At 45.3% G+C, this 72089-nt stretch overlaps 1 protein-coding gene across 3 annotated transcripts; it reads left to right on the forward strand.

The window, feature by feature from the left end:
• The first annotated feature begins 21494 nt into the window (after positions 1-21494).
• On the forward strand, positions 21495-54216 carry LOC147111739 (neuromedin-S-like). Of its 3 annotated transcripts, XM_085998929.1 has the most exons (10): positions 21497-21745; positions 36386-36441; positions 36575-36625; positions 38345-38404; positions 38550-38579; positions 38669-38716; positions 39135-39209; positions 51896-51931; positions 52207-52264; positions 54011-54216. In XM_085998929.1, the coding sequence occupies exons 1-9, from the start codon at positions 21619-21621 to the stop codon at positions 52243-52245; spliced, it is 522 nt and encodes a 173-aa protein (XP_085855055.1). In that variant the 5' UTR covers positions 21497-21618; the 3' UTR covers positions 52246-52264; positions 54011-54216. The 3 variants fall into 3 exon arrangements, with proteins under 3 accessions (XP_085855056.1, XP_085855057.1, XP_085855055.1); XM_085998930.1 differs by lacking the exon at positions 51896-51931 and having other exon boundaries at positions 21495-21745; XM_085998931.1 differs by lacking the exon at positions 39135-39209 and having other exon boundaries at positions 21496-21745.
• The last annotated feature ends 17873 nt before the right edge of the window (positions 54217-72089 follow it).

The raw sequence follows: 72089 nt of genomic DNA on the forward strand, positions 1-72089 counted from the left end.
ACCCGGCGACCAGCGAGGCCCGAGACCAGTCGGGAGCAGTGATTCAGAGCCGGTATAAAAACCGGAGAGAGGCGAGGCCCGAGACCACAGCTGGGGCAGTCGGGAGAGCAGGAGGCCAGTAACTGCTGGGGCAGTCGGGAGAGCAGGAGGCCAGTAACTGGTGAGTTTAAAAGCTCACCTTTCGCGGGCTTTTTCTTTCACAGCTGGTGCAGTCGGGAGAGCAGGAGGCCAGTAACTCTTATATAGGTGGAGCTGTTGCTAAACCCGAAACACTACAGTGTAGTGTCTCCCACCCTTCCACCTCCTCTAACCTTTTAGGGGTTAGGGGAAGTTGAAAAGGTAGGTTCAATTTATTTTATTTCAGGAGCCTAACCTAGGTGGAAAAGGTTCCAGGACAGGAGGCGGCAGTGAAAATACAACACCAGAAAACAGGTAGGTGACTGGTTGGTGAGTACTTTCACAAACTTATTCTAAGTAGAATTCAATAATTAAGCTAAATCGTAGTAAATAAAAGGGTATTGTAAGGGTTAAGTCATGGAAGGGCAGCTCGGACCCGTGTCATGCTTCTCCTGTGCCATGTGGGAAATCAGGGACACTGTCCCTGACAACTATGTGTGCAGGAAGTGTGTCCAGCTGCAGCTCCTAGCAGACCGCATGGCGGTGCTGGAGCTGCGAATGGACTCACTCTGGAGCATACGCGATGCTGAGGATGTTGTGGATAGCACATTCAGTGAGTTGGTCACACCGCAGGTAAAGGCTAGCTCAGACAGTAAATGGGTGACCAAAAGGCAGGGTAAAGGCAGGAAGGTAGTGCAGGAGTCACCTGCGGTCATCTCCCTCCAAAACAGGTTTACCGTTTTGGGTACTGTTGGGGGAGATGACTTATCAGGGGAAGGCACCAGCAGCCAGGTTCAGGGCACCATGACTGGCTCTGCTGCACAGAAGGGCGGGAAAAAGAGGGATAGGGCTATAGTGATAGGGGATTCAATTGTAAGGGGGATAGATAGGAGTTTCTGTGGCCGAGACCGAGACTCCAAGATGGTATGTTGCCTCCCTGGTGCAAGGGTCAAGGATGTCTCGGAGCGGGTGCAGAGCATTCTGAAGGGGGAGGGGGATCAGCCAGTTGTCGTGGTACATGTAGGTACCAACGATGTAGGTAAAAAGAGGGAGGAGGTCCTACAAGCTGAATTTAGGGAGTTAGGAGCTAAATTGAAAAGTAGGACCTCAAAGGTAGTAATCTCTGGATTGCTACCAGTGCCACGAGCTAATAAGTTTAGAGAGAGTAAGATAGATAAGCTAAATACGTGGCTTGAGCAGTGGTGCAAGGGAGAGGGATTTAAATTCTCGAGGCATTGGAACCAGTTCTTGGGGAGGAGTGACCTGTACCAAGGGGACGGTCTACACCTGAACTGTGAGGGAGCCGATGTCCTCGGGGTAATATTTTCTAGGGCGGTTCGGGAGGATTTAAACTAATTTGGCAGGGGGATGGGAACCTAGGTAGTGGAAAAGAGGGAAGTCATATGAAGTTAGAAATAGATGGTAGAAAGGTGAGAAGCAATAAGCAAAGGAGAGAAACACAAAGGGCCAAACTAATTCATAATGAGAGTGTGAAAAAAGCAAGCCTGAAGGCTTTGTATCTTAATGCTAGAAGCATTAGGAACAAGGTGGATGAATTAGTTGTGGAAATAGAGGTAAACAAGTATGATTTGATTGGGATTACAGAAACGTGGCTGCAGGGTGGGCAAGGCTGGGAACTTAACATCCAGGGATATACAATATTTAGGAAGGATCGGCAAAAAGGTAGGGGAGGTGGGGTAGCATTGCTGGTAAAGGAGGGGATTAATGCAATGGAAAGGAAGGATATTAACTCGGATGAAACGGAATCTGTATGGGTAGAAATGAGAAATAGCAAGGGGAGGAAAACGTTAGTGGGTGTGATATATAGGCCTCCAAATAGTAATATGGAGGTGAGGGAAGGCATAAAAAGGGAAATTAGAGAAGCGTGCGATAAGAGCACAGCTGTCATCATGGGTGACTTTAATTTACATATTGATTGGACTACCCAAATTAGTAAAAATTCTGAGGAGGAGGAATTCCTGGAATGTTTTCGGGACGGTTATCTGGACCAATATGTCGAGGAGCCGACTCGAGATCAGGCCATTTTAGACTGGGTATTGTGCAATGAGAAGGGACTTATCAGCAATCTTCTTGTACGAGGCCCCTTGGGTCAGAGCGATCATAATATGATCGAGCTCTCAGTCGAGATGGAGAGTGAGGAAATTGAATCAGAGACTAAGGTCCAGAACTTAAATAAAGGGAATTACGAGGGTATGAGACGGGAATTGGGTAAGATTGATTGGGTGGTGTTTCTGGGGGGATTGACAGTGGATAGACAATGGCAAGCATTCAAAGATAGAATGGAAGAATTCCAGAACATGTTTATACCGGTTTGGCATAAAAATAAACCTAAAAAGGTGGCTCAACCGTGGATAACGAGGGAAATTAGGGACAGCATAAAATCAAAAAAAAGGGCATATCAACTGGCAAAAAAAAGCACCAGACCGGAAGATTGGGGGCAGTACAGGATACAGCAAAAGAGGACAAAGGGATTAATCAGGAAGGGGAAAATAGAATACGAAAGTAAACTTGCAGCAAACATAAAGACAGACTGCAAAAGCTTTTATCGGTATATCAGGAGGAAAAGACTGGTAAAATCCCAAGTCGGTCCCTTGCAGTCCGATTCGGGAGAATATATAATGGAGAATAAGGAAATGGCAGACCAATTAAACTCATACTTTGGTTCTGTATTCACAAAGGAGGACACAAATAACCTCCCAGGAATATCGGCAAACATAGGGACTAATGAGAGGGAGGAGCTGACAGAAATTAGTATCTCTAGGGATATGGTGTTGGGTAAGTTGAGGGGACTGAAGGCCGACAAATCCCCGGGGCCTGATAAACTACATCCTAGGGTACTTAAGGAGGTGGCCCTGGAGATAGCAGATGCTCTAAGGATCATCTTCCGGAACTCCATTGACTCGGGAACAGTACCCGTGGATTGGAGGGTAGCTATTGTTACCCCAATATTTAAAAAGGGGGGTAGAGAGAAAGCAGGGAATTATAGACCAGTAAGCCTTACATCGGTTGTGGGCAAAATGCTAGAGTCCATTATTAAGGATAAAATAGCGGAGCACTTGACAAATGGGGAAAGGATCGGACAGAGTCAACATGGATTTACAAAGGGTAAATCGTGTTTGACTAATCTGCTGGAATTTTTTGAGGAAGTAACTGGTAAAATAGATGGGGGAGAGCCAGTGGATGTGGTGTACCTTGACTTCCAGAAAGCCTTCGATAAGGTTCCACACAAAAGATTATCATGCAAAATTAAGGCTCATGGGATTGGGGGCAAAGTATTAACGTGGATAGAGAACTGGCTGGCGGATAGAAAACAGAGAGTTGGAATAAACGGCTCGTTTTCGGAGTGGCAGGCAGTGACCAGCGGGGTGCCGCAAGGATCTGTCCTGGGACCCCAGCTGTTCACAATATATATAAATGATCTGGATCAGGGAATTGGATGCAATATTTCCAAATTCGCTGACGACACTAAACTAGGAGCAGGGGTGGGCTCTGATGAGGATGTCAGGAGGCTACAGTGCGATTTGGACAGGTTGGGGGAATGGGCGGATACGTGGCAGATGCACTATAATGTGGATAAATGCGAGGTTATCCACTTTGGGGGTAAAAACAGGAGGGTAGATTATTATCTAAATGGCAATAGATTGGGAGATGGGGAAGTGCAGAGGGACCTGGGTGTTCTTGTGCACCAGTCACTGAAGGAGAGCATGCAGGTGCAACAGGCGATTAAGAAGGCAAATGGTATGTTGGCCTTCATATCAAGGGGGTTCGAGTATAGGAATAGGGATACCTTACTACAGCTGTACAAGGTGCTGGTGAGACCGCATCTGGAGTATTGTGTACAGTTTTGGTCGCCCCATCTGCGGAAGGATGTTCTTGCCATGGAAAGAGTGCAGCGGCGATTCACCAGGCTGATACCTGGAATGGCGGGAATGACCTACGAGGAGAGATTGAATAGTTTGGGCTTGTACTCACTGGAGTTTAGAAGATTGAGAGGGGATCTCATCGAAACATATAAAATTATGGCAGGCCTGGACAGGCTGAATTCAGAGAGAATGTTTCCAATGGCAGGGGAGCACAGAACCAGGGGCCACAGTCTAAAAATAGCGGGCAAATCATTTAAAACAGAGATGAGGAAGAATTTCTTCACTCAAAGAGTGGTGAGCCTGTGGAATTCCCTGCCACAGAGGGCTGTGAAGGCTAATTCAATAAATATTTTCAAGAGAGAATTGGATATATTTCTGAAGGCTAAGGGGATTAAGGGTTACGGAGAAAAGGCGGGGACGGGGTACTGAACTGGTAAGATCAGCTAAGATCTCAGACGAAGATCAGCCATGATCTCATTGAATGGCGGAGCAGGCTCGAAGGGCCGAATGGCCTACTCCTGTTCCTATCTCTATGTTTCTATGTTTCACATATCTATAAAAGCTTTTACAGTCAGTTTTTATGTTCCCTGCTAGCTTACTCTCATATTCTATTTTCCCTTTCTTAATTAATCCCTTTGTCCTCCTTTGTTGAATCCTGAATTGCTCCCAATCCTCAGGATTATTGCTTTTTCTGGCCAATTTGTATGTCCTCTCCTTGGATCTTATGCTATCCCTAATTTCCCTTGTTAGCCACAGTTGAGTCACCTTTTTTGTTTTATTTTTATGCCAAACTGGGATGAACAACTTCTGTAGTTCATCCATTTGGTCTTTGAATGTTTGCCATTGCCTATCCACCGTCAACCCTTTGAGTGCCATTCCCCAATCAATCCTACCCAACTCGCTCCTCAGACCATCGTAGTTTCCTTTATTTAAATTGAGGACCCTTGTTTCTGAGTCAACTACTTCATTCTCCATCTTAATGAAGAATTCGATCATATTATGATCGCTCCGACCCAAGGGGCCTCGTACAACAAGATTGCTAATTAATCCTTTCTCGTTACATAATACCCAGTCTAAGATGGCCTGATCTCTGGTTGGTTCCTCGACATATTGGTCCAGGAAACCATCCCGTAAACACTCCAGGAATTCCTCCTCCACAGTATTGTTACCAATTTGGTTAGCCCAATCTATATGTAGATTAAAGTCACCCATGATGACTGCTGTGCCCTTATTGCATGCTTCTTTAATTTCCCTTTTAATGCCATCCCCAACCTCCGCCTTACTGTTTGGAGGTCTATATACCACTCCCACTAATGTTTTTTTCCCCTTAGTATTTCTCAATTCTACCCATACATATTCCACATCATCAGAGCTAATATCCTTCATTACAATTGTGTTAATCCCTTCTTTAACCAGTAATGCTACCCCACCTCCCTTTCCTTTTTGCCTATCTTTCCTGAATATCGAATACCCCTGGATGTTGAGTTCCCAGTCTTGGCCATCCTTGAGCCACGTTTCCGTAATCCCAATCAAATCATATTCGTTTACCTCTATTTGCGCAGCCAATTCATCCACCTTATTACAAATGCTCCTCGCATTAAGACACACAGCCTTCAGGCTTGTTTTTTTAATGCTCTTAGACCTATTAGAATTATTATTTACTGTGGCCATGTTTGATTTAAACCGTTGATTTCTCTGACTGCCACTTTTGTTTTTCTCCTTCCTATCTTTTGCTTTTATCCTTGTTTCCCTTTCCTCTGTCTCCCTGCTCAGGTTCCCAACACCCTTCCATTTTAGTTTAAACCCTCCCCCACAGCACTAGCAAACAAACCCCCTAGGACATCGGTTCCAGCCCTGCCCAGGTGCAGACCGTCCGGTTTGAACTGGTCCCACCTCCCCCAGAACCGGTTCCAATGTCCCAGGAACTTGAATCCCTCCCCCTGGCACCATTCCTCTAGCCACGTATTCATCTGAAGTATCCTTCTATTTCTACTCTGACTAGCACGTGGCACTGGTAGGAATCCTGAGATTACTACCTTTGAGGTCCTGTTTTTTAATTTACCTCCTAACTCCCTATATTCTGCTTTTAGGACCTCATCCCGCTTTTTACCTACATCGTTGGTGCCTATATGCACCAACATGAAGGGTTTGTAGCTTAAAGCCACATTGTCCAAATTTTGATTCTCCAACTACATATACTATGGGGGCAATTTTCCCAGCCCCGAGGAGGCGGGACAGTTAACAAAATGGCAAAATCTGAGTGCGGGTTCGGAACCCGCCTCCGCGCAATTTTGCCGGAGATGGTTTTGATGGATGCGATTTGGTCCTGCCTCCATCAGTCGGGAGAGATAGTTAAGACCCTTAAATAGTAGTTAAGAGCCTCTATAATCCTATTTTGACAGGCCCTCATTATTTTACCACATTTTCAGCATGTTCCTTGACCCTCCTAAACCACGCTAGCTAATCCTGGCGGGTTGACAAGTGGGTGGCCTCCTCACAGCTGCAGCTCCACCATTAAGACGGAGCTTTCATCAGGGAGCAGTTGCAGATGGCAGAACTTTTGTTCCAAGGGTCTTTCAGCACTTTTAGCAGGCCTACCGAAGTCAGAGGTGCTGCAGCTTCAATCTCTCAACTGTGGGACCTTCTTGGCCCGCTTGGACTGAGTGCTTCCCCAACGGAGGTATCTGCCAGCAGCATAGGAACCAATTATTTCCTTTCACCATGGAGCTCAGATTCGGATGAGGAGCAGCCATGGCAGCAGCAGAACCAGGCAGCTCAGCAGGAACTGCAGCAGGAGCCCCAACCTCCTGCTCACCCACCTGATGTTGCACAGGGCAGAAGGCACCAGGGCATCGAAGCACCTCACCGCAGGAGATATGCCCCTCTCAGGGTTTATAGACTGAGGATGAGCTACCTCCACATGAGTGAGCAGCAGTGTCAAAGGAGGCCGAGACATCTGCGCACTGCTGCAGCAACACCTGGAGCCCAGAGGAGCGGGTGGACACCCCTTACAGAAGTTGAGTGCGGTGGTGACTGACAGTGGCTGTCAGTCACCACCGCACTCAACTTCTTTGCCTCAGGCTCCTTCCAGGGATCATCAGCAGACATCAGCGGCATCTCCCAGTCGGCCGCCCACAGTTGCATCACGCAGATTACCGATGCCCTTTTTGAAAAGGCCCACAATTACATCCAGTTCTCAAGGGATCAAGCAAGTGTAACCGCACGTTCAGTTGGCTTTGCAAATATGGCAGGCTTGCCAATGGTGCAGGGCATCAAAGACCACATACAAATGGCCCTTAAGGCACCCCATCACAACCCAGCTATCTTTGTCAACCCAAAGGGCTTCCACTCCCTCAACGTACAGTTGGTGTGTAACCACAAGAAGGAGATTTTGCATGTTTGCGCCAGGTTCTGTGGTGGTTGCCATGAGTCTTTCATCCTGCGGAACTCCAGTGTTCCTCCGCTCTTCAATCCGCCAAGCCAACTTAACGGATGGCTCCTTGGTGATGAGGGCTACCCCCTGAAGAAGTGGCTAATGACGCTGATCAAGAGGCCAGCTAACTAGGCTAAAGAGCACTACAGCACCAGCCACACTTTGACCAGGTCCATCATCGAGCAAACCATTGGTTGTTGAAGATGCGATTCCGATGCCTTGACAGATCAGGTGGAGCCTGCAGTATTCAGCAGCCAGGGTCTCCAGAATGGTCGTGGTCTGCTGTGCACTGCACAAAATGGCACAGCGTCGTGGCTTGCAGCTTCCTGGCATGCAAGTGGCTCAGTTCATAGCCTCCTCAGAGGAGGAGGAGGAGGAGGACCGAGCGCTGTCTATCAACCAGCAGCAGCGGCAGCACGTGAGTACATGGCTGCCCGTGATGCAAGGCATTCACTTATCCTGGCCAGATTTGCATAAGTTGCCCATGTTGGCACATGTCCTTGGCTCCATCTTAAGACATGATAGACAATGGACATGACTCTCTGACCTCCTTTCACTCTGGCCACCAACCTGACCACGCAAGTGTCACGGAGCCCGCAATGTGGAGCTGCCTAAGGTGAAATAACAGATGCCATCATGCCAACAGTTTGCCATCAAATCATTTTTATGTTTTCAAACAGGGATGGCATTTAGCCAATACACAAACGTTCACCCAAGTGGCTACCTCTGTGACTAATGATGCATTATTTTTCTCTTTTATGCGTGCTCCTACGTGGTGCTTCCCCTGTGGCTTCAGCAGAAGTGGAGGCCCCTTGCTCACTTTCATGCTGCTCCTGCTTCGACACATTTGGTGGGTGACCTCTGGGTTTCCGAGCCTGTGAGGGCTCGCCAAACATCTGCTCCTCCTAGCAGTGCAGGGGCTGAGACTTCCTTGTTGTCTGCCACCAATTTCCCTCTCATGGGTCAGGTCTACCTCAGCGCTTGCAAGTGGCTTGAGAGCACCTTGCTGCACATCAGGGGGGCCATGGGGACCCGTCTCTGCACTGGCAGTCCTACTCAAAAGGACTTCCATGAAGCTCTGGTTTCTCTGTTCAATAGCTGCCCATCGCTCCTCCAGAGATGTCAGTCTATTCTGAACAATCACCATGTTTTCCTCACTCTGGCGACTTATTGCTTCCATGGCCGTAGCCAGCCTTTCCACGGTGGTTGCCATCCTTTCCATGGTGCTGCATATATGCACCATTGCCTCCCCAACGGCACATGCTCAGGTCAGAGTTGGACTCCTCCATCCTCTCCACACTTGCAGTGATCCTGGAGACAAGACCTGTCAGAGACTCCTACACCTGCTCCTGGAGTTGCAGCACCGCTCTATTTCTGGATGGACCCAGAGGCACAGGGTCCACATGCAGCGGAGCAGAGCTAGGAGAGTCCTGCGCACTCCGCTGAGGACTCTCCACTGCTATCCCAGTCTCCACCACCTGCTGATGCTCACCTGTGAGATGTGATACACACAGTGACAACACTAATCTATGTCCCAAAGGTCCCACCGAGGTGTGCGTATTTGCGCTGGTGCTGGGTGCGCTTAATTCTACTGACGCTGCGTCCTCAGAGGTTGCAGATTCCCCTGAGGAGATAGGCTAGGGAAGGTGGCCGCCCTCCTGTCTTCGCCCTTTCCCTTCTATTGTGGGCTCTCTTTTCCTGCAGTGAGGGAGACAAGTGGAGTTGGAGTGAGAATGATGGAGTGAGTGTAGAGAGTCCAGAGTATAGATGCTTAGAAGGAGACAAAGATGGAGTAAGGTTCCATGTCCAAGGGCCCTCCCTGTGTGTTGTTAGTCGTTGTCATTGCATAACATTGAAAGGGAGTGTGAGGGCAGCATAGTCGAATAGTTAAGTGATTGGGTTCATACAGTGAGAGGGATGGTGAAGGGTGCAAGGGTTGTAAGGGTAAAGTGGGATGTGTAGGAGGAGATTGACAATGCAGAGTACTGGTGATGAGAGGAGAAGGGGAGCAGAAGGAGGGTCAAGCTGAAGGTATACTCACTTTGCCTGATCTTACAAGTTCATTGAACTTTTTACGGCACTGCATCCATGTTCAGCTGCACACCGATCTGGAGGTGATCTCCCTTGCCAGCTGTACCCAGACAGCCTTGGTTTCTTTGGGAGGCCTCTTCCTCCCAGATGAGGGGAAGAGCACCTCCCTGCTAGCTCTCGCCCCCTCAACCAACATTCCCAGCGCTTCATCTGAGAACCTTGGGGAGACCCTTGCCTTGGAGTTGGCCACTGTTGAAGCTGAAAAAATGTTGGAGGTGGTGCAGCATCGACCAAAATCCAGTGGAATGAGCCAAGGCAGCAAGCAGCCCTTAAATGAGGCTGGATATGTGACGTCAGCAGAGGTGAGTTTCAGTCCCAAAACACTAATTGGCCAAAGGCAACCCACACCTCTGAAATCAACTGGCCAATTAGGGGGAAATCACAATTTTTTCCCACCAGTGGAGGCGAGTTTGGAACTCGCCCAAACCGAAACCTGCCTCCAACCCGCCTCCATTGGGAAAATCGCCCTCACAGTCTTTGCTTATTTGACATTGCAGCTCCCCAGTTTCCAGTACCTTGTCCTCTCCTAGCCCTACACTGTGTCTACTCACATACATCATTTGCTTCTGAGTATGCACTTGCTCCCATTGTTTACACTAACCATTCCCACTTCCACCACTTTTTGGCCCTTTATATACTGCCCTTGCCCTTGACCTTGCTGCTCTGTAGTCTCCATCCTGGCTGATTTTATTCCCTACCTCTCTTCCTGTCCCACTATCATGACTTCCACCACTTTCTCACTGCCATTGTGTCTATAACAGTTTGATCTTCCACTTCCCACCATCCTATAACAGCCTGTTTGTCCTGTTATTTGCCTCGTTTCCATGTGAGGTCCCTCCTTTACCACTCATCCCTTCCCTCCCCCGCACCCCCCCCCCCTCACCTCACCTCAGATTGGTAAGTATCATTTTAAAAATGTTTTAAATATTTTTTGGCTTTCTTCTGTTAGATTAATTTTGAAGTTTTTGTTGGTCTTTTCCAAATCCAGTTACCACTCTATTTTTATTTGGCCCCTGTTACCACCTACCAGTTATGGGTGTTTTACTGTCATGTGCAACAGTCCCTGGAGGCAGGTTGGGCATTCTTTTGGAAATCCTCTTGCCCTGTGACAGCTGAAGTATAATGACGATTTCCAGAGGATTCATCAAAGGGATGTCCGCTTATACCTGAGGCAGATAGCACTGACACATTATTACTCAGGTTCTGCTGGACCTTACTGAGCATATTACTGGAGAATTGCCGAGGGAAGCCACCATCTAGGATCGTGTTGAGCCCTGAAGGTGGCATCTGGTTGTTCCGGTAGAAAAGTTATCTTGAGAGATTGGAAATTGAAAGAGCACATACACAGTGACAGATACGTGCATGATCTAAATGCCAACCTGGATGGCAATAAGCAACTGTGCATCAAGTAGTTAGGTTGTTACAAAATTACTTGAGGTGGTTGGGCCTTAAAAGGTTTCAGTGTGGCAAACTTTCCAATTCTACATTGCATCTTGAAGGTATGCCATCTTGAGGCATAGGTATACATGAGATGTAAAGAACAAGTTGTAAAGTTGCTTGAGAGCTTGGCCTGGAACACATTTGAACAGGCAACACTTTGCGGCAAGCAACCATTTGGCTACCCACATGATACATGGTATAGTTGGGTACTGTTTTATTAACAGATTTCTTTGTATGCTGTCTTCATCTTCATCTAGTCCCAGATCCTGCAGCTGATATGTGCAGCATTGAGCCTGCTTACCTAATGGTGCCCAGGAGTCATCTGGGGAGGGTGCCCTGAAGTACCAAATTAAGCAACCCTCCTTGCAGCTGCATGTTCATTTAGCCATTCCAGAAGCAGGGAAGTGGCTGTTCGTTCTCTTGCTTACAGAATCAGTTTTGCGCCTCTATACTCTTTTTTTTTTTCCCTTTTACTCTTCATTTATGTCTGACACTTCTGCCTCCTCTCTCCCCCCACACACGTCAGCCTTTGCCAATGCTCATAAATATGTGAAATAGATATTGAAGCTCAGCAAAACAGAAATAAATATTTTAAAATATATTATAAGGCACTATCCTTTAAGTGGGAACATCTCTTTAATTTGGACTTGACCAGAAATTTCACTTGCTCCACTGCGTTAACTCCCTACACAAGGGCAAGACTGCTTTGGCAGCTTGAATACACATTTCAGGGCAATCAGTGTATTTCTGCACATTGTCAACACCTTCGCCAAAGTGTACGAGAGTATGGGCCTTACATTAAACATCCGTAAGACAAAGGTCCTCTACCAACCTGCCCCCACCACACAGTACTGCCCCCCGATTATCAAAATCCACGACGAGGCCTTGGACAACGTGGACCACTTTCCATACCTCGGGAGCCTCGTGTCAACAAGAGCAGACGTCGATGACGAAGTCCAACACCGCCTTCAGTGTGCCAGTGCAGCCTTCGGTCGCCTGAGGAAGAGAGTGTTTGAAGACCAGGACCTCAAACCCGGCACCGAGCTAATGGTCTACAGAGCAGTAGTGATAGCTGCCCTGCTGTATGCCTCAGAGACATAGACCATGTACAGCAGGCACTTCAAAGCACTGGAGAGGTACCACCAATGCTGCCTCTGCAAGATCCTGCAAATCCATTGGCAGGATAGGCGCACCAACATCAGTGTTCTCGCTCAGGCCAACAAGCCCAGCATCGAAGCTTTGACCACGTTCGATCAGTTCCGATGAACGAGTCACATCGTCCGCATGCCTGATATGAGACTCCCAAAACAAGCACTCTACTCGAAGCTCCGACATGGCAAGAGAGCCCCAGGTGGGCAGAGGAAATGCTTCAAGGACACCCTCAAAAACTCCTTGAAAAAGTGTAACATCCCCACCGACACCTGGGAATCCCTGGCCCAAGACCACACAAAGTGGAGGAGAAGCATCCGGGAAGGTGCCGAACACCTCGAGTCTCTTCACAAGCAAGGCGCGCAAGTCAACCCAAGTACCCCACCCATCCGCCCCTTCAACCACTGTCTGCCCCACTTGTGACAGAGATTGTAGGTCCCGCATTGGACTCATCAGTCACCTGAGAACTCATTTTTAATGTGGAAGCAAGTCATCCTCGGTTCCAAGGGACTGCCTGAGAAAAAGCACTGAGGAGGTTTGTGCTGGCAATAGAGCACAAGAACTTTGTCAGGAGAACAATTTCAGTCCCTTTGTTCCTTGTGTTATGCACCTCTGGAATTCTACTCTTGAACGCTTTGATATATCATCTGTTGCTGCTTTTCACACCTTCAAAGCCTCCAGGGTCTGACATTGTGCAGATCTAAATAATTAATCTCTCACCAAAGCTATGTTCAGAACTATGTAGTTTCCTTTCAAATTGCTATGACTGTGCTGAAGTTAATGGCTCAACCTCTGACTCATTTCCTATTAACTCAGTGGTTCCACACAGTTCTGTGCCCTCGTCCATTCTGTTCCACCTTCATCATTACTGACTGCATCTAACTCCATCTACTTTTTTGCTGATGATTCCATTCTACATTTATGAACTTCTGTCAGATCACATGCCCTCATTACAAACAGCCTCCAGTCCATACAGTTCAATACATCATTACATTTTGATTTCCTCCATGTCTTTCAGTAAGGCAAGGAAAATGTTGTTTCTTTCAAGTACTGAAATATGCAGTTTTATCACATCTCTCACAAGTCTAACTAACAATTATGATCTCTTATCTTTGATGACTCCATCTGTAGTCCTTTTTCAGTTATTGACATTCTTGGCCTCACTATTTTCTCTGATCTTAAATGAATCTCCAACACCTCCTCCATTGCTAAAACAGACTCTGACACCCTAGTCCACTCCTCTATCACCCCAAACAGCCCTTCCCCTTCGCCTGGCACCTTCCCGTGTAAGCGGAGGAGATGTAACACCTGCCCCTATACCTCCCCCCTTCCCACTGTCCAGGGCCCCAAACACCCCTTCCAGGTGAAACAGCGATTTACTTGTACTTCTCGCAATCTAGTATACTGTGTTCGCTGCTCACGATGCGGTCTCCTCTACATTGGGGAGACCAAACACAGATTGGGTGACCGCTTTGCGGAACACCTCCGTTCAGTCCGTAAAGGTGACCCCGAGCTTCCGGTCGCCTGTCATTTTAATTCAACGCTCCATTCCCACTCGGACCTCACCGTCCTTGGCCGCTTGTATTGTTCCACGGAAGCTCAACGTAAACTCGAGGAACAGCACCTCATCTTCCGATTAGGCATTCTGCAGCCTTCCGGACTCAATATCGAGTTCAACAATTTCAGATCATAACCTCGGCCCCTATTTCATTTTTTCTTGTAATTTTTCCACTCCTTTCCCCCCCACCCCCCTTTCCTTTTGTTTTGCTCTCACACCTGGCAGCTATCCCTTGCCCTGCCAGTACACTTTACACCCAATCTCAGCCTATTACCATCTCGTCTAGCTTCTAACACCTTTTATTGTCTCTTTTTTACTTTTGTTTCTTTTATTCTTTTGTCCGATCGCAGCCCTGCCGCCGATCTATCTTTTCTTTCCAGTTTTGAAGAAGGGTTCGACCTGAAACGTCAACTCAAATTTCTGTCCACGGATGTTGCCTGACCTGCTGAGTTTTTCCAGCATTTTCTGTTGTTATCTCGGAGAAGCTTGGTTTCTTCTTTAATGCTGAACACTTTTTTTTCTCTCAACAACTATTCAATCTCTATAAAGCTTATGTTTCTCCAAGACTTTAATCCTGCTCCCATATTTAGAGAGCATCTCCTTGCACTACTCTTGCATAGGATGCAAGAAAAACTTTGTCATGTGATTGCTAATCCCCCTCTCTCCTCTAGTCTCCAACCTCTCTCTCTGTTGCAACCTTTCTTGCTGTAATGTATATACCTTTAAGTGGGGAACTATCTTTTACAGCTCATGTATACTGCAGTACCGGCAGTGACCACACCTGTATATAGCCCTGGAGTAGTAATCTGTACAGATCAGTTTCACTGTGAGCCACGTTGAGTAAACACCTGTTGTACTGTTCTCTGCAGTCTGTGTCTCATTATACCCGGACACAACATTGGCGACAAGGCAAGTTCGAACCTACCTGCAACTCTGCATCACCTCCCGGGGATTCGTTCCTGGAGATCAGTGGATTGGAGGTCACGGCCAGAGACTCGGGCGTCGACCACGGGCAACCACCCAGTCATCCAGCAGAGACTCGAGAATTGCAAGGGAGGCTGTTGAGAGCCAGGCTTGGTTTTCCAGTCGAGGTGGTCCAGCGAAACGGGCTGGCAACAGGTAGTGCGCAGACCCTTCCTGGACAGCGGCGGGCTAGAGCCCGACCGAGCGGCACAGCAAAGGGCCGAGCAGCGTCGACGGGGGGGAGAGAGGGCAGAGCGCACAGGGCGCAGCCGGTGTTCAGGGGCCGAGCAGCGTCGGAGAGAGGGAGAGAGAGACGCGCAGAAACCCGCGAGGCGCCGCCATTGCCACGAGGACCGCCGAAAGCGGCGTTGGCAGTAGCGCAGGAGAAGCGCGCGAAACCTACAGGGCGCTGCCATTGCCACGAGAACTGCCGGGAGCGGCGTTGGCAGCAGCGGGGAAGGAAGGAAAGCACGGGAGATGCCATTTTAAACCACACCCAAAATGCCGAAGAGTGGCAGTATCACCGCATTTGACAATGAAGTCAAAGATTGGACTACATATGTCGAACGAATAGAGGTGTACTGCAAGGCAAATGAGGTGTCAGATGACAAGAAAGCGTCGGTATTGTTAAATTTAATGGGTGCAAAGACGTATGGTTTATTACGAAATCTAGTAACCCCAACGAAGCCAATGGAAAAGAGTTTTGAAGACATAGTAACGATACTAAAGGAATATTTAAACCCCACACCGCTGCTGATAGCAGAAAGATTCAAGTTTCACAAACGGAACCAGCATAAGGATGAAAGCAATGCTGATTATTTAACAGAACTGCGCAAACTATCGAAACACTGCCAGTTTGGAGCGGGACTGGCAGACACCTTAAGGGACAAGTTTGTGTGTGGGCTTCAAAGTGAAGGAACCCAGAAACGGCTTTTATCTGAAAAGGACCGTACGCTGGGAAAGGCTTTCAGCATTGCGGTATCATATGAAGCAGCAGCATGGGGCGCTGCAGAGATACAACAGAGACCGCAAGAATATGGCACAAACGAAATGTCATATGGAACAGAGAAGTGCTATCGCTGCGGCAGAACAACACACGACCAGAATGATTGCTGGTTCAAAGACAAAGTGTGCAGACAGTGTGGAAAAGTAGGACACATAGCACGAGTCTGCAGGTCGGGAAAGAAAACCAGCAATAAGAAACCTACCAAAGAAAAGTACAAGAAGGTACATAAGATGACGGCGAATAGTTCAGATGAACAAAAGAGTGATAATGACTCCAAAAGCAGCGAACTGAGTTGTCTGAAACTACATAATGTGATCACAATGGAGGATCACCGAACCATTTGGGTCACTCTCAAGATAGCAGGAGTCCAGGTAAAGATGGAATTGGACACAGGATCAGCCCTAACAGTCATAAACCGACGGGACTACGAGCGGCTATTCTCACACATACCCTTGAGAGACACAAAAATTATTTTGAAGACGTACACGGGGCAAAAAGTCTACCCCAAAGGAAAAATAAGGGTGACCGTTATATATAACGGTAAGGAAACACCAAAACTAGACCTGTATGTATTGCAAGATGGAGGACCACCATTACTGGGACATGAATGGATCCGGAAAATATAACTGGATTGGCATTCCATACAGTCACTGACTGTGGCTGACAAAAAGGATGACGACGTCACACCTGGGCGACTGTCAAAGATCCTAACTGACACGAAAGAAGTGTTCCAGCAAGGACTCGGAACACTAAAAGGCATGACAGCGACGATTAAAATTGAAGAAAACGCAAGCTCAAAATTTTTTAAGGCCAGACCGGTACCTTATGCGATCCACCCAGCCGTCGAAGCAGAGCTGGAGAGTCTGGAATGTTCAGGTGTACTGTCCAAGGTAGACTGGAGCGAGTGGGCTACACCCATCGTCCCTGTGATGAAAAAGTCATTGAGCAGCACGCCTGGGGAACCAAGGAAGGTTCGCATCTGTGGGGACTTTAAGGTAACAGTGAACCCGGTCCTTCACACCGTACAATATCCACTTCCGTGGATTGAAGATATTTTCGCCTCGCTATCTGGAGGGAAACGCTTCACTAAGATTGATCTGGCCCAGGCGTATCTGCAAATGAAGGTAGAAGAAGCATCAAAAAAATACCTCACAATCAACACCCATAAAGGTCTCTACCAATACAACCGGCTGGTATTCGGGGTAGCATCAGCTCTGGCTATTTGGCAGAGGGCAATGCAACAAGTCCTGCAAGGGATCCCAGGGACCCAGTGTTATTTGGACGACATCCTGGTCACGGGCGAAAATGACAGTGATCACCTTGCCAACCTGGAGCAGGTGCTCACTAGATTGCAGGAATATGGGCTCCGAGCTAACCGCCCCAAATGCGAGTTTTTTAGAAAACAGATCTCGTATTGTGGCCATGCTATCGATAAAGAGGGGTTACATAAGTCCCCAGAGAAGATTGAGGCAGTAGTCAAGGCTCCAGCACCGGAAAATGTGTCACAACTGAGGTCGTCCCTCGGGCTGGTAAACTACTACCATAAGTTCTTGCCAAATTTGTCTACACTACTACACCCACTGAACACCCTACTGCAAACTGGGGTGCCATGGAAGTGGAGTGACGAATGTAGACGAGCTTTCCAGAAGAGCAAAACACTAATCACATCGAAAGAGGTATTGGCCCATTACAACCCAGCATTACCAATTCGGTTGGCATGTGATGCGTCACCCTACGGCATTGGAGCGGTGCTGTCGCACAAATTCTCGGACGGCTCAGAGAGGCCAATAGCCTTTGCGTCACGATCACTAACCTCAGCCGAGCGTAACTACGCCCAGATTGACAGGGAGGCACTCAGCCTAGTGTGGGGAGTGAAAAAGTTCAATCACTATCTGCACGGGCAGAAATTCACCTTGCTGACGGATCACCAGCCTCTTGTCTCCATTTTTAATCCGAAGAAGGGCGTTCCAGTGATGACTGCGCAATGACTACAAAGATGGTCACTTTTTCTAGGGGCACACCACTATGAGATTGAATATAAGGGCACGAAACAGCATAGAAATGCTGATGGGCTATCACGCCTGCCACTGCCTACTGCGGAGGAAGCACCAGCAGTGGATCCTGTCGAAATATTCCATTCGACTATAGTTGAATACCTGCTGGTAACTAACGCTTGTATCGAAAAGGAAACCCGAAATGACCCGACACTGTCTCGGGTATATGATTTGACGGTGAAGGGATGGCCAGCACATGGCGACTCACTGTTGCCAGCATTCTCGACAAGGAGAGAACAGCTGTCAGTGTGCCGGGGGACCTTGATGTGTGGATCCCGAGTGGTAATTCCACCCAAGTTAAGGGATAGAGTGCTCAATGAGCTTCATGAGGGTCATCTGGGAGGGGTAAAAATGAAAAGCCTAGCCAGGGCTTATGTGTGGTGGCCGGGAATCGATAAACAAATCGAGGACCTGACCAAGAGCTGCTCAGGATGCCAGAAAGTCCAAAATGCACCACCACATGCCCCTCCACACATGGGAGTGGCCCTCATCTCCATGGCAACGGTTGCATATTGATTTTGCTGGTCCATTCATGGACTCAATGTTTTTAATAGCCGTGGATGCGCACTCGAAATGGCCTGAGGTCATCAAAATGTCCTCCACCACCACGGAGAAAACGATTGCAGTCCTACGGACCATTTTTGCCAGGAATGGCTTGCCAGAACAGATTTGCTCCGACAACGGACCACAGTTTGTGTCCGAAGAGTTCCGGAGGTTCTTGAAAAAGAATGGGGTAAGGCATTACACATCCGCCCCGTATCATCCAGCCACAAATGGATTGGCTGAGAGGTTCGTACAAACCTTTAAGAAGGCAATAAAGGCTATGTACAATGACAACATTCCGCTGCAGCACAAGGTGGACAATTTCCTGTTCGCCTACCGGAATGCGACACATGCAGTCACCAACCAGGCCCCAGCCATGATGTTCTTTAACCGAAGGTTAAGATCTCGCCTGGATTTGCTCAGACCAAACGTACGAAGAGATGTTGAGAGTAAGCAATTCCAGCACATCCATGAGAAGCCAACAAGGAGCTTCAATGTAGGGCAACCAGTCTTGGTTCGCGACTACCGAACAGAAAAATGGCAGCCAGGAACGATATGCACACGGCAGGGCCCACTAATGTACACAGTGGACGTTGGGGAGAGCATCATGAGACGCCATGCTGACCAGATCCTAGAGTCACAGGAACAAGTCAACCCCATGCCTCGCCCATACGTACCTGGTGATGAACCCGACGTACAGGTCGCATCTACCCCAGAAACAGTAGCATCAGAAGCTGATGAACCAACAGACGACAGGGGGCCAGAATCGCCTCCGCACCAAGAGCAAGACACTCGGGAAAGGCGCTATCCAGAAAGGATCAGGAAGCCTCCCCAAAGACTGAATATATAAAATAGACTATTTTCAGCTAATGTTGCATGTTAAAAGTGTTAATTGTAATTAGTTTGATATTTAATTGTTAAATGAGTGTTATGGTACTGTTAATCTAAAAGGGGAGGAATTGTAATGTATATACCTTTTTAAGTGGGGAACTATCTTTCACAGCTCATGTATACTGTAGTACCAGCAGTGACCACACCTGTATATAGCCCTGAGTAGTAATCTGTACAGTTCAGTTCCACCGTGAGCCATGTTGAGTAAACACCTGTTGTACCGTCCTCCGCAGTCTGTGTCTCATTATACCCGGACACAACACTTGTCTTTCTTATTTTATTAATACTATTATACTCAATGCTTCTCTGAACTTTCCTCTTGTGTTCTTCCTAAGGTGCAAAGATTCCACCCTCCATGCTCTTCTCATCATTAATGTAAAGATAGGGGTTCTGTCAAATTTCAAATCATAAAGTTTACATTATTTTTACTTACATAATTATGAGATGGGACTGGTCCCTTAAAATTTGACAATTACCTCTTGAGAGCTTCTCTCAGACGTCTGTGTCATTTCAAAGTTATTATTCCTATGCAAATATATTATGGCTGCAAAGCAAATAGAAACAATTTAATATAAACTGCATGCTTTGTCCTGAAAAGCATCAATTTTAGGGAATGTGCTTTGTAAGGCATACAAATAGGGTAAGGTTTCACATCTGGGTGGAGTCAGAAAACATCCCTTTCAACTTTGTTAAACTACAGTAGACACTTCTTGTTTTGCCCTATCTCCTTTTTGACCTTCAAAGGGTACAAGTGTTTTATGCCATGTAGTGTGTTGCCAGCTCAGTACCTCTTATATTACCGTACTGCAGCCTGTGTGGAGGTGGTGCATAGAGGCTCTAGGGTGGGTAGACAAAAGCCCATGCATACGTTTTATGCGACAGAATTTGGTCCCAGTTCAGTATTACTAGGAATGTGTGTTGCATACTTATTATTTCTGTAAATCTGAGTACATTCTATAATTAAGTAGAATATGCTGTATTTACTCTACTTTTTAAGCATTATTTCTAGTTTATAGCCTGTCAATAATCTGACAGTGTTTATTCTTCCATTATCCAAAGACTAGGAGCATAAACAAGTGTAAACTATTACAGTAACAAAGGTTTCTATTCAACTCCTGGGCAACTCTATATCAAATATTATTCATACAAACTCACAGTCTAGTCCATAGGGAGTGAGTACTCACTCACAGAAGTGCTCTTTGATACTGAGCGGGAGATAAATATCTGAGTAATGCCTAAAATGTGAACACCTAAAGCTCCACTATGGCAAAATCAAGATGTGTGACACAGTCTTCTGCTATGGGTTTATACTAACTTTTTATAAGTTGCATCAAAATCCTTTAGTCAGAACTCAATTTGACTCAGGAGTAAAGTTGAGTGAAATGCCCTGAAGGAGGTTTTCTTGCACTGTTTGGGTTTGCCATCACCTGAAGTGTAATTCCAATAAGGTATCAAATCAGGATTAACAAGTGGTCCTTTTGACCTCCTAGACAGATTTTAAACCTACCTGGACTTGATTGATAAGTTTATTCGCATGTTTTCCCAACTGTACCCTTTAAACATTTACATTTGAACTGCTTGGCGATGTGTAAATACACATGCACGGGCCTGTTTTCTGGGCAGAATTACAGAGCAGTCAGATAATGTAATTGGGCCATTCATACTGAAACTACTGGTCTCAGACTGGCAGCTACAATATAAATGCAGCATAGTTCATTCTTCCCACGACATCAAAACTGCGGGATTCCTTAGCTGCCTCTGGTTTTCCCTCCTTCTAAAAAAAAAATCTATTTTTTTTGTGTCCAGGCGTGGCAACATTATCACAACTTGATTTACCTCATTTTGTCTTCTACCTTTGTGGGACCCTGTGCTACCACTTGGCCCTTTGCCTTGGTTTTGTAATTGAAGATAATTAATAAAACTGCCTTTACTTTCATCTCATTCAGGACTGCTGGAAGTATTTTGTATTTAGTTTTAAATTCATTTTATCTGGTATTAAAGTTTTGGAGTGATCCACTTAAAATATTTATTTACCATCTGCTGGTATTCACTTTGTCCGTTGGTGTTAAATGTGTCCATACTCTTCCATTGTGTCTTTCCTCCTGCACAGGAGAGTAGAATGGAAATATATTGACATTGCAGAAAAGGGGAGTTGTAGTAAGACACATCTGTATACAACACTCTCGTGACTCATAAAAATGCAATTTCATGTGACATTTGATTAAACTCCCTTCTGTGTTGTAAAAAAGTAGCTTTTGCTAATCTTATTAACTTTTTAAGTAATAGCGACTGTTTGAAGCGTGCTGGTGATCAGCGGGGATATTGCTTTATAAATAAAAGAACGCAGTGTGACATTTACACGGCAATTGGGATACCTGCTGGGCGCTGATTGGACACCTTGGCACAGGAAGTGTAATGCTATAAATTGAGGGTGTCTCACATCTGGTCGGTGAGTTTCCAGCGAGCACTGCACCACTGTGCGTAAAACCATGCTGAACTGTCGATCCAACAAGGCAACCCTGCGATCAACCGGCAAAAGCGCCAAAATGAGGAGCAGCTCTCAAATGCATATTTTCCTGGTCGTCTGCTGTCTGTGTACTTTACCTATAAGTTCAGGTGCGTCGTTAAAGATCCGATTAAGTTTACGATAGTGCAGTAAATGTATGGAACAGCCTGTTTTTTTAATTATCCAAAATAATCTTAAACTACAAATGCTCCACAATAAAGTTAAACTTATTTTACAGCGGAAAATGCCGCACCCTGGTTATATATCAATTTAAATTGTGTCTGAATAACCTGTTACATTTTCAAGTATCTGGGCTTTTGTTTTGTGTTTATGTGAGAGTGTGTAACTTTGCCAACGTGATCCACTTTAGACTAGTTTCGTTGTTCAGTGGAAAACTAATACTATGTGTAAACTTGTTAGTAATAAAATCACAACATTTTTACTTCGGATGGTTCAAAGCAATGATTGTAATGCAGTCTAATGTTGGTAAAATTGTTTTTGTCTAGATATTTTGTGGTTAAAATGAGTTTGAATATACCATATCTTCATAGTACATTAACAGGCACGATGGGCCGAATGGCCTCCTTCTGTGCTCTATCATTCTATGATTCTATATAAGTTTATATTTCTGGTCTGATCCCATTGAAGGTATTTGGCATTAAAAGTTCAAAGCACGGCCAGATAATTCCGTTTCATAATTTTTTGCGGGACTCCGATTTGAAAAACTAGCTTAATCTGAGGATTCGGTACGAGGAGATAGTCATGGATATTATTGATCAGATAGAAATGTTTGTAACCATGGTTTTATATTAAACTGAAAAGTGTCAGGTTGCGAGGCTCTGGCATCCATCGAAACTATACCGGAGTTAAAACAAAATTCATTTACTTTTAGGATTGTGCGATGCCAGTAATTGATCTGATCTGTCAAATCGCGCGAACGTTTATGAGAAAGTGGCAGATGCTCTATAGGAGAGCAACAAAATATCCTAATTTTAAATAAATTCTACTTATTTTTAAAGCTGACTAAATCCTAAAAACAGTTGTCAAAAGCTTTAAATATATGTTCATAAGCTCTTAACTTCATTGTTAGATGATAAATATCATATTACCAATAATAATCCGTACACTATAGGATTACTCAATATTGGGTATTGAGGGGGGAAATAAAAGCATTGACTAAAAGTGAGGGGGGGCTGGCTAAATTTAATAGCCCCCGAAAACGGGCACGGGGATCGCGATGCGTGATTAACCCGCGCTCGTTGCATCCGATGCAGGCAGCACACCAACTTCGTGTTGCCTGGAGATTAACATGATTGCAGCCTGCAGCCAGTGCTAACAGTGCCATTGATTGGCTGCATGTCTCAGCAGGCGGCCTAAAATAATACAAAAAGAAAATACTGCAGATGCTGGAAATCTGAAATCAAAACAGAAAATGCTGGAGAAACTCAGCAGGTCAGGCAGCATCTGCGGAGAGAGAAACAGAGTTAATGTTTCAGGTCCATGACTTTCGTCAGAACTGGAAAAAAGCAGGAAATGGAACAGATTTTTAAACAAGTGTGGGAGCTGGGAAAGGGGGAGGGAATGAAAGAACAAAAGGGAAGGTCTGTGATAGGATGGAAGGTGGAAGAGGTTGAGAGACATTAAGAGATATTCAAGGCAAAAGGAGACGGTAATGGGACAGGTTAAGAAACAAAGAATGGCTCTAGATGAAGTGTAAATTGCACTGGCAGAATGAAAGACAGCTGCCATGTGAGGGAGAAGAAAAAAAGAGTGTGGATAAAATATCAGAGGTTATGATCTGAAATTGTTGAACTCTATGTTGAATCCGGAAAGCTGTAAAGTGCCTAATCGAAAAATGATGTGCTGTTCCTCGAGCTTACGCTGAGCTTCCGTGGAACAATGCAAGAGGCCGAGGATGGTGAGGTCTGAGTGGGAGTGGAGCGGTGAATTAAAGTGACAGGCGACCGGAAGCTCGGGGTCACCCTTACGGACTGAACGGAGGCATTCTGCAAAGCGGTCACCCAATCTGCATTTGGTCTCCCCAGTGTGGATGAGACCACATCGTGAGCAGCAAATACAGTATACTAAATTGTGAGAAGTACAAGTAAATCGATGTTTCACCTGGAAGGGGTGTTTGGGGCCCTGGACAGTGGGAAGGGGGGAGGTATAAGGGCATGTGTTGCATCTTCTGTGCTTGCACGGGAAGGTGCCAGGGGAAGGGGTGTTGGGGGTGATGGAGCAGTGGACAAGGGTGTTGCTGAGGGAGCAGTCCCTATGGAATGCTGAAAGGGGAGGTGAGGGGAAGGTGCGTTTGGTGGTGGGATCACAAGGCCTAAAATAATACCTTGCTAGCATTACATAAAGCTAGCCTGCACTGCTTAAAGTTAGTCTGCACCTCTTAAAGGGGAGGTGCATTGTGGCGGCGCAGGTGCTGGGAGTCGTGGTTGAAGAGATTCTGACCTGGGGAAGAATGAGGAATGGCACAACAGGGGAGAGAGTGGGCTCCAAACTTTACCGACACTACACTTGAGGCCTTGGTAGAGGAGGTGGAAAGGAGGAGAGATGTGCTGCATCCACAGGAGGCCCTCCAGACACATGCTCAGAAAGCAATGGGAGCAGATAGCCGTGGCAGTCAGTGCTATGAGTCCAGCCCCGAGAACCAGGATGCAGTGCCACAGGATGTTCAATTACCTCATAGGAGTGGTCAAGGTCAGTGAATTCATCTTCAAATGCCATATCCTACCAGCTACACCACTAGCCTCAGACACTGCTCAATGCACCACACCCCCCTTCGCTCACCTACCAACAATCTCTATCAATCAGGACTCATACCTAACATTCATAGATTCACCTCACCCTCACACGCTTAGCATTGCTACAAGCCTCACACCGACATTTCACAGCTTGCACACACTGCCAGCTATTCATCCATGACAGCCACATCACCCAAACAGATTGCACCACATTCACTGACACACTTCTCTCTCTCTTACAGGACAGGGTGGCGCACAACCGGAGGTAGCAGTAGCTAACCGTCGGGGTACAGGCGCGCCTGCATGTCCTTACCCCCATGGAGGAGACGGTGCTCGCAATCTTTGGTGTGGCCATTGCTGAGGCCGTGGCCAGTGGCGGGGCTGAAACCGTAGAAGATGATGGTATCCCCGTACCTAATCCTCCTTCTCACATTACACTTCCCCCCCATCTCATAATCTATTTTGATCTACAAACTGCAGATGGTGTAAGTATGCACCTCTTTCTTACCCCCTCCCCTCACCACAGCCTTACCCTTGTGCCTTTTTCCTTTCAGATACCCAAGAACTGCCATCTGGCCAAGCAGTGTTGGAAGAGCAACAGGTGGAAGAGCAACAAGACACTGATGATGAAGAAACAGCATCACATGATTTCACACTCGCAGCCACTAGCTCAGCTACTGACACTGCGTATAATTTAGAGAATAGCCTGGAGGCTGGATCTGCACGTGGTGAAACACCGGGCATGAGTGGCCTGCAGCCAGGGCAGGGAGCAAGGGTTGCGCAGGTGCTAGCTCAAGGGAGGGTGAGGTTGCACATGAATTATGCTGCAGAGGACTCGGATGAGCAGTTTGACGGGGCGGGCTGCAGAAGAAGACTGATGGGTATGCACAATAAAATGCTTGGTGCATTGGCAAGCCTGCCAGAAAGCCTGCATGGCAATGTCAAGGAGCATAGAGGAGTCTGGCACCAACTTTGCACAGAGCTTGGAGCCCATCCTTTTCAGCATGGAAGTGGTGGCAAAATCCATTAGCACACTTGTGGACCCAACCAGGATGCAGCCTCTGAAGGCTGATGTCTCACCTTCCATTGCAGCACAAGCAAAAGCCACCCTGGGTGCTAAAGTGGAAGCTCAGACTTCTATCATGCAAGGTCAGCTTGCAGCCACGCAAGCTCAGACTGCTCTCATGCGGGCTCAGCTTGCTGCCATGCAAGCTCAGATGGCTGCCATCATGGCTATGTATACCAGCGTCCAAAGGGGCTTGCAGGATGTCACAGCAGTCCAGCAGTCTGTCCTCCAACAGATTACTAGGATTGTGGAGACGCCGCCCCGGGGGATGGCAGTGGCTCCGTGGAGCATGAACCTGCTGTCCTCTCTCAGGATGACAGTATTCGTCCTCCCACCACTGCCACTCCGCCAGTGCCCTTGCTGTTGCCCGTCAGCCAGCCAGCCCAGACTGCTGCTGCCCATGCCGAGATGGTGCCGCCCGAAGCCGAGCCTTTTAGGCCCAGAGTGGCTCAACGTCATCCTCCAAGACCGCCTGCAGTCTCCCCCACTGAAAGTCAGCAGCCATGCTGCAGCCACTGGGGTTGCACTGCATAGGAGCACTGGGACAGGCAAAGGCACATGGAAGACAGACACTAAGGGAATGCACAAGGGTGATTAGTTTACATTTATATGCAATATGGCATGCTTTGATTTATAAATTTGGTTTGGAATCTTTATTTTGTGTTGGCTTTTATTTTTGCATTGTGGCCAAGTGGACTCTGTGATGGTCAGTGACAGAGGGAGGTAAGATGTGGGACTGTTGGTGAATGGGGAATTGGGGTTGAGTTTACTGGTATTGCAGTCAGATGAGTTGTTCACGGACAGCCCGGCCAGAAAGGGGCTGTCTAGGTTGCCTCCTCCTGTTCCTCAGCTGCTTGCCATATAGCTGGTGGCAAGGGCTGTGCCCTCATGATGGAGAGGTTGTACAGCATGCTGCAGACCACCATGAATCTTGAAACCCACTCTGCTGAGTACTGCAGGGCTCCTCAGCGGTCCAAGCAGCGGAAGCATTGTTTCAGCATGCCGATGATCTGCTCTATCACGGTTTGTGTGGCAGCATGGCTTTCAATGTATGCACACTGCCCACATGAGCCATGTAGTCAGCGGATAGCCCTTGTCGCCCAGTAGCCACCCTTTGGTTTGTCGTGGTTGCTCAAAAGACTGCCGCAGAATGAAGACATTATGACGAATGTTCTCTAATTATTTTTCTGTGCGCGGGCCCTTTAACTGGCTGCACGGCCCATTCAAATCTTCATGCATACGTAGTTATTCCCATTGAAAATCCGGCAAGTGGCCTGCGCGGGTCCACCACACTGCTGAGCGGCCACGCAGCTTAATTTGGAGCATTGATCATGACTACTACCAGGATACTGGACATTGACCTGCATGAATCATTGCCTATGGTTGCACACCATCTGGACGTTGAGGGAGCGGAATTCCTTTTGGTTGTGGTACATCTCAGAGTTGATATGTAGTGCTTGCAAAGCGACGTGCGTGCAGTCAATGGCACCCTGCACCAGGGGGAAGTCTGCAATTCTCGCAATGGCACCATGCTCATAGAAACATAGAAGATAGGAGCAGGAGTAGGCCATTCGGCCCCTCGAGCCTGTTCCGCCATTTAATAAGATCATGGCTGATCATCCAAATTCAGTACCCTGTGCCTGCTTTCTCCCCATATCCCTTGATCCCTTTAGCCTTAAGAAATATATCTAACTCCTTCTTGAATATATTTAATAAGTTGGCCTCAACTGCCTTCTCGCTCCGCCTACTGCTCTCTGGCAAGGGAGAATGAAATGTAGTCAGCTCTCTCCCAGTCATGCTGTATTCCAAGGGGAATACCTACTACTGCACCCATGTCTGGGAGCAAGTGATTTGTGCAGAAACCCTGAAGTGAGGACAAAGTCCTTCAGCACCTGCCACATCACTCCCTGTAGACTTCAGCAACGTTAAAGAACTCTAGAAAGCACCAAACACTTGTACAATCGTAGCAACAGCCAGTAGAAATAAATCAGCAACTAACCTGTAAGTAGTTGATAATCCCTTTAAATAGCGCTGGTGGGGGTGTCCTTCCTGCTGCTGAATGTGTATTCAGCTGTGCGAGCTTAAGAGAGGGCATTAGCAGGAGTGTTGAGCTCCAAAATGTCAGCACTGGCGTCAAATCAGCGTTACACTCTGATTGACGTCATGATCGGATTACTTCCAGCGGCCGCTCACTGCGCGCATGCTAACCAATATGGCCTCCAGTGCAACTCGCACCAGAAGTGTGTGCCACGGATGCTATTTTGGACCTCTCAGGGTACCCGTAGCACCCAAAAAACTGCTGTGGATCCAAATTTTGCACTAGGGCCTTGAAATTGCACTATTGGGGTAATAGGTAATATGTTCTGCCATTCCATGAGATTATGACTGATCTGTGACCTAACACTGATCTGCACTCAAGGCCTCCATAATCAGCACCTGTGAAGAGACGCTCAGTCACTCGACCAGGAAACACCAAGACTAGTTCGACAAGAACGACCAGGAGATCCAGGAGCTAATAAGCTGCAAGCGCAAGGCATTCCTGATCTGGAAACAGCAACACCACTCCAGCAAGAAAGCAGCTCTACAGATGCCTGAAGGCCGAGGTCCAACAAAAAACTCGCGACCTAAAGAACAGATGGTGGGTGGAGAAAGCGCAGGAGATCCAGCAGCTAGCCGACAACCACGACGTGCGTGGATTCTTTAGCGCAGTCAAGACCACCTACGGCCCAAGCACCCAAGGTCCTACCCCACTGCAGGCCAAGAACAGAGAGGCAGTCAGTGCCCACTGGAAGGAGCACTTCGAAGATCTCCTTAACCGAGACTCTGTTTTCGATGCGAGTGTCCTCAACTCCATCCCGCAGCATGCTACCCGCCACCATCTCAGCACAACCCCAGCCCGGCATGAGGTTGAAAAGGCCATCCGACAACTGAAGAACAACAAGGCCTCCGGAGCAGATGGAATCCCTGCCGAGGCACTAAAGCATGATGGAGAAGCACTACTGGCGCAAATTCATGAACTCATTTCTCTTATCTGGAAGGAGGAGAGCATGCCAGGGGATCTCCGACGCCGTAATTGTGACAATCTTCAAGAAAGGTGACAAGTCCGATTGCAGTAATTACAGAGGAGTTTTCCTGCTGTCTGCCACAGGGAAAGTCATCGCAAGAATCCTCCTCAATCACCTTCTCCCAGTGGCTGAAGAGCTCCTCCCAGAGTCGCAATGTAGATTCCGCCCACTAAGGGGCACAATGGACATGATCTTCACCGCACGTCAATTATAAGAGAAATGCAGGGAACAGCACCAACCGCTGTACATGGCCTTCTTTGATCTCACAAAGGCCTTTGACAGTCAACTGTGAAGGATTATGGAGTGTCCTCCTCAAATTCAGCTGCCCTCTAAAGTTTGTCACCATCCTCCGCCTGCTTCACAATAACATGCAAGCCGTGATCCTGACCAACGGTTCCACCACAGACCCAATTCACGTACAGACCAGGGTCAAGCAAGGCTGTATCATCGCACCAACATTCTTCTCGATCTTCCTTGCTGCAATGCTCCATCTCACCCTCCGTAAGCTCCCCGCTGGAGTGGAGCTAATTTACAGAACAAACGGGAAACTGTTCAACCTCCGTCGCCTCCAGTCCAGATCCAAGGTCGTCCCATCCTCTGTCGTCAAATTACAGTATGCAGACAACGCTTGTGTCTGCGCTCACTCGGAGGTCGAACTCCAAACCATCGTCAACACTTTCACCAAAGCGTACAAGAGCATAGGCCTTACACTAAATATCCGTAAGACAAAGGTCCTCTACCAACCTGCCCCCGCCACACAGTACTGCCCCCCCCCCCCCCCCCGATTATCAAAATCCATGACAAGGCCTTGGACAACGTGGACCACTTTCCATATTTCTGGAGCCTAGTGTCAACAAGGGCAGTGTGCCAGTGCAGCCTTCGGTCGCCTGAGGGAGAGTGTTTGAAGACCAGGACCTCAAACCCGGCACTAAGCTCATGGTCTACAGAGCAGCAGTGATACCCGCCCTGCTGTATACCTCAGAGACATGGACTATGTACAGCAGGCACCTCAAAGCACTGGAGACTTACCACCAACGCTGCCTCCGCAAGATCCTGCAAATCCATTGGCAGGATAGGCGCACCAACGTCCGTGTTCTCGCTCAGGCCAACATCCCCAGCATCGAAGCTTTGACCACGCTCAATCAGCTCCGATGGACGGGTCACATTGTTCGCATGCCCGATACGAGACTCCCAAAACAAGCGCTCTACTCGGAGCTCCGGCACGGCAAGAGAGCCCCAGGTGGGCAGAGGAAATGCTTCAAGGGATACCCTGAAAGCCTCCTTGAAAAAGTGCAACATCCCCACTGACACCTGGTTCCGAGGGACTGCCCAAGAAGAGAAGAAGAGAAACTCCATATACCCGCCTTTGCCCCATATCCCTTAATACGTTTGGTTAACAAAAATCTATCAATCTCAGACTTAAAATTAACAATTGACCTAGCATCAATTGCCATTTGCAGAAGAGCGTTCCAAACTTGTACCACCCTTTGTGTTCTAGTCCTCTAGATATAAAGGCCAAGATTCCATTATGCTTTTTGATTATTTTCTATACCTGTCCATGACCTTTTAATGATCTATGTACATGGACCCCCAAGTCTCTTTGGACCGCCACTGTTTCTAGCTTTTCACCATTTAGAAAGTACTCTGTTCTATTCTTTTTAGGTCCAAAGTAGATGACTTTAGGTCTAACGCATTCATCTGAAATTATGCTTCCTGCTCTTTTAGCGGAAGACCAACTCCTTTTAAATATGAGTTAACACTGCTGATAAAATGGTGATGAGATGTATTTCAGACCAAGGTGTTAAACATTCTTACCTATTTTGTCACAACATAATCTCAAAGTCCAGGTTTTCTTCATGCTGCTATTTTCCACATGCACCTGTCTCAATCCCCTATCAGTTACTCAGACTACCAGACTAGTCACACTTCATCATTAGCATTACTATATTTCACATTTGGGCACCAGTAATGGGGCATGGAAGTTGTATATAAATGGAGCAGTATTTGCCAAAGGTACATCTGACCGAGTAAGGTACAAACAAGGAAATTACAAGTGGGTTAATGTAGTGGAGACCCTACCACCTTGGAAAAATAATTGAACCCAACAATTGCCTGATGAGTTTTTCAATAATTTGCGCCATTACAGTAGGCGTTTAAAAAAAAAAAAAAAAATGAAATGGGCTTTTATTATTGAGTGAAGTTAATGTGACAGATAAATGGCTAATCATTTTTCTCAATTAACAATTTATTAAAAAGTAAATACGAGTATAAAGTAGTATTCCCCACTTTACACTCACATCTACTTTTTCACTAAAATTATCAAGTGAGAAAAATATACTCCTGCTGATGGAGCCATTAGGATATGTACCTCGTTAGAAAAAAAATCATGATTGTTCATGGACTGAAAACGCCATTTACGCTGTTTTTCCGCAGTTTCAACAGCTTTTTGGTTACAGTGGACGATCAGGAGAACCCCTGTGGAAATTCACACTCCTGGGCTTTATTGCATCTCGTGAAGCTAATTGACTTTCTTTTTCTAAGACAAGATAGTCCATTTAGTGTCACTGGTAGTACTCTCAAGTCTGAGGCAGAAGGTAGTGGATTCAAGACCTATCCAAGATTTGAGCAAATAATCTAGGCTGACACTTTAGTGGAGTACTGAGGGAGTGCTGCATTGTTGGAGATGCACGTGCCTGTTCCTATTGACTCAGGCACCATGTAATATTCATGCTGCTTGATCATTTTAAGTGCGCCTGCATGAAGCCAGCGCTACCCCGCTCTACTCATTGACAGCATACCCATAAAGGGGGGCAGGGTCGGATATTGGGTGCCCATGATGCCGTTTAAAGGCAGACAGCACCTCTTAAATTCCTAAATAACAACAGAAAATGCTGGAAATACTCAGCAGGCCAGGCAGCATTCGTGGAGAGAGAAACAGAGTTAACGTTTCAGGTCTGGGACCCTTCATCAGAACTGGAAAAAGCTGGAGATGTAACAGATATTAAGCAGGTGCAGAGACAGGGGGGGGGGGGGGGGGGGGCGGGGGGTTAGGAGGGGAGGAAGGAATTGAAAGAACACCCTGTACTTTTGTAAGAGGCAGGAAAGATAAAATGTTGCAAATGGGAGTGGCAAAAATCATACTGCATGAAAAATGGGGGCAGGGATAATTATCTGAAATTGTTAAACTCAATGTTGAGTCCGGCAGGCTACAAAGTGCCCAATCGAAAGATGAGGTGCTGTTCCTCGAGCTTACGTTGAGCTTCATTGGAACAATGCAATAGCCCGAGGACAGAGAGATCCGAGTGGGAGTGAAGCGGTGAATTAAAGTGACAGGCGACCGGAAGCTCAGGGTCACCCTTACGGACTGAACGGAGGTGTTCCGCAAAGCGGTCACCCAATCTGCGTTTGGTCACCCTATATCTGTAACTTCCTACCACCCTCCGAGATATCTGTGCTCTTCCAATTCTGGCATCTTGCTCATCCCTGATTTTAATCACTCCACCATTGGCGGGCGTGCCTTCAGCTGCCAAGGCCTTAAGCTCTGGAATTCTCTCCCTAAACCTCGCCGCCTCTCAACCACTCTTTCCTCCTTTAAGATGCTCCTTAAAACCTACCTCCCATCTGCCCGAATACCTCCTTGTTTCATAATGCTCCTGTGAAGCACCTTGGCACGTTTTACTACGTTAAAGGTTCTATATAAATACAAGTTGTTGTTGTTATAAAGGGGAGGTGCATTCTGACTGCAGACCTCAGGAAAATGCTTTTGGAAGAAGGAATATGGCTGAAGCACCGAGATCAAGGTCCTTGGAGGCCCTGGTGCAAGCAATGGACAGAAGGATGGGCATCCTCTGCCCCCCCAGGGGGCAGGAAGCCCTCCAGGCATCAGCTGTGATCGCAGAGCATGTGAATGTCAGGAACCTAGCACCCAGGACATGGCTGCAATGCTGGAAGAAGTTCAATGATCTCATTGCAGTTGCTAAAGTAAGAATACTGATCTCTTACTCTCTGCTCACACCTCCACCACTTACAGCCTCATAGAAACATAGAAGATAGGAGCAGGAGTAGGCCATTCGGCCCCTCGAGCCTGCTCCGCCATTCAATGAGATCATGGCTGATCATCCAAACTCAGTACCCTGTCCCTGCCTTCTCCCCATATCCCTTGATCCCTTTAGCCTTAAGAAATATATCTAACTCCTTCTTGAATATATTTAATAAATTGGCCTCCACTGCCTTCTGTGGTAGAGAATTCCACAAGTTCACCACTCTCTGGGTGAAGAAATTCCTCCTCATCTCTGTCCTAAATGGCTTACCCTTTATCCTTAGACTGTGACCCCTGGCTCTGGACTCCTGACCATCGGGAACATCCTTCCTGCATCTAGTCCTGTTATAATTTTATAAGTTTCAATGAGATCCCCTCTCAATCTTCTAAACTCCAGTGAGTATAAGCCCAATCGACCCAATCTCGCCTCATACGTCATTCCTGCCATCCCAGGTATCAGCCTGGTGAATCTTCGCTGCACTCCCTCCATGGCAAGAACATCCTTCCTCAGATAAGATGACCAAAACTGCACACAATACTCAAGGTGTGGTCTCACCAAGGCCCTGTACAACTGCAGCAAGACATCCTTGTTCCTGTACTCGAACCCTCTTGCTACGAAGGCCAACATATCATTTGCCTTCTTAACCGCCTGCTGCACCTGCATGCTTACCTTCAGCGACTGGTGCACAAGGACACCCAGGTCTCGTTGCACTTCCCCTTCTCTCAATCTATTGCCGTTCAGATAATAATCTGCCTTCCTGTTTTTGCCACCAAAGTGGATAACCTCGCATTTATCCACATTATACTGCATCTGCCATGCTTCTGCCCAATCACCCAACCTATCCAAATCATACTGGAGTTTCTCGGCATCCTCCTCAGGGCACACATGCCCACCCAGCTTTGTGTCAGCTGCAAACTTGGAGATATTAATCACAACTCACAAGATGGCCCTCCCCAACTTCCCTTCACTCTCCTACAATCACTGCACCACACCTCCATCTCCTCATACTCGCACACTCGCCACTATTACAACTCTCACTTATCCAAAACTTATATCTTACACACAGACTATCAGTTATTTCACTATGACAGGCATATTCTCCAAACACCTTGGCCTAGAAATTGAGTTTTGGCTTAGCCAGGGCTTTAGCGCCGGAAGTTAGTGCTGGCGCTAAGTCCCCCTGCGCGCGCCAAAAATTCAGCAGGGCCGCGCCCAAACGGCTGCTGGCGCTACTGAAGGGTCTTTGCGGCGGTAAATCGGCGCTAACTGCCGTTTCGCGCCGCAATTCCGGCGCTGCGGCACCCGATGCGGTGCGGCAGGCTCGGGAAGTGCAGGCCTCCTCCTTCCCTTAAGGAGGAGCTGCCTGCACCCGGCCGCGGCCCGCGAAAATCTTTTTAAAAATGAGCCCGGCACCTCGGACAAGTGCCGGGCTTGCTTCTGTTCCGGGGGGGGGGGGGGGAAGTCCGGGGAGGGAGCTGCGGCCAGGCGGCCGGCGGGAAAGCGGCCGGCCGCCGCGGGGCCTTTAATGCGCCGGCGCAAAGACTTGTAAGACTCTGTTGCCAGAGTCTTAGTTGCGGCTGCCACGGGCGAGGTGGCCGCAACTGAATTTCGGCGCTGTGGCCCGTCGGCATGGCAACCGGGACGCTGCGCACACCGATGACGTCATCAGTGCCGGCGCAGCGCTACCGGTCTACCGCGGCGGAAGGGCCCCAGGCAATTTCGGCGCCGGCGCCAATTGCAGCGCTAGGCCCTCTAGCGCCGCAAAATCGGCGCTAAGGGCACTCAATTTCTAGGCCCAAGACTCTCACCAATACATTCCCTTCCTTCTTGAAGGAGGTCACACACAATTTAAGACAGCAGGCTGGCACCAGAGGAGGAAGAGTCCTCCTGCACATCTTCCCACCCGCCCCCCCCCCCCCCCGCCAAATCGAAGAAAGTGTGCTTAGCATCATGGGCAGGAACAGAGTCGGGGCCGTGGCGACTGTCAATGCTGGAGGAGATATCATGCAGGGTTCCTTCATACCTTATCCTCTTTGTCCCTTCTGACTTCTAGCTCACCCCAAACACTCTGCATGACAAGCTGCAGATGTTTTCATCACCCATTTATCTCTCTGTTTGCTCTCCCTTCACACCACAAGCGAACCCTTGTCCCTGTCTGTCATTTCAGGTGCTGAGAATGTGGAAGCCCCTGTGCCAGTGGGGGAAGAGGAGGCAAGCCTTTCTGAAGATGTCCTGTCACTCAATCTGACCCCCGCAAGCACCAGCTCAGATATTGGCACCATGCGTACTTTAGAGGACAAACCATCAACTAACTTGTATGGAGTGGATGAGCCATTTAAATAGTGTTCATGCAGGGTGCCTGTTAGCATCATGATTTGCTGGGTGAGTTTTTCACATGACGAGTCAGGCACTGCAACAGACCAATTTCACAAAAGGTCCTGCAACAAGCGTATGATCCTTTTAAATGCACTGCACGCCAATAGTGGAGTCTGATCCAATATGGCGGGTGACACACTTCCGGTGCAGAATGAACGTGTACACCTCCCGTCATATTGGACCATTAGGCCTCAACCGATGCCAGAAATATAAATGCACTGGTCATTATCTCATTGTTGTTTGCAGAACCTTGTTATATGCAAACTGGCTGCCATATTTGCCTACATATAACTAGGACTACACTGCGAATTGCTTTGGGACATCTTGAGGATAAGGAAGCTGCTATATAAGTTTTTTCTTTCTATAACAGCCAACAGAGATTGGCAACAGGTGGTGGACTTCCAAACCTCCATCCTCTCGCCCTCTACCAGGAGCAGGTATTGGAGCTCCTGGGAAGAGAAACAATAGAGGAAGGTTGAGAGGAGAAAGTAGGTGGGTAGGTGCCAGCTACAGGTTCATGATGACATTCTGCTTCTCTTCCTTCTCATTCTATTGCACCCTGCATTAACTGTCAGCAAACAGTATCATGAAACCTTCATGTCATGCCTTCTACTGAAGGTGTCATCTGAACTCTGTTCCTTAGCAAAGCATTCTACTTCTTTTCTTCCTCTAGGGGAAGAAATAGAGGAGGAAAAAGAACCAGGTCCTTCTGCCATTGGCCCTGACAGCACTTCACCACACACGCTACCAATCCAGAGACATTCATCCAAGGGGCATTAGAGAGTGAGCAAGATGGGAATGCACAGGCTGAGCATGTGGCCAGGTGGAGCTGGAAGTGAAACATGAGGCAGACAACATGGCTGGCCAGAGGGTCAGGACATACTGCCTTCTGCTGAAGAGTTTGGGGACTCCAGATGTCACCAGAGTCTGTTTTTAAAAGAAGGATGCTTGCAGAGCATCTAGCATAAGTTCAGGTATTGACCATAATCAGCTGAGAAATACACTTTCTGTGAATACCTGCTGGCCTTTTTGAATTCACTTCTGCTTTTTTCTATAGTGCCTTGCAGTGTTGGACACCCGTTTTATACAGGTGTGATTGGCGCTCAGCGTAAATTAGGTAGTAACAATGGAAAATCGGATGTATGACATCACGCTTTCATTATCATCTCATTTAAATGTGTCTTCCCATTTAGGGTGGAAGCTAAAGTGAATGGGGATCCAACATAACAGATACTCACACTCCCTGGCCTCATCCACCTGAATACTGCTGAAAAATCATAGGAAATTCAGATAGAAACTGCCTGTTGTTTATGAACTATGTTTAATCTCTAATATTTTCTTTACTTACTTGGTTACACACTATCTTCCCATCCACTTTCCATGTGTTAATGTTATAATGCACGTTCTTTGGTCATTTGCATCTGTCACACTTATTTGTCCCTTTTGGCAGGCTCTCCACTTCACTTCCAAGACTATTCTGAAGAATGGGACAATAACAGTGCAGAGGTAATATTAATGACTTAAATAAATGTTTGCTGGATGTTGCAGTTGATATCGCCTAACTTCAGCAATAAATTACATTCTCCAGGGCTGTGCAACATAATTTAATGTACTTGTGATCTTGCTTTCTCTACTGCAGAATTTGGCTTTGTGTTTCGCTCACTGGAGAGCACTTCAGACGCGGCCTCAGGTAAAATAAAAGTCTTTCGTTTCTCCCTGGAAGAGTTAGGTAGAAAACTAATATATTTCCAGGAGATATTTTAATTGCAATAAAATAAAGGTGCTTTGTTTCTTATTGTTAGTACAAGGCTGGCAACTACAAGTTTTGTTTCCATTTGACAAAACCACGGTCAAACAACCTTCTGACATTTACTGCCTTGTATCACACGTCAAGAATGGCCATTTGGGTGAGGTTTTGAATAGCTGCTGGGCCTCAGGGAATCCTACTCTCCTGTAAAATCCCACAGCTCCTGGATGTTTATTGAGAAGACATTATACCTGTGAGGCTTTGCAAGCAGCATATCTGTGACTTGCCTAATGTAACGAAGGGCTGCTGACCAACAGATATTAGTCATGTCCCTGTTGTCCCCTGAAAGCTTCTGGAGGCAAAATAAAATGTAATGCAATATTAACTTTCAGAGTGACAGGGATAGTGGTGTCAATGAGGCTGCAGATTGCCCCTCAGGAGGACATGGATTTCCGTCACTATCTCCTTAGTAAACCTCATGCATCTATGACACTGCTCCTCTGAAAGGATTAAAAATGTCCGCTGTGGCCAATATATCCATGTGGGTGAGTAGTGACATTCACATTCCTCCTTTGATGTTGCTGAATTTCCCCGGCATCCAGCAAAGCTTCTTGCCATCAATCTCCTTTTCCTCCACAGGAAAGGGGCAAACCAACTGACATGCCTTGATTATTATTTTTTTCACATATTCTTGGGTAACTAAAACCCACTGCTGTGCTGTCTAAAATCAACTAATTCAGCACAGACAAGGAATTGAGCTTCTGCCTTCCTGCTTTCTGTATGTCACTATTGCACTAAGTGGTACATTTACTCACTGAGCCATTAGGGAAAAAATGTGAGCCATTAGGAAAAAATGTAACATCAAATCATTATAATGGCAAAGGTTTCAGAGGGCCTTGGGTAAAATCTTAGTTCTGAACTCCATTTCAACATGGCAAACCCATGGCAGATTGATTGGCATATTGGGTTATTATATTGTCCTTTCACATCTGACCTGGGTTTGAATCCAGTCAGACTAATTAGATCAACGTCTCTCTCCTGAAGAGTCCCAGATAAAATGAGTTTAGCAGTACAATCGCATCCCAGTTTCTAATGAGCAGACAGTAACTCCTCACAATCAGCATTAATTTAACAATGTCACTTAGAGGTGGCTAGTGTGATAAATTGAAAAATTCACACTGGTTCAATGGACAGTGCTTTTCTGAGGCTAAACTTAAAGTGTATTGTTGGGACAGAGTAAACAAAGCTTTTCTCTACATCTGATGCCATCGCTGGATCCCCAAAATATAAGTATTTAATTTTCCACCAATAACCACTCGTGTTGAGAATACACAAAAAAAAGACACAAGGTAGTTTCACTGGTTCTGAGCTATCAGACAGACCACTTTGGATTAGCAGAAAACGTCATCTCGGATGGAAGAAGGAGGAAAGGATGTTTAGCTGACCTGTTTCATCCTACATTCAATGCCAATTTATGTTCTTCAGTATTGAATGGCAGTGATATACATGCACTGGAGGATTCCAATATCCAAATAGCAAACCATTTTAAGTAAAATGAAATGAGCAATGAGGGGCCTCAAAACCAGGACAATATTAGAACAAAAGAACTACCATAATGTTGTGTTTATGTTAATTAATATATATGAAATGTTTACATTTCAGCTCACTAAATTTGTTATGGAGTTTTGCAATGCCATCCTACAAAATGTGACAAGAGCTGAGGTGAGTATTTGGCTTTAAACCATTGAAGTTATTTCACATGTTTTCCTTCAAATTTTGATTAATTTTTAATTTTATTTAAAAAATCAAAGATATTTTACTGTTACAAATTCACTTACCAAATGTTGCATCATTACACCCACTCTAGGGTGATGATAGTGTGGGTATGTATAAAAGAGTAAGTATATTTTATTTTACTTAGATTAAAATTGTGAAATTTGTTTATCTCATTGTGCATTAGTGAAGTCTTGTTTTTCTCTGATGCAGTTTTTATTTCATTACTCCAAACCGCAAACACCACATCTGAAAAGTACAGTAAGTATTTTCAGTTAACAGGAAACTATCCCAACACAAATATGTTTTGCTATTAATAGTGCTCAGGTATCTGTGTTCTTGTATTGCTATAATGTTCTTCTAGAAGGAATTAAATCATTTCACTTTCTAGTGCTACTTTATAATTATCAATAGTAAAGAAATGTCTCCTAAATACATAACAAAAAAGATATATTTTTCCAGTAGTTTAAAGTTAAAATATTTAACTACTAAGGCTGGAGTTTTGACTTTTAAATAATATTGCTATATTAGATGCCAATAAATCTTAAAGAATCTGTCAATGGGATAAATCTGTTCAGCAGTTTACTGTCTGACAAAAAATGTACTGGTACCTGGATTGTTTGACAGTGTTAATAGCCCGTTAATGTTTTCTGGTGTTTATTATGTCTTTTTGTTGTAGTTATCTGCTGTGCACCCCTTACTGCATCTTGCTCTAAAGCTTTCTGAAAGAAGAATGGACAGATCTCTCAATTCAGTATGCATCTTTTCTTCCATTTTCTAATTAAACGGTTCACATTATTATACATGCCTTGACCAACTGTACTGAAACCAGTCCATTGTATCATAAAATTTGTCACAGGGTTTCTTAAAAGAACACACCTTCTCTCATATAAACTGAAAATGAGAAGTATTTTTAAAAATGATGAAGTTTCTAATATTGTTACAAAGCTACTTTGTATCGATTTTATGAACAAGAACAAAGTCTGATTTAGTGAGGCCAGCAGTGGTTGAGTAGAGCCATCTTAATATTTAGTGTTGATTTCAAATTATGAACTTGAGTATGTCTCTAAGGTCAAATAGAAAATGGAAAAAGCAGTGCAAATTAAACCTTTTATAAAATATATTTTATATTCATGAACTACAAAAAGTGTTCAAAGCAACAATATTATGATGTGTGTACACATTTGTTGGGTCTTTACAAGTCTGCACTAATGATGGGGACTGGTAAATAACTTTTAGATATTTTTCTCAGGCGCAGGATCTCGGACCACTCTGATAGGCAAAACCTTGCTCCCCATAAGTGTGAAGAAGTGTGTCTTCAAAAGGCAAATAAATACTTCATTAGACCATGGCTTAGGCTAAAAACTGCCAAAGAGATTTATTAAACAGTAAATGGATAAATTAACAATAGCAATGACACAGTGTAGATTTATAGTTGGTACAGGCTTAATTATCCAGCCTCATAAAATAAAAAATAATAAACAATTTAATTGGTTATGCTAAATTGCAATGTAAACTAAACCAGACACAGGATCCCTGAGTATTAACCTTAAATGTAGGGATTTGTTGCTGGAGTCTCTCTGCCCTATTTCTCTCACTCTGATTGTTTGAGCTGTACCATTCAAGACCGGCTGAGAAATACTTCATAGAAAAAAAAATCAAATCAAATCAACTTTTATTGTCATTGTTAGTGCACAAGTGCAGTACAACGAAATGTAGGCTTGCGCTACAAATGACTGAGACAAAGGCAATTTAAATATGTGTCTCTTAATCTCCAAAAGAGCTGGCATTCAAACATATACACAAGCAAAGCCCACAAATCTTTTTATTTGAAATGTATAATTCCCTCAAATGCCTGGGCAAACATAAGGTTTATATTTGGTTGTTCTTGTTTTTATGCCGTATCAACAGAAGCTTGACTATTTTCTGTGAGTGCAGCTGGCTTTTAACCCTGTGTGCACCATGTTAGAAAAAAAGCCAATACCACAAGGTATCATAGACCAAATGCTTCATGTTGTTACAGTGCAATAGAGCAAAAGAGTAGTTCACACCTAATTTAAATGACAAGTTGTTTTGGCTATATATGGGGATTGTTGAAATAACACACTCTAGAATAGAATACTGCATAGGGGAGTCCAAAATTTTACAACTGAATTCACAAATGTGGTAATGGTATGTATTTCCTTAATCTTACAAGCTTGGATTCCCTCCTCAAATCTACCCCTGCATCCTTGGTAGTTAAGGTGATGCCAAATCTTTTTCCCTTCCCACAAATTCAAATGCAGATAATGGTACATTACATATTCAGTTTACTGAATATTTGTTGAGCTACAGGAAATTCAAATTATGCCAGACTGGTGAAACTTGTGTGGCATAAAGTTCAGGTATGAGTGCTGATAGAAAACATTTTTTTAGTAAAATACGTATCCCTTACAGGCTGCCATACCACAATTTTACATAAAAACCTTTTGGATTTCCTGTACCCTGACAGGTTCCTGTGGGGCAGGCTTGGACCCTGCAGGCACCCATACTGTATTTCATGTCAGGCTAATTCAGATGTAGCTTTGTTCATTCCTACTGAATATGTAAAGTCACACCTGCTAGATACTAGGCCACAAATTTCCCAAATGTTTTTCCAAATTTCTTTTAACAAGCAGGTTGAAAAAAAAACTTTTGGAAGGATATGCAGATAGGGTTAGATGAAGTAGGGTGAGAGGAGGCTCATGTGGAACATTAGCACTGGCATAGACCAGTTGGGCTGAATGGCCTGTTTCCATTTCCTCCCCCCCCCCCCTGCTGTCGAGGGGTCAAACCAACCCTCACACTCCCACTCCCACTTGCAGGATCCCTCCCTGGGGCTGCTTTGGAGTGCTCCCCACCAGACTGGAAGCCAAGCCTGTCAATCAGGCTGACTTCCGGGTGGGGATCCTCCTGTTAAAAAAATACGCATGCTATGGAGTCAAAACTCAATGTTATAAGTGAGTAATGATCACCACTACAGCTGAGATACAGATCTTATCTCCTAGCTTTTCAACAAGCACTCTGCTTTTACCAGATGATAGGTAAATAAGTAAAATTTAAATTTACATGCAAGTTTTTGCAGTTTTAATGAAAACTTTACATATTCACTAAATATGGTGTGGGTTTAGTGATATTACTATGAAACGGTCTTTTTCACAGACACCTATTCTCAATTGTGATTTTATCTCAAAGAAATATAAATAATATCCAAGAAGATGATATGTGCATTATAATAAAAGGTTAACTCATAACTCTAATGTAATCTAAATGATAAGTTGTATGGTTCACATATTGTGACAGTTAACTTCACAATTACATTCAATAGAGTGGCATACAGATGAATAACTATGAAATAGTTCAATATTTTGTCATTTAAAAAAAAAAAATTATGTTGCACCATAATTTCTGAGAAGCAATTATTTAACCTCAGTTTGGTCGCCTTATCTGAGGAAGGATGTTCTTGCCATGGAGGGAGTGCAGCGAAGATTCACCAGACTGATACCTGGGATGGCAGGAATGACGTATGAGGAGAGATTGGGTCGATTGGGCTTGTACTCGCTGGAGTTTAGAAGAATGAGAGGGGATGTCATTGAAACTTATAAAATTCTAACAGGACTAGACTGACTAGATGCAGGAAGGATGTTCCCGATGGCGGGGGAGTCCCGAACCAGGGGTCACAGTCTAAAGATAAGGGGTAAGCCATTTAGGACAGAGATGAGGAGGAATTTCTTCACCCAGAGAGTGGTGAACCTGTGGAATTCTCTACCACAGAAGGCAGTGGAGGCCAATTCATTAAATATATTCAAGAAGGAGTTAGATATATTTCTTAAGGCTAAAGGGATCAATGGATATGGGGAGAAGGCAGGGACAGGGTACTGAATTTGGATGATCAGCCATGATCTCATTGAATGGCGGAGCAGGCTCGAGGTGCCGAATGGCCTACTCCTGCTCCTATCTTCTATGTTTCTATGTAAGTATGAACCAACCATCTACAAATAGATCGCTACAGATGTATTCTAGTACAAAATGCAGCATCAATACCTCCCGGCACATAGCATCATGTCCTGACCTATCCCCCCTTATCTACAACCTCAGTATGCTATCTGATCTCAGTTTGGTTTTCTTTCCCAGCTGTCCACTTGACTCTGCACTGTTTATCAAGTATGAAGAAGTGTCAACTGCTGTCTTCCTGCCCTTCCAGTTTATAAAGAAAAGATCACCTCTCAGAAATGTCTCAAAGCATTTCATGAAATTAATTCAAGTACCATTCACCCATCTCCCCTGTGCTCGTTGACCTACATTGGCTCTCGGACCAGCAATACCTCAAATTGAAAATTCTCTTCCTTGTACAGGAAACTTTCTGGTATCCGGCACTGACTGGACTGAGCTGGTGCCGTTAGATCAAAACTGCCGTATAAACCAGCGGCAATGTTAAAACATAGAGCTTTTCAGCTCCGTGTGAATCAACAAACCCTTCAAAACAGTCGGCTGCAGCTGCAAGCGTCTCTAGCTGAAGTTGTTGCTTAGCTACAGGCCTTGCAGAGCCTGACTGGGGAAAAAAAAAGCAATGAGAAGTAAAAAAAACTTATAGAAAACGGCTCCTGAATTTTGCCGGTAGATAGAGCTTTCCGGACTTTTAACCTCCGGTTAAATGAAAGTTTCCTGTATTCCAAACCCGCCATGGCCTCGCCCCTCCCTATCTCTGTAACCTCCTGCAGCCCTACAATTTTCTGAGAACTCTGTGTTCCTCCAATTCTGGCCTCTTGTACATCGATAATTTCAGTTGCCTCACCATTGGCGACCATGCCTTCAGCCATCTAGGCCCCAAGCTCTGGAATTCCCTCCCTAAACCTCTCTGTCTCTCTACCTCTCTCTCCTCCTTTAAGACACTCCTTGAAACCTACTTTTTGACCAAGCTTTTGGTCACCTGCCCTAATATCTCCTTTTGTGGCTCGGTATCAAAATTTGTCTGATATCACTTCTGTGAAGCAACTTGAGACATTTTACTCATTAAAGGCATTATTTAAATGCAAGTTGTTGTGGTGGAATTACATATGTTATGTGGGCAGCCATTTTGCAAGAAGCTGCAGACAACAATGAGCTGAGCTACCACTTCATTTATTTTTGGTTGTGTTGAATGAGGGACAAATATTGGCCAGGTCTTCAGGAGAAGTTCATGTTCTTCTTCAAAAAGTGCTGTGGGATCTTTAACATTTACCTGAACCACTAAAATAGGACCTTCATTTAATGTCTCATCCCATCCAGTAGTCAATCCTTCGGGTCCTTTGCCAAATGTGTCACTTGAAATGTCTGTGAGTCTCCCTGTCCAACCTCCTGTTGGCTTGGTTGATATCTCTCCTAAAGAGATAGCTGTCTCCACCATATCTGTCAGATCATTTGCTCTTGGAACTCTAATGAGGCCTCTGGAGTGTCCTTCCTAAGGTCCTCAACATATGTGCCATCAAATTTGTCCCTATGTCATCCCTTTATCCCTCCTGTTAAGTCCACTTTTTTTTCCTCATTGAAAATTTGTGCTCATCCTATTTCGAAGAAAGATGATCCTTCTTCCCCTTCCAACTTCTGTACTATTGTTCCCATTATCATACTCATAGAATTACATAGAAATTACAACATGGAAGCAGGCTATTTAGCCCAAGCAATTTATGTTGGCCCACTGAGCAGTAGTCCTAATTCAACGTGCCCACCCTGTTCCCATATCCCGTTAACCTTCAACCACCTATCTGAACTATTGTTAAAGGTTGACACTGACTCTGCTTCAATCACTAATTACACTAGTGCATTCCACAGCCTCATAACCCTCTGTTTAAACAGGTTTCTCTTGCTCAATATGCTAAATCTCTTACAATTAACCTTGTATCTATGTCTCATCATTATAGACCCTTCAATTACTGCAAACAGTGGGGTAGATTTTACACCCCCCCCCCCCGCCCCCCCAATGGTGCATGGGTACGGAAGAGTTAAATTCAGCCTGAAGCTGTGTGATGAAATAACTGTGTTCTGATATTTGTACTTGTACTTGTAATGTCTGGAATGTTCCACCAGGGGGAACCACTAATGCTCCTCCCTGGCCCCGCCCCTCTTCTGGTATGTTCTACCAAGGGCTCGGTTCGATGATGAACTCTGTAACTCTGCCATGATTCTTATTTAATAAAAGGCTTCAGTCTTAAGCTTTAACTTCGGATTCGGGCAGTTATTTGGCACATCAATTTTATTAAATAACAACTTTTGGAAGATTGATTGATTTTTGAAACCAGAGCGTCTGGATATCGATCCCCATTCGGCAGATGCATCGAAGAAATTTACACATTGGCTCCGATGTTTTGAACACTTCATCGCATCATCGACTGATCCGACGGTTAACAAGTTGGGTCTTCTAACCAACTTGGTAAGTCATCAAACTTACTCTATAATTGAAGATATTACTACATATGAAGAGGCCCTCGCAGCTCTTAAAGCCCAGTACCTTAAGTCGGTTAACGAAGTATACGCCAGGTATCTCCTGTCTACTCGCAGGCAATTACCCGAGGAATCTCTGGACGATTTCCTGCAGGACCTTAAGGCTTTGGCTAAGGGTTGCAACTACAAGGCTGTCTCTGCCATAGTGTATCAGGAAGAAGCCATCCGCGATTCTTTCATATCTGGCCTCCGATCTAATTATATTAGAGACTCCTCGAGAACGACTCGTTAGTTTTAAAAACGGTTGTCGCTGCTGCTCGATCGTTAGATGTAGCCCAGAAGAATTCAGAAGTGTATGCATCAGCCCATGCATCTCTCTCAGCCTCGTGTGTTCCGAGTATGGAGGCATCCATAACACCAATGGAGCCCCCACTTAATCCTATTGTTGCGGCTGTGCCCCATGGGTCTAAGTGTTATTTTTGTGGCCAATCTAAACACCCCAGGCAAAGTTGCCCAGCCAGAGAGGCTACCTGTTTTAAATGTAAGAAACGGGGACATTTTAGTAAAGTGTGTAAGGGTAATCCTGTACCCGATGTCTTCTCTGCTGCCGCCTATCGTTTTACTCTAGCCTCGGCTACGGTTGACCAGACCATACAGTGTTCCTTGTCAAAATCTATGATGGACATTAAGATTAATGGTCGTCCTACTGGGTGTTTGATAGACTGTGGCAGTACTGAAAGTTTTATACACCCCAACCTTGTTAACTCCTGTTCATTGAAGGTGTATCCTACTCGAAGTGAAATTGTGATGGCGTCCAAATCCCTTACTTCGGAGGTAACTGGATATTGTAAAGTCACATTGACCGTTAAGGATACGGAGTATAAGGACTTTAAACTCCTCATATTACCTCAGTTGTGTGTGAACTTAATATTAGGCTTGGACTTCCAGTGTCAGCATGAGAGCGTTACCTTTAAGTATGGTGGATCTCAGCCTCCGCTCACAGTCTGCGGCCTTTCTACTTTAAACGTAAGTCTGCCTTCTTTGTTTGCGAACCATGCTCCTAATTGTAGACCTATAGCGACTAAGAGTCGACGGTATAGTTCAGAAGATAAAACATTTATAAAAGAGGAAGTGGAAAGGCTTCAACGGGAGGGAATCATCGAACACAGTGATAGCCCGTGGCGTGCCCAGGTGGTGGTGGTTAAAACTAATGAGAAAAAAAGACTTGTGGTCGATTATAGCCAGACTATAAACTTGTATACCCAATTAGACGCCTATCCTTTGCCTCGTATTTCTGAGATGGTGAACCAGATAGCTCAGTACCGCGTGTTCTCCACCATTGATTTAAAGTCTGCCTACCATCAACTCCCCATCAAAATAGAAGACTGACCTTATACGGCCTTCGAAGCTAATGGGCGCCTGTTCCAATTCCTTCGGGTGCCCTTTGGAGTGACGAATGGGGTATCCGTCTTCCAACGGGAGATGGATCGTATGGTGGATGAATACGCGTTGGAAGCAACATTCCCGTACCTGGACAATGTTACCATCTGTGGCGTGACCAACGGGAGCATGATCAAAATCTCGCGAAGTTCCTAGAGACTGCAAAGAGGTTAAACCTGACCTACAACGAAAACAAGTGTACCATCAATACTACACGTTTGTGTATTCTTGGTTGCGTTGTGGAGAATGGGGTAATCGGGCCAGACCCTGAAAGATTACGCCCACTTAAGGAATTACCTTTACCTCACACTGTAAAAGCTTTAAGAAGGTGTCTGGGATTCTTCTCGTACTATGCCCAGTGGGTGGCTAGCTACTCAGATAAAGTCCGACCTCATATTAAGTCGACGTCTTTTCCGCTATCGGCGGAAACTCAGGAGGCTTTCCTTAATGGGCCAGAAATTCGCGGCCAAAGGCGTGAGTGCGCTCGGGGTACTCACGCATCTGGCCGTTGGAAATGCCGGCGTTCAGCATGAACAGCGCATGCGGGGAACGCCGGCATTTCCAGACCTCGAGCGCGTGCGACTGCACAGGCAGCGCTTGCGCAGTGAACTTCGTAGATTTCATTCATGAAATCCGTGAGGGTAAGTCCTCAGAATTTACACTTGAAAAAAGCAAGTGTAAAGTGGTTCATTGGCTGCGGAGGAAGAAACATTTTATCGTGGAGCTTCTGAAATGCAATATTTTTGTTTGGAAAGGGGAGGGAAGTTATTTTAAGAAATTTTAAGTAAGTTTTAAAGTTAAAATTATTTTTTTTTTTTTTTTTTTTAAAAAGGGTTTTCAGAACGGTAGGTAGAAGGAGCAATTGTGGCTGTGAATGGAATGTGAGAATGAGTTATGTATGTATGTCCACATATATTCCTTTACGTATATGTATGTATGTTTTATATTCCTTTACTAATGTGTATGAATGTATGTTTTTAATTATGATTTTCCAATAAGTTACTTTCTCTGAAAGTCATAATTAAATAATACATTCATACACATAAGTAAAGGAATATATACATAACACGCAAAGGAATATATACAGACATACATACTTTCAGAAGCTCCACGATAAGAAATATCTTCCTCCGCAGCCTCTGGAGCAACTGTACCCATGCTTTTTTCATGTGTAAGTTGTAATGACTTGACCTCACTGAAAGCATTAATGAAAGCGGCGAATTATACTGCGCACGCGCTGCCTGTGCAGTCGCACGCGTTCTGCCTCTGAACCCCTTCGTTCAGAGGACAGGAAATGCCGGTTTTCCCCACATGCACTGTGCATGCTGAAAACCGGCATTTCATCCAGCCAGATGCGTAAGTACCCCGACCGTACTCGCGCATTTGGAAGGGAATTACTGGGCCAACATTTTACATGTCAATAAAATGAAAAATTTAACAATTGCACGACTTGCCCCCTCGCATCTGCGACTGAGGGTCCAAGGAGGTGCATTGCGCAAGAGGTCATCATCGTACGTATCCTCACACTGTTCCCTTTGGGGAACTGTATGAAGTGGTGGAAGGATTTATGGCCGTGATTAACGCTCATTCCGTGACCGTAACCATCTTTGAACCAGCCATTAGGGTGGTTAGTCCTATGGCGGGAGGGTTTTACGGGCTCCCACAACCCATCTGAGGGGGGGGGGGGCCACCAACACCCACGGACGCAAGTATCCCGCTGGATGTCCACCCAGAATTTAAAGTTGGAGCTCCGACTCCACTTGCCGGGACTGTCTGGAGTGGGGTTCAAAACCCTACTCCTTCTGGCCCAGCGGCGGGGATGCTTACTGCTACGCAAAAGGCCCACTCCGCACAAAAGGTGACACCCATACGTTTCCTGCGCCTTTTCCCTCCCCGTGACTGGAGCCCTATGCTGCCATTTCACGTTGCTAATCAGATTGGGCCTTTGTCATAGCGGTAGGATCCCCGCTGCTGGGCCAGATCAGGGTAGGGTTTCGAACCCCGCTCCAGACAGTCCCGGCAAGTGGAGTCGGAGCTCCGGCTCTAAATTCTGGGTTGACATCCAGTGGGATATTTGCGTCCGTGGGTGTGGGTGGCCCCCCCTCCTTGTATAGCTTGTGGGAGCCCGTAAAACCCTCCCGCCATAGGACTAACCGCCCTAATGCCTGGTTCAAAGATGGTTACGGTCACGGAATGAGCGTTAATCATGACCATAAATCCTTCCACCACTTCATACAGTTCCCCAAAGGGAACAGTGTGAAGACACGTATGACGACGACATTGCTAAATAAATAAATGGAATTAAAAACATTCTTTTAGGGCTTTTAAAAGTCTTTAAATTGCTTTAATTCTGTTTAAAACTACTTCAGATTACTCAAAATAATGTAAACATTTTAAAAAGTTTATAAAAGTTACCAAAATCTTCAAAAAACTTCCAAAAACCTATTTAAACTGCTGCTTTGCATGTAAAAATGGTTAGCAGCTTGACAGAAACATTGGGGGCATGTCCAGTGAAACTGAGACCTCAAGGGGCGTGTCTCACTTGCACTGCACGCTCCTGGCTTCGCGCTGGCTGCACTCCTGGGCGGCGTGACGTCATACGCTGCCCGGGATTCTTCTTCTGGAAACACCAATTCCAGGCGTCCCTGGAGCTGATCGGCAGTAGCGCGGGGTAAGTGTAAATACGGGGCTTGCACGCGCTGCAAGCCCCGTTCTGGAATTTCTGGGCCAATATCAAACGGGACATTGAGAAGGCAGTGGTATGTGCCGTGGATGAGAAGATCCCATTTCAAGTGGAAAGTGATGCATCTGATTTTGCGTTGGCAGCAACTCTTAACCAAGCTGGTAGACCAGTAGCCTTTTTCTCTCGTACATTGCAAGGACCAGAAGTTCGACATTCTTCAGTGGAAAAGGAGGCACAGGCAATTATTGAAGCAGTCAGGTATTGGAGACATTATCTCGCTGGCCAACGTTTTACGCTCATTACTGACCAGTGATCTGTGGCCTTTATGTTCAACACTAAGCAGAGAGGCAAGATCAAAAATGATAAGATTTTAAGATGGCGAATAGAACTGTCAACATATGACTATGATATTCAGTACAGGCCTGGAGTATTTAATGAGCCATCGGATGCTTTGTCACGAGTATGTGCTAGTCTAGGTACAGATAAGCTTCAAAATCTCCACGACGCACTCTGCCACCCTGGGGTTACCAGAATGAACCACTTCATTAAGTCCCACAATCTACCCTACTCTATTGAGGAGGTCCGGACAATGACCAGAACCTGTCATGTTTGTGCTGAATGCAAACCCCGCTTCTATAAGCCGTCCGAGCCAGCTCATCTTATTAAAGCAACTCGACCATTTGAGCGTTTGAGTCTCGATTTTAAAGGTCCCCTTCCATCGAGCGACCGTAATGTCTATTTTCTTAATATTATAGACGAGTACTCTCGGTTCCCTTTTGTTATCCCCTGTCCGGATGTGACTAGTGCTGTTGTAATTAAATGCCTCTGCCAACTGTTTTCCTTGTTCGGCATGCCTAACTATATACATAGTGATAGGGGTTCTTCCTTTATGAGCGAAGAATTACGACAGTTTTTGCTATCGAAGGGGATTGCAACGAGTAGAACTACCAGCTATAACCCTCGTGGTAATGGGCAGGTCGAGAAAGAAAATGCGACAGTGTGGAAGGCTATCGTACTGTCTCTGAAGTCACGAGGCCTGCCGACCTCTCGCTGGCAGAATGTCCTGCCAGACGTGCTGCATTCCATAAGGTCTCTTTTGTGTACAGCGACGAATGCCACCCCTCATGAAAGGATGTTTAGTTTTCCAAGAAAAGCTACTAATGGAGTATCGTTACCCACATGGTTGACGACCACGGGCCCTGTGTTGTTGCGCAGACATGTGAGAGGCCACAAGACTGATCCACTGGTGGAGGGAGTACAACTCCTCCATGCTAATCCCCAGTATGTGTATATTCAATATTCGGATGGGCGAGAGGATACGGTCTCTATTAAAGATCTTGCACCTGCTGGAGCTCAAAAAGAGTTCGACTCTGAGAGTAGAGTTTTCAATCGTGGTATTGGACCTTCAGAGACACAAACCCTCAGTGTGGAAAATACTGATGATTCTGGGAATTCGAATGAACCGGAGTTAGTACTCCGGGAGGAGCCTCAGCAAGAGTTACGTCATTCCCAGAGGATTATCAGACCTCCTGACAGACTGAATCTATAGCGGGGTGAATGTGATGAAATAACTGTGTTCTGATATTTGTACTTGTACTTGTAATGTCTAGAATGTTCCACTGGGGGGAACCACTAATGCTCCTCCCTGGCCCCGCCCCTCTTCTGGTATGTTCTACCAAGGGCTCGGTTCGATGATGAACTCTGTTAACTCTGCCATGATTCTTATTTAATAAAAGGCTTCAGTCTTAAGCTTTAACTTCGGATTCGGGCAGTTATTTGGCACGTCAAGCTGCACCATTTCTGCCTGGTGACATTTTACCTTCACCGGTTCTGAAGTCGGATAAGACTCCGGCTGCAAGCAGGCGGGGGCCTAATTTAAATCTAAAAGTCATGGCCTGATAACATCATCAGTGCTGCAATACCATTTCAACTTTAGTATTCGGGAGGCCATGGGGCCAATCCCAACAGCTAATACATGATTGAAGTCATGGAGTGGCCAAAAGAGGCCAAGGTAAGTTTTAAAATGTTACTTTTATGTGAAATCCTTGTGGGCCAGGAGGAGCAGGATGTACTCCCCCAGGCTTTGCAACGGATCTTTGGGCTTCCCCAGACCTGGCCTTGCCTCTCCTTCCCCCAACCGGCATTGGAACAGCAAACCCCCCCCCCCAGAACTTACCTTATGACCGGGATTGGTCCCCTGCGATATCCTACTCCTGTCCCAATTCCCGCCATCTTAGGGTGGGAGATTAAAAAAATTTAGAGGTCCAGCTGTTAAAAATCAGCCGGGCCTCGCCTGCTTCATGATTTCTGGGTGTACCGCCCACTTCAGGTCCCCCACGCACCAATCCCGCCTCAAGTTATAATCGATACCAGTCTGTTTCTATCTACTCTGTCTATCTCTTCATAAGTTTAAACACCTCTATTAAATCACTCTAATGAAAACCCATTTTTTTCCAAATCTTTTATTGTAATTGTATTTCCTCATAACAGGCAGCAGCCTAGTGAATCTGTGCTGTACCCTCTATACTGGCTCCATATCCTTCCCGTAGTGTGGAGCCCAAAACTGCGCATAACACTCCAACTTTGGACTTACTAATATTTTATATACATACACCATTACATCGCAACTATTCCAAATGTTTTGCGATAAAACCCAGTATTCCATTATTTATTGTTTATAGCCTTAGCCACTTAAGGTGCTGCTTTTAACGTCTTGTGAAGCTGAGGTCCCTAATACCTCTTCTCTTCCACATTACCCAGAAGGCAAAAAAATGTATATGCAGTATACAAATAAAAGTTTTCTATGTTGCATTGCCAATTTCCAAAATAATAAAACAAGTCACAACTTCTATTGATTTAAAAAAAGTCTTCCTTTTCAGAAACAACAGCCAGCACAAACAGAATTTAGCAAAAAGGTAAGTTCACAATTTTCCTAAATGGTGTGTTGGATTTAATGGGGTTTTTTCTGTATTGCATTAAGAGATTTCCTGCATAGGACATGACTTTATTTTGCAGGATAGCTCTGGGAGGCCATTCTTCCTGTTTAGGGTTGTCATATTGCTATATTTGATGCAAGTTTAGGATATTGTAGTGACATTACACCTTACTCATGTCATTTTGAAATGAACTATGTTTCTTTTGTAATTCTGTTAAATATTTTGCTCATAATATTTGATATTGTTAATTCCAGCCTCAAAGTGGGAGAAATCTTGATGTGTATTCACAATAAACAAAACTTCATCTGAAACGTATGTATATTTATACTTATAACATTTCCTGGTAGTGCAGAAATATAAAGTCAATTTATTGTAGTCCAGTACTTTCATTTTATAATAAATAAAAATGTATTTATAGGAGACTAGATGGTGCAGTGCATTAACATACTATCCATTCAGTTCTGGGACTTGTGTTTGAATCCAATTCAGACTGATGGGATGATTATGGATAAAATTATTCCCAATTTCTAACCAATTTATGGATGTACTTTTATAATGAAGTTGTCAGTTATAATCTGGAATATAATCCAGGAAGAAGGAATGTTGTCCAGGACTCCATATTTGTCACTCTTCAAGGAAACTTTACCCTGAACCTGGCCCAGCATGCTATTCAAACCTGGCCTGGGAATGCATAAGAGTGAGATCCTCCTCTGCAATCCCACCCGAAATTGGATGGGATCATGATAGAGAATGAAGGAAAATGTAGGCAGTCAGGCCTACTGCTTCCTGAAAAGGTGACGGTGGGTCCCAGGAAGTGGCAATAACAGCCATGAGGTATCCCCATGTATGGAGAAAGCCTTGTAGTAGCCTCGGTCCCTCCATCTCAGCTCCGGTCTCAGCTGGGGCCTTTAGTAGGACATTGATTCTGACCTTCAGGGTGCTTCTGCCCCTTTAAGAACCCCTGCATCTCTAGTGCAGCACTGTCAGGATTGTCCTCTTTGAACTGGCGGGTTCCCTCTTGGTGACAGAACTCCACCCCAAAGAGTAGAATCCTACCTAAGTACCAAAGGTGGAGATGAGTTCCATTACCTTGGTGAGTTTAAAAACATTCCAAAACATATAGGCCCTGAAAATCCATGGGGAGGGGGCAACACATCCTGGAAAAAGTGCAGAGATACACCTGCCCAGGACCTCCTCCACCAATGTTGGGGGAATCTCTTGTTTTCCTTGCCAATGGCTATTGGAAACAGGACAGAATGTCCAGTCAAGATCGTTGGGTCTGGCAGATGTCAGAGCCCCTTTGAAAAGAAGTTGTAGGAGCCCTCCACCGCCTCTTTTGTAAGGGACCCCTTTAAAATTATTATTTTTTTTAATTAGAGATATTTCTTTGAAGATCCAGAAATGGCTCCACTTCCACGTTTTATCAGGCATACCTCCAATGACCCTATGGCGGGTTCCTCTGAGGACTGGGAACATGAGAAATCCCAATGTAAGGTGTCCCTATTCGATTCCACTCCCTCCTGCATCAATGGCCTTGTTTGGGGCAGGAAAAGAGTCCGCCTCAAACTGACAATACAGGAACTAAATTGTGGTTCTTCCAATGCATTCCCACTGAAATTCTACTGGGAGTGCACTGGAAGGGCCGTGGATTTTAAGTCCCGTGTGTAAAAAAAAAAAAAAAAAAAAAAAAAAAAAAAAAAAATCCCAAGTTGGATCAATAGAACTTTTTCAGCACAATTGTATAATTATAAAATGAATGTTTTATTGATGATGAAAAACTGAAGCAAATATTTGGTGTTTTCAATAATAAATAAATTTGGTTATATCATGTATTATCCATTCATTATTTTATCTGAAGTTTTATGGCCATGCACTCAGCTGCACTGAATATAGCTGCTAAAATGCAGTGAAATCTGGTGAAAATGGTTTAATGCTTGGACTGCATCACATTAATAACCTGATCTGAGAATCTTCAGATAATATAAAATTGGCCTGCGCTTTTGAAATATTGTACAAAAGAATAACAAGTGTATGTATAAAATTTATTTTTATTTACAGATTTTTTGGAATAACCACTTAGGAATAACTGAAAGATCTCAGAGTAGTTACAAACTGCAATCGACCTCCATCCCTTGAAAGTGTCTAATAATCATCAACTACAGGCAAACTGTAACTTTGGACAACTTCTGCTAAATCACAAAATGTTGTAATATGTGGCTGAAAATTAGAGTTGTGCTTTCTACTGTGAATAATAAATATTTCACACAGCATTTGTTATTGTCTATTTATGTACTGATCTGATTTTTGATTTTCAGATTTTCGTACAATAAGTTGTGGGATTAGCAGCACTCCCTGGTAATGAAGTATCAGATAAGGAATGCCTCAGTCACTTGGGAGGGCTCCCGATCTCCCAGTGGAGCACCAGTAAAAATGTAGCTAGGGCTGTATGATATCAGAACAGACAAAGGTTCCAACATCCTGCCTCTCCACTGCCTAAATTAATATAGTGGTGGTAGGCATCTGCTCATGGCTGATCTGATCATATCTGAGGCCAGAAAAATGTATATCTATAAGGTGAGGAAATTCTCCCTTATGGTTAACTATATTTTTTCTTTAGTACTATTTGGTGCTATCCATTCTTTGTTACTGGCCTTCATGTCAGTCATAGCAGTAGCAGGAGTATCGTCGAGCACTGCTCCAATGTTGCTCACTCCGTGAATAAACATGGGGGGCGATTTTCGTGTTGAGCACACATTGAGCGGGCAATGGGTAGGACTATCTCACTGCCTTTCTGATGGCACCCGTGAGAAACCAAACCATTTTAATGGTCGGGCCTCATTGAGCGCTAGCAGCTCGCTGAAAGTATTGTAATGAGCACTCACAGGGGGGTTGGGTAAGAAATCCGACGGTTCCTCCGCAAAGCACTTGAAGAGGGATGGAGGCAATCCTGTGGGGGTTGGGCACGGAGAGACCAGCAGCAAGTGGGAAGATTGTTGTCAAGCCAGGAGGAGCATTCAAAGAATCAGTGCTGCAGGTTTCTTTCCCACGGTTTCCGAGTGGCCTGCAGCAGACCCTTTAAGGACTGCTCATTCGGCTGCTCAATGCACAGTTCCCACGACAAATAGCATAGGATCCTGATTTATAAAATCAAGTAGACTCCCGATTTGCTTATCTATTTCTTGGCTTGCTCCAAAATTGCAGCGGGAACTGGGGTGGCAGGTAGTGCGCTGTGATTTTCAGCCCACTACTGCCCTGTTCCCACTTAAAAATGGTGACAAAAACGCCTACAAAGTTTTCACTTCAGCCACATATTGGTCTAACACATTATACTGGACCATCATATTGTGCACATGGTGCAGGTATTCAACTACCCTCATCTTACAGGCAAGCCTGTAAATCACTGCAGCTAATATTCTCTGTTTGAGTCTCAGGTCTAGGATGTCTGCAACCCCCAAATCACCTCCAGCTTATTCTATCTCCTTCATGCTATGTGACTGCTCCTATGCTGGCGACTCACTTGTACAGTGGTGTTACTTGTGTGAATGTTTTCCAGTACAGTATATGATACAGTTTCACTCTGAAATCTTCCTTGCTGTTGTGGTCCAGGTTGTTCTGTGGAAAGATAATATTTAGGTACTGTACAGGTAGAGAGTATGAAGGTCTAAAGTACTGTTGATGTGTACCTACTGCAAGGCAGGTAATATTATTTATAAAGAAGGTTTACCTCTTAGTCCACTCTTCTTCTTCAGTATGGTGCACGGGAAAACATGAAAGAAGAAAGGCACTTGCCATGGTCATTAGCAGATACACATATTTTGGCTTCTGTCTCCCACTCCAGACTCTCTTACATGCAGCTTCTTGGGAATAATGCCAGCACCGTGATCTCCAGTAGCTCACCACTGATAGCCTTGTGTACCTGATGATTGAAAGCTACATATTGCTTGGGTTTCTTCCTGACATCAAAAAATCTGTTCTTCACTTTCTATTGCCTTCCACCAGTGATGATTTCCTCCTCAGCTTGCTTTCTTAAATTTTGATTACTGGTGTGCATCAAAGCTGAATAAATTGCCCACCTGGCTATTATCTCTTACACAATCAAATTCACCACTATCAGTGAGATATGCCATTCTGATTGATTTTTCCATCCTGGCTCTACTTCCATTTTCACTCAACACATTTGTATTGGGGAAAAGTTTGTTTCTTGTAGGAGCCAAGAGGTTCATTTCCTGCTTAAGTTGCTGAACTGTGATAATCATAACTGTTATTAGGATAATGATGAGAAAAACATTGTACGTAGTACTCCCATCATTTTCACTTTAGTTCAATATACCTGCTTGTATTTGGATGGATATATTAATTGCCTGAAGTCACTTTTGGTGGAAAATCCCAGAAGTGGCAACGGTGTTGTTAAACTCGCTCTTTTTAAACTCCCTCATCCATGCCTTTGTTACCTCTAGACTTGACTATTCCAACGGACTCCTGGCCTCCCACATTCCACCCTACGTAAACTTGAGGTCATCCAAAACTCAGCTGCCCATGTCCTAACTCACACCAAGTCCCGTTCACCCATCACCCCTGTGCTCACTGACCTACATTGGCTCCCGGTTAAGCAATGCCTCAATTTCAAAATTCTCATTCTTGTTTTCAAATCCCTCCATGGCCTCACCCCTCCCTAGCTCTGTAATCTCCTCCAGCCCCACAATCCCCGCCCTCCCCCTGCGATATCTGCGCTCCTCTAATTCTGCCCTCTAGAGCATCCCTCATTATAATTGCTCAACCATCGGTGGCCATGCCTTCTATTGCCTGGGCCCTAAGCTCTGGAATTCCCTGCTGAAACCTCTCCACCTCTCTACCTCTCTTTCCTCCGTTAATACGCTCCTTAAAACCTACCTCTCTGATCAAGCTTTTGGTCAGCTCTGCCCTAATTTCTCCTTGTGTGGCTCAGTGTCAAATTTTTTGTCTTATAATACTCCTGTGAAGCGCCTTGGGATGTTTTACTATGTTAAAGGTGCTATATAAATACAAGTTGTTGTTGTTGTTGTTGTTTCTGGACTCTAAAGTAAAATTAAATATCCTATATACTCAGATTTTTTAGAAAATGAGATAAAAATGAAATATTAGAATAAAGGCCACTGATTTTGTTTTCACAGAAAAATGGACACTCATAGAATTAGCTCTCCAAGACACTCAGTAAAAATCCCAGAACACCAAATAATCAAAACTACTCAGTCATTGTAAATTAGTAGTCCTGATAATACATTGCATGTAACATGACATAACAGCCCTACTACAACACAGTAACACAATGGAAGATTTGCATAAAAGAGCACGTCTTGTCAAATAACACTTACTTCCTGTAACCCTATTTCCGTCACACTTTTTCTGTTAGGCCATTTCTGTCACACTTCTCTGTCACACCAATATTCAGGACTGGGCAGTCCACTTGATTGAGACCCCTGCCACTGGACTTTGCATCCATCCTGACTGACACTGGCACACTGTGGCTATGTGCTATCTGTGAGATGCACTGCAGCAACTCATCAAGCTTACTTTGACAACATCTTCAAGATTTTGAGCTTTACTACCAAGAAGAACAAGAGTAGCAAGATTATCACCTCTAAGTTCCCCTCTAAGTTACACATCATCCTCATTTGGACATAAACTGCTATTGCTGGGTCAGAATCCTGGAACTCCCTACCAAACACCATTGTGGAGTGCCATCAACACAAGGACTGCAGTGATTCAGGGAGAAGACCCACCACCACCTTCTAAGGGCAACAAGGCTTGAGCAGTAAAATTGCAGCTGTGCCAGCGGCGCTCACATCCGGACAATACATTTTTTTAATGTTTTATTTTAGTTACCTACGATTGAGTCCTCCAAGCTTAGCCTGCAAGGTAGGTGACACTGCTAATTACTTACCTATGAGACCCCCCAGCTGCATTTTCACTAAAGGTCCTGCTATGCCACAGTTTTCGATAATGCCAATCACTTTGGAGCTGCTAAAATCAGACCACAGGTCCAATGCTGCCTCCCCTCTCCCTGCTGCCACCTCACAACCCACCACTACCAACCTCCCTGGCCCCCACTAGTACCAGATTTCTCCACCAACGCATCCTCAACCCCAACCCGCGCTTCAGCCTCAAGGCCCCGAGCCTGAAAGCTCCGTACAGAATGGCCAGAGTGACCTGGAGAAAGCTGTATTATTTGAATTAAACACTAAGCTGTAAAAATACAGGTTTCCACAACTTACTGATCAGAAAATCCTTTTAAGAAATTCCCTCACACACCAGTACCAAACCTTCCCTACTGCAACCAGACCCTGCTACCTTGAGCACTCATACCTTTATCCTCCTCTCCGTCCCCTCCTGCTACCTCACCCGGCTGCCCCCCAAACCCGCCCCAAGCTGAACAGCTATACCTATTTTAGAACTGCCAATCTGTCCCTAAGAAAACCCTATCACCATGCATTGGTCAGCATTAACCAACCAACCATGTCCCAGTACTCCAAATTCAACAACTCTCCTTCCTCCCGGTGCTCCCCCGTGCCTCTTCCACTTCTCTCACATCTCTGCACTACTGCCATACCCAACATTCTTCTTGCTCTCCTGCCAGACCCTTCTAGTTCCTTTCCAGTGCTCCTAATCATCATGTTCACAGGTCCTCCATGTCCTGCAAATCCCCCTCCAAGTTCTCCCAGACCTTTGCATCTCCCAATGCTCCTACATTACCATGGCCCCCACTCCCAAACCCCAGGCTCACCCTCCCAACACTACCAATCCATAAGGGCTCCCAACTCTCCAATACTCTTACATACAGTTCCGGCAACCTACCACCTACCTACTTGCAACCTGCAACAAATCTAACAGCTTTCACTATATCCTGAGCTTTAAAAATAAATAAAAATTAAAAGTAACTACATAATTGAACATACTTGTAATAGTAATCAAGGCCACCGATATCCAGTTTCCATTCAAACTTGCACATAATCATACAAATTGAGTTGAAAGTATTACTAACATTCCTACAATACTCAATTGTCATTAATTTACCATAAACCAGTGGCCCTGATACTATATTGTACATTGCATAGCATAAAACGATGTATCCTCTGACTCACCATAAATAACGCCATGGTTAATGTTATTGTCCGCAATGCTGATGGGGAGCCTTGCCCAGCGGCAGCACATATTGAAAATTCAGGTGTACACTGCTTGCAGTTGTTTGATATTGAAATGAATTATCAAAATAATACAGATTTCCCCACTTCTGGGGTAATATATTTTCCTGAAACACACTACTCTCCTTGCCTGCAGCCACCCATCACAACCATTGCCTCCACCCACCCATCACAACCACTTCTGGTTCTGGTCATGGTGGAGCAGGTAGCCAGTCATGGTGGGGGTTGGATATTTGTTGACGAGGTTTCCACAGGAAGGTTCCCCACCAGCAGCACATACGCATAAGATCAGCTGTTAAAAGTCTTGTATATTTATTAAGTGTAACACTTCATTCTATCTCACTTTTCAGTCACTGTTCTTAGTCACTCCCAATCATAGTCAAATTTGTTATACTTATCACCAATGCTGAATGATGAATGAAATATGTAATGGCACAAGGGAGTATGGCAAGGCTGGATGGCATTTATTTTAATGCAAGGAGTCTTGCGAGTAAGGCAGATGAATTGAAGGTGTTGATAGACACATGGGAATATGATATTGGCCCAGAAATTCGGGTCTCCACGGGTGTACGCACAGGGTACTCACCCGTAAGCCCAATGGAAGTGCCGGTTTCCTGCATGCACTGCGCATGCGCGGGAAACCGGCACTTCTGTTCCCCTGAACGAAGAGGTTCAGAGGTCGAACGCATGCGCAGGAGAGGCTGCGAGTGCGCATCGAACTTCGTTTTTTTTTGCAGGTTTTCCCGGGAAGGTAAGTCTCCAGAAGTTAGACATGTAAAAAGCAGGCAAGTGGTGATTTAATTAAAATTAAAACATTTTTTCCACAGGTTTATTATTTTTAAATACTTTAAAGCAAGGTAAGTTTATTTTTAGCCCCATTAGAAAATAACATTTTTTTTTCAAAAATTTAAATTATTGTTTAAAATAGTTATTTCATGTAATTTATAGTTTATTTTAAAAATGTGGTTTAAAAAAAAAATTATTTGAAGATTTAGTGCTGTTTTGGGGCCGTAGTATTTATAACTTTTGACAGGTCTTCCTGTCAATCTTATAAATGGAGCATTTCCTGCTCCGATTGGCTCCCCATGGCCCACGTGATCCCAGGGGACGCATCGAACTAACTGCGCCCCTGGGATACGCAAGCGCTGCGCGCCGGCAGCTGGAACAGGCCCAGGATCGGAATTCCACGGGGGCCCACAGCTCAACGGCCGATGCGGTAGGTAAGTGCAGGTCGGGGGCTTACACCCGCGGGAAGCCCTCGACCTCCGAATATTGTTGCTATCACAGAGACATGGTTGAGGGAGGGGCTCTGACACAAATATTTCAGAACCTCTCTGGCCACAGGGGAGGTGCAAGAGGACTGGAGAACAGCTAACGTCGTACCATTATTCAAGAAGGGTAGTAGGGATAAACCAGGGAATTACAGGCCAGTGAGCCTAACATCAGTGGTAGGGAAATTATTGGAAAAAATTCTGAGGGACAGAATTAGTCTCCACTTGGAGAGGCAAGGATTAATCAAGGATAGTCAGCATGGCTTTGTCAGGGGGAGATCATGTCTAACCAATTTGATTGAATTTTTCGAGGGGGTGACTAGGTGTGTGGATGAGGGTAGTGCAGTTGATGTAGTCTACATGGACTTCAGTAAGGCTTTTGACAAAGTCTTACATGGGAGACTGGTCAAGAAGGTAAGAGCCAATGGGATCCAGGGCAATTTGGCACATTGGATCCAAAATTGGCTTAGTGGCAGGAGGCAGAGGGTGATGGTCGAAGGTTGTTTTTGTGACTGGAAGCCTGTGTCCAGTGGTGTACCGCAGGGATCGGTGCTGGGTCCTTTGCTGTTTGTAGTGTACATTAATGATTTAAATATGAATGTAGGAGGCATGATCAGTAAGTTCGCAGATGACACGAAAATTGATAGGGTGGTAAATAGCGAGGAGGAAAGCCTTAGGCTACAGGACGATATAGACGGGTTGGTTAGATGGGCAGAACAGTGGCAAATGGAATTTAACCCTGAAAAGTGTGAGGTGATGCATTTTGGGAGGACTAACAAGACAAGGGAATGCACAATGAATGGTAGGACCCTAGGAAGGACAGAGGATCAGAGGGACCTTGGTGTGCATGTACATAGATCCCTGAAGGCAGCAGGACAGGTAGATAAGGTGGTTAAAAAGGCATATGGGATTCTTGCCTTCATTAGCTGAGGCATAGAATATAAGATCAGGGAGGTTATGATGGAGCTGTACAAAGCGCTAAGTTAGGCCACAGCTGGAATACTGTGTGCAGTTCTGGTCGCCACACTATAGGAAGGATGTGATTGCATTGGAGAGGGTGCAGAGGAGATTCACTAGGATGTTACCTGGGCTGGAGCGCTTCAGCTATGAAGAGAGACTGGACAGGCTGGGGTTGTTTTCCTTGGAGCAGAGAAAGCTGAGGGGGGTCCTGATTGAGGTATACAAAATTATGAGGGGCATAGATAGGGTAGATAGGAAGGAACTTTTCCCCTTAGTAGAGGGGTCAATAACCAGGGGGCATAGTTTCAAGGTAAGGGGCAGGAGGTTTAGAGGGGATTTGAGGAAAAACCTTTTCACCCAGAGGGTGGTTGGAATCTGGAACTCACTACCTGAAAGGGTGGTAGAGGCAGGAACCCTCACAACATTCAAGAAGCATTTAGATGAGCACTTGAAACACCACAGAATACAAGGCTACAGACCAAGTGCTGGAAAATGGGATTAGAATAGACAGGGCTTGATGGCCGGTGCGGACACGATGGGCTGAAAGGCCTCTTTCTGCGCTGTATAACTCTTTGACTCTATGGGTTCTAACATATAAGAGTGGATAATGCAATGGTGGGCGCCCAAGGTGCTGAAGCCAAACCAGGCTAGATATAAATGTAGGAAAATTTCAACTCATTAAGCAATTAATTTTTTAAAGATTTAATTTAAACTCTCTACCTCCTGCACACAGCTCTTTTTTCACAAATGCAAAGGAATTTTATATACTGGCATAGATTTTCCAATCGGACATTAGCCCAATAGAAATAGGGCATTGCCCAATTTACAGCCACAGAGCATTCTGTAATTTCCGGGGCAACCTCATTAAAATATATGCAACCTCCAGGCATCACCTATTGAGGGCAGGAAATTGAATGCTTCCGGAGTCGACTCTGGTACAGTATCACACCTTGTGACCAGCTCAAATGTCATATTCTTAAAAAAACAAATCAGAACTCTATAACCATAAGCTGTAAGGAAAATCTGCCAAAAGAAACCAGAAACTGAACTAATCAGTCATAATATGTTTCCAATCATTATGGCCATCATTTTTTCAGGCCATCAACTGCACACAGGTAAAAACATAATAAAGAGACAAAAATACATACTTCACAATAAGAGGATTAAACTTATCTTTCCAACTGCCTTTTGTATCTTTATTGTACCTTCAGCAATGTTTCTAAAAAGCCTAGAGTCTGAGTTAATATTCCCCAAAACTATGACTCTGTTAGCTGATGAGACATAACTATAATTCTCAGCATGCTGCAATCTGAGTGTGTACACTGTGGAGCAATCTCCCAGCGTGTATGAGTAAGATCCCTTGGGTAATTGTGCACAACACCTTGAATTGTGGCTTTCCCCAGGCTATAACGAGTAATCATGAATTTGTCTTTGGACGTTACTTCCAAACTTTAGAACCTTTTTTGCAGTATAGTTTGATAGGACAACTATTTTCATGCACTTAGTTTTGCTTCATCAAGAGACAGGCTGGCTCAAAGTGGGAAAGAGGCTGATTTAGGGGGACAGGCAGGAAGAGAGAAGGGAGACAGAGAGAGAGGGAGAGAGAAAGACGCTGCGAGTAAAGGAAATATTTTATATATTTTATTAAAATTCTTTCGGCCATGACTTTGGGTTCTCACTAGCTGAGAAACTTACAACTTAGAAATACAGGGGTTGAATTTCCATGGGCATTCACTCAATCTCCTGCCGTAACTTTGTCTGAAATCACGAAAAACTGGCATAAAGGTTATTTAATGCCATTTCCCTAGGATTTTCCTGAATCTTCTGTTGAAGTTATGGCAGATAATCGGGAGAACCCTGTGACAATAAAGACATAAAAATACAAATTTTACAAGCAAATTACTAAACATTTGCTCAGTTCAAAACATGTCTAGGATTTTGAATCCAAAACCTTTGCCTCTCTTAATAATTTGGGCATGAGTTCCTGCAGATTCTGGTGGCTCTCTTCTTAACCAGGGAACATAGGAACAGGAGTAAGCCATTCAGCCCCACCACAAAACAGGGGAATCTGTCCATCCCTTATCTCTCTTACGAGGTCTTACACCAAAATGAACTTCCCATGTGGGTCTTTGTTCTCCCCCTTACTCCTGGAGAGGAAACTAGCAGCTGACCTCAAACTCTCTCCCTGGCCAATAGGGCTGCCAATTAACTCAGTTACTGCCCCTCCCCTCTGCGTGTGGGTCCCTAAAAACTACTCACTGCTATTCTGAAAATGAATGGAATTATCTTAGGAACATAAGAACAGGAGTAGGCCATTCAACCCCTCAAACCTGTTCCGCCATTCATTTAGATCATGGCAGATCTGCATCTTAACTCCATTTACCAACCTTAGCTCTGTAACCCATAATACCCTTGCCTAACAAAAATCTATCTGTCTCAATTTTCAAATTTTCAATTGACCTAGCCTCAACAGCATTTTGGGGGAGAGAGTTCCAGATTTCCACTACCCATTGTGTAAAGAAGCGTTTCCTGACATCACCCCTGATCAGTCTAGCTCTAATTTTAAGGTTATGCCCTCTTGTTGAGGACTCCCCCACTAGTGGAAATAGTTTCTCTCTATCTACCCTATCAACTCCTTTAATTATCTTAAACACCTCAATTAGAACTGACGAAAGTTCATCGACCTGAAACGTTAACTCTGTTTCTCTCTCCACAGATGCTGCCTGAACTGCTGAGTATTTCCAGCTTTTTCTGTTTTTATTTCAGATTTCCAGCATCCGTATTATTTTGCTTTTCCTCAGACAATGGCCCAGAACTTCGGGTCTCCACGGGTGAGTATGCATGGGGTACTCACCCGTAGGCCCAATGGAAGTGCCGGTTTCCTGCATGCACTGCGCATGCGCGGGAAACCGGCACTTCCGTTCCCCTGAAAGAAGGGGTTCAGAGGTCGAACGCGTGCGCAGGAGAGGCTGCGCGTGCGCTTCGAACTTACGTTTTTTTTGCAGGTTTTCCCGGGAGGGTAAGTCTCCAGAAGTTAAACATTTAAAAAGCAGTCGCAAGGCCTGCTTTTTACAAGGTAAGTGGTGAATTAATTAAAATTAAAACATTTTTTCCACAGGTTTATTTTTAAATACTTTAAAGAAAGGTAAGTTTATTTTTAGCCCCGTTAGAAAATAAAATTATTTTTTTCAAAAATTTAAATTATTGTTTAAAATAGTTATTTCATGTAATTTATAGTTTATTTAAAAAATGTGATTTAAAAAAAAAATTATTTGAAGATTCAGTGATGTTTTGGGGCTCGTAGTATTTATAAGTTTGACAGCCCTTCCTGTCAAACTTATGAATGAAGCATTCCCTGCTCCGACTGGCTCTCCATGGCCCACGTGATCCCAGGGGACACTTCGAACTAACTGCGCCCCTGGGATACGCAAGCACTGCGCGCCGGCAGTTGGAGCAAGCCCAGGATTGGAATTCCACGGGGGCCCACAGCTCAATGGCCGGCGCGCAAGGTAAGTGCAGGTCAGGGGCTTACACCCGCGGGAAGCCCCCAACCCAAATTTCTGGGCCAATGAAGCAGTCCATGCCCGCATGGAGCAAGACCTGGACAGCATCCAAGCATAGGCTGATAAGTGGCAAGTAACATTCGTGCTAAACAAGTGCCAGGCAATGACTATCTCCAAGAAGAGAGAGTCTAACCACCTCCTCTTGACATTCAACGGCATTACCATCGTCGAATCCCCCACCATCAACATCCTGGGGTCACCATTGACCAGAAACTTAATGGACCAGCCACATAAATACTGTGGCTACAAGAGTAGGTCAGTGGCTGGGTATTCTGCAGCAAGTGACTCACCTCCTGACTCCCCAAAGCCTTTCCACCATCTACAAGGCACAAGTCAGAAGTGTGATTAAATACGCTCCACTTGCTTGGATGAGTGCAGCTCCAAAAACACTCAAGAAGCTCGACACCATCCAAGACAAAGCAGCCCGCTTGATTGGTACCCCATCCACCACCTTAAACATTCACTTGCTCCACCACCGGAGCAACATGGCTGCAGTGTGTACCATCTACAGGATGCACTGCAACAACTTGCCAAGGCTTCTTCGACAGCACCTCCCAAACCCACAATCTCTATCACCTAGAAGGACAAGGGCAGCAGGCATGTGGGAACACCACCACCTCCAAGTTCCCCTCCAAGTCACATACCATCCTGACTTAGACATATATCACTGTTCCTTCATAGTTGCTGGGTCAAAATCCTGGAACACCCAACCTAACAGAACTGTGGAAGTACCTTCACCAAACGGGCTGTAACGGTTCAAGAAGGCAACTCATCACCACCTTCCCAAGGGCAATTGGACATGGGGAATAAATGCTGGCCTTACCAGTGATGTCCACATCCCGTCAATGAATAAATTTTTTAAAAACTGATAAGTGGTTGATGAGGCAGACAGCAAAAGGCTGTGGTAAATAGATATTTTTCAGACTGGTAAGTTGGTGGGTAGTGGGGGTGCTCCAGCGATTGGTGCTGGGACTACTTTAATTGTCTCTCTCATAGTATACACATGTATACATATATATAATATATATATATATATATATATAAATAAAATGATCTGGTCTTACATATAAAGAGATGGATATCAGTTTGCTGGTGATACCAAACTGGGAAGAGCAGCAAATTGCTAGGAAGAATTCAGGAGATTACACAGGATATAAACAGGTATGGAGAATGAGCAGACAAATGCCAAATGCAGTTTAATACAGAAAAATGTGAGATAATACATTTTTGGAACAAGAATAAAGAATAGAATTATACCTGAAATGGTAAATTTCTCAATACAGTGGAGGAACAAAGGATTTAGGTGTGCAGATACATAAATCCTGAAAACAACAACAACTTGCATTTATATAGCACTTTTAACATTGTAAAACTTCCCAAGGCACTTCAAAGCAGCATTATCAAACAAAATTTGACACCGAGCCACGTAAGGCGATATTAGTGCAGAAAAGAGGTAGGTTTTAAGGTGTGTCTTAAAGGAGGAAAGAGAGGTGGAGAGGTTTAGGGAGGGAATTCCAGAGCTTAGAGCCTAGGCAGCTGCAGGCATGGCCGCCAATGGTGGAGTGATTAAAATCAGGGATGCGCAAAAGGCCAGAATTGGAGGAGCGCAGATATCTCGGAGGAGGTTACGGAGATGGGGGGGGGGGGCGCAAGGCCATGGAGGGATTTGAAAACATGGATGAGAATTTTAAAATTAAGGCTTTGTTCAACCAGGAGCCAATGTAGGTCAGCGAGCACATGGGTGATGGGGGTGAACGGGACTTGGCGTGAGTTAGGATACGGGCAGCAGAGTTTTGGATAAGCTCAAGTTTACGGAGGGTGGAAGATGGGAGGCTGGCCAGGTGTGTGTTGCAATAGTCAAGTCTAGAGGTCACAAACGTATTGTTGAGGGTTTCAGCAGCAGGGGAGGAGTTGGGCGATGTTACGGAGGTGGAAGTAGGCGGTATTAGTGATGTCGTGGATTTGTGGTCAGAAGCTTATCTCAGGGTCAAATACAACACCAAGGTTGTGAACGGTCTGGTTCAGCCTCAGACAGTGTCCAGGGAGAGAGAAGGAGTTGGTGGCTAGGGATTGGAGTTTGTGGCGGGGACCGAAGACAATGGCTGGAATTTTCAGAGGTAAGAACGGGTGGGTTGGAGGCGTGGGGGGAATTGAAAGTTAAAAAAATGTAAAACCTGACCTAAACCTGTCCACTTTCACCTTTAATTCTGGAGGGAGGGGGGGTGGCAGGCAGGTTAGCAATTTACATATTATAATGAGGCCTCAAGCCTCTACTTTAACCTGCATTGCAGGTTTTACGGCAGGCGGTTAGAGATCTTGGGGCTCAGGATTCCCAGTGGCTGCAACGAGGCAGCCTCAGCATTGGGGAGGCTCCCCACCATCAGCCTGGCCCTCCCCGGGGGCAGGTTCAGACACCTCCCCCCACCGAAGGGATCGGACACCCCCCCGGGCCGAGAACACTTCCCACTCCCCGGGTGTTAAAACTCCACAGCGTGCCGGGAAACCCGACCTTCCCAGTTTCCCGCTGTCTCCCGGGCACCCTCCGCACCATGCGGGTGGGACCCAGCAATATCTAGCCCAATGGCTTCGGTCTTCCCAATATTTATTTGGAGGAGATTTCTGCTCATCTAATATTGGATGTCGGACAATCAGTCTGCCAATTTAAAGACAGTGGAGGGGTCGAGAGAGATGGTGATGAGGTAGAGCTGGGTGTCACCAACGTACATCTGGAATCTGACGTCGTGTTTTCGGATGATGTCGCCGAGGAGCAGCATGTAGATGAGAAATATGAGGGGGCCAAGGCTAAATCCTTCGGGGACACTAGAGGTAATGGTGAGGGAGTGGGAAGAGAAGCCATTGCAGGTGATTCTTTGGCTACGACTGGATAGATGTGAATGGAACCAGGCGAATGCAGTCCCACCCAGTTGTACGACGCAGGTGAAGCTTTGGAGGAGGATGGTATTGTCAACTGTGTCAAAGGTTGCAGAGTGGTCAAGAAGAATGAGGAGGGATAGTTTACCATGGTGCAAGTAGGTGGATAGGTTAAAAAGACCATAAGAAGAACAAATGGGTTTTTGGAGTTTATATCAAAAGGGATTTAATATTAAAATGGTCATGATGACTTGTGAAGGAATGAGCCATACCTATTCAGAAAAATACACCATCCTATGAACAGAATTCTGACTTTATTAAAACATGACAAACTGGGTTTAAAAATCTAAAAGCCTCAACGACACAAAGATGTAAACAGAATACAGGCTTTTGAGATAAGATGTTAACACAAAGCTGTAAACACCATACAGGCTTTTGAAATAAGAATCAGTTGTTGACACTGAAACAATAGCCCTATTGAAGCAAAGGGTTAGAGCTTCCAGAAAGTCTGAGCTTTGGAAAGAACACAATAAGATATACCCAGTTAAATTGTTTTAAACCAACACTTTGTAAACAGGCACATGAAAGAGCACAATGGTATATGTTAAGGTGCCATAAATCAACACTTCAGGAAACAGAAACACAGAACATTAAAGAAACATATGCATTCATAAATATGACACCAAATGAAACAAGGAGACACGAAGTCTGTAATACAACCAACTGAGGTAACTAGGAAGACAATCAAGTACTCGGTTGAAGTGTTTTTAATTTACATGTTGTAAAAGATACAAACAGAAGACTTTGGAAATATGACATCAATAGATGCACCAAGTAATCACATGGTTTTTGTATTGAACTTGGAACACATAGGAGACACGAAGTCTGCTTACAACCAGCTAAGGTGATTTAAGAATTGAATAGAAGTCCTTCGTAAGAAATGGCATCAAATAAAAAACTACTGTCACATTGTTTTTATGATAAGTTTTGAACACCTACACAGCAGACAGAATTCTGCAAGCTACCAGCAGAACTGACTGTAAGAATAGCAGGGGCCAACAGAAAGATGACTAGAGATAATTAGCTTACATCAGCAGAAAACTTCAAAGGATATACCACTGAAAAAAGGGTATAAAATATAGAACTTTCAAATAGGAAGACTGAATTCGCTGGAAGGGGCAAAGCGATTTTCAGCTTCAGAGGCTCTGTAAGCCTACAACTCTTTGAGTCTTGGGTAATCAAAGGTATTTGATTTTGGTGGGTATCCTGGAATAAGAATAAGTAAGAAATGTAAAAATGTAACGAAGTTAAGATTTGAGAATAAGGATCTCTGAGAATAAGAATTGTAAGCTATTTGTATTTTGAACTGTTAAAGTTGCGATTGAATCACCAGCTGTAATTACATGTTGGTTCTTTAATAAATCTATATATTTTTAGAATTGTCTCACATAGTACTTCTGTATCAAACTCGCAAACTCAATCTCTGTACACTCTTTGGTGAGGAGTTGCAGAATTCTGGGGGAGTTTTCCGGACCCTCATAATATCCGGAAGGTTACAGTCTAGTTAAACTTATTAAAAGTGCTATCTGGAGGATGGTAACATTTTCAGGTCATTCCTTTCCTTTAGGGAGAGATAGTCTGGACCTTTAGACCCAATTAAGCATCTCTAGGATTTGGCTACCTCTAACTTTAGTTGAAGGTGAATGTCTGGGGAATACGCCTGATCCGGGGTAGCCCAAAAAGGAACTAGGACTAGTAATTATCCCTTCAGACTCTGAACAAAACCATAGATTAACCATATCTGGAATTATCTGTGCAATTTTGGGGTACTCGCTACCTAAAAGATATTGTAGCCCTGGGGAAAATATAATGCAGATTTACCAACATAATATCAGGGATGGGGGGGTGATCTGAGTTACAAAGAAAGAAAGAGAAATTAGGACTATATACTCTCAAATTGAGACGGTTGAGGGGGATTTGCTAGAAGTGCACACACTTAAGCCTAGAAATTGGGTATAGCCCCGCTTGGGGCGTTAGAATTGGCGGAGCGCAAATTTTACAGCCAGACGCAACTTATCGACACCTCGTGCGATATTGGGTTGCAGCGCCCCAAAGGTGATTGAGGCGTGAGTTCAGGCGTTACACGGGGCACCTAAGGCGCTAACATGCCGGCACAACCCAATATCGGGGCGTCCAGCCGCAGCGCAGGTGCTCTCAATTACCCATGACCACGAGACTTCCAGGTGCCAGCCAGCTCTTAAAGGGGTGGGTCAGGCAGCTCCAGCATCCACACTCTGCGCCTTGTAGGCCTGCAAATCGGCGCAGGCCCTTCTCTGGCGCAAAAAACTTGGAGCATATGGAGAGGGTGAGGCAGAGAGCAGAGCGCTTCACCAATGAGTCTCTGGAGGAATTGGTGGCCGCAGTGGAGCGCCGGCGAGATGTCCTCTACCCCGACAATGGCAGGAGGCCTAATCATAAGGACTACCGACGAGCTTGGAGGGATGTTTCTCAGAGGGTCAACTCCAGCAGCATGGCGACCAGGAGCCCTGTGCAGTGCAGGAAGAAATTCAACGACCTCACTCGGGTCGTGAGGGTGAGTGGAGTTAATGCCAACTTATGCATCCCTCCATTAGCACCTGACTTTATGGCTACAGGGTGTGATGTAAGAAAAAGGAGACTTACCATCAAGTAACTTTAAAGTAAGCTTTAAGTAACTTATAAACACACTATATACACAGGAGAGGTCTTTACCATGCCTCTGGTAGAAGCCTCTTACAATACTGAACAGGCCAGTATTTATACCAGTCCAACAGGAAGTGACATATGACAGGAAGTGAGGTATGTACACAGTTCATAGTTCATAGTTCACAGGAAGTGATGACATAACTTCCCGGAAGTTATCATTTTTATCACATTCTTCCCTCCTGCAGGATTAGGAGGCTGTGGTCTACCTTTTGGTCCGCAGCCGCCGAACAAGGAAGAGTCGCACCCGTTTGGATTCCCGTCGTAGAGGGTCGCTGGTCCGCTTACATGCGGTTGGCCATTGGTCAGAGTCTGTGTGGCCTGGATTGCCCTGTGAAGGGTCGGGGAGATCATGGCTTCGAGTACGAGCCCCAATAGGTTCAAAGTCGGACTGCCTCTGTTCAGAGGGAGGTGCAGAGCTGGTCTGTGGCGGATCAGTACTTTCATGCGCGGTACTGGGAGGGTCGCAACCTTGAGCACGGGGTTCTACCGGCACCAAGCTTGTTGGTGTCCGATCAGGATCCTGGAGAGGGGTACCCGATAGGTCCCAAGAGTTTCCTGGTGAAATGCCATCACCCGATGTCCCACTAGGTCCTGGTGGGCAGGGAGCCAGATCCCGTAATGATACGGTCGATTCTCGGCCGTCGGAATATCGTATGTTTGCATAGGTGGGGTTGGCATCGGTTAGTTCGACCTCGTCTACAAGAGGGTCATTTTTAGACGTCCGAACGTATCTTCGGAGTAATACAGGTCCAGGAGTAGTTAGCCATGACGGGAGTGATGTCCCATGAGATGAGCGACGCTGGAATCCAAAGAACCGCTCATGAGGTGTAGTATTTGTGGCTGTAGAAAGCAGGGACCGGATAGAGTGCAATGCATCCGGAAGCACTGTTTCCCATTGCTGGTCTGGTAGGCCCCGAGATCTTAAAGCGAGACGTACGGAATTCCAGATGATACCGTTATACCTCTCTACCTGCCCATTTCCGATGGGATGGTATGGTGTTGTTTTGCTTGTAGCAATTCCCCGTTCTGAGAGGTAGTCCTTGAGTTCCCTTGACATAAAGGATGGACCCCGATCTGAGTGAATATAAGCCGGCATGCCACAGAGAGAAAATACCTGCTCAAGGCAGCAGATTACTGTGGACGCCAGCATATTGGAGCAGGGGAAGGCAAACGGAAAACGTGAATATTCGTCGATCATGGTGAGTAAATATGTGTTCCGAGTTGAAGAGGGCACTGGGCCCTTAAAATCGATGCTAAGTCGTTGCATCGGTTGGGTTGCATGTATGAGTATACCATCTGAGGGGCGGAAGAACTGAGGTTTTAATTCCGCACAAAGCCGGCATTCTGAGCATATTTTCTTTACATCTCCAGTGGAAAAAGGGAGATTCCGTGATCGTACGAAATGTAGCATGCGCGTAACGCCAGGATGACACAAACCATTGTGGACATCCATGAGAGTGGAGGATGACATAGTGGAGCAGAATGCCCGTGTGAGGGTGTCCGGGGCCACATTCTCCTTGCCAGGCCGATAGAGAATGGTATAACCAAA

The sequence above is a fragment of the Somniosus microcephalus genome, chromosome 10, assembly GCF_052327205.1.
Source record: "Somniosus microcephalus isolate GS21.2 chromosome 10, FLI_Smic_1.0, whole genome shotgun sequence".
Taxonomy (NCBI): Eukaryota; Metazoa; Chordata; class Chondrichthyes; order Squaliformes; family Somniosidae; genus Somniosus; species Somniosus microcephalus.

Excerpts from the sequence above, each read along its gene's own strand:
- LOC147111739 (XM_085998929.1), top strand. The coding sequence starts at position 21,619 with ATGCTGAACTGTCGATCCAACAAGGCAACCCTGCGATCAACCGGCAAA. Across the intron at positions 38,405-38,549 it reads AAAATGTGACAAGAGCTGAG|GGTGATGATAGTGTGGGTAT; the intron begins GTGAGTATTTGG and ends CACCCACTCTAG. Across the intron at positions 38,717-39,134 it reads CACCACATCTGAAAAGTACA|TTATCTGCTGTGCACCCCTT; the intron begins GTAAGTATTTTC and ends TTTTTGTTGTAG.